Source organism: Stenella coeruleoalba (genome assembly GCF_951394435.1).
Source record: "Stenella coeruleoalba genome assembly, chromosome: X".
NCBI lineage: Eukaryota > Metazoa > Chordata > Mammalia > Artiodactyla > Delphinidae > Stenella > Stenella coeruleoalba.
In genome coordinates, this window is record NC_137152.1 from 1,739,879 (window position 1) to 1,810,687 (window position 70,809).

Sequence of the window (70,809 nt, forward strand, 5' to 3'; positions counted from 1 at the left end):
GGTCCGTGCCCTTTTCCTGCTTAGCGACATCAGCCACACTTTCATCGCATACGAGATCTGCATTCTGCAGACAGCGTGATGAGGTGGGGTCCTGCCCTAGCGTTTTCCAGCCGGCCTGGCCCAGCTCTGTCACCTGGACGCGATTTCTGAGATAGCTCTGAGCCCATCTGTGACGGGATGCTGAAAACACCTGCGGCATCTGTCCCTCGAGGCCGATGGCTATCCATCCACGGTGCTGTGTCTGTGGACGGATGCCCCGAGGCTCTGGGCTCTTGCCTCATCTGTCTCCCCACATGGCACGGGGAATCCCCTTCTTATTCCAAGTCAAGGGAGCCCCGATGGCTTCTAAGCCTGCCAAGCCCCCTGTTCCCCATGGGGCATGAAATCCAGCAAAAAGCCCAGACAGAGATCCCAGTCTGCTGGGCACTGGGTGACATGCACGCCTTACTGCGTCGATCGCTGACGAGGTTTAGCATCGGCTATGTCCTCTCTTAAGATTTTTTCTGTCGCTTCTTGAGCTGAAATTGTACCGGTTCCCAAAGTGTGAAGTGTGGAACCCTGAGGGGGCGGGTTCCCCGAGACCAGGACATTCGCGTGGGAAGAACTCCTTTGTCTTTGTTAAAACTATGTGGACGTTTGCACAGATGGTGGAGAAGCAACACGGGGCGGGGGGTGAGGCCTGCTGGGGCTATAGTTGGTGTAGTGGAGAGATGACCCCCCTCCCGGGATGCCTTCCACCCCCCCCCCCAGGTGACATTTTCAGAGCAGGAAGCCCCGTTACTCAGGAATGTCCATTCCTTCTGTCGATCCGTGTTCCCTGGACCCTTGATCCCGCAGGACATGACAACGTGCTGGATGGGCAAGGTCCAGCAGGTGGGAGAATTCCTGAGATACCGCCTGGTTTCTCGGGCCCCTGGTGCTTACGCGCTCCTATGGCCCCAGCCAGTGGCTGCACCCACCCTGAGGACAGCATCTGGCCCACTCCTCTCTCCTTCTCTACAACCCGCCGTGGCTCACAGGGTTCAGATGGCGACTCATCCACTCATGCGGGCATGCACTCACACGTGCATTCATTCATTCCATTCGTCCACTCCTGCATTCACACATTCGTTAATTCACTCGCTCATGCATGCATTCATTCATAAATGTATTCCCTCGTTTATCTACTCCATTCATTCACTCATAATTCTCTCCCTCCCTGACGCACGTATTCAGCAGCCGAGGTGCCCATCACTCCATCACTCACTCATTGATTTTCAGTTACTCTCTCCTGCGTACACGCACCGTGGACGCTTGCATGCCCCTTTCCTTCGCTCACTGAGCGTTCGTTCAGTAAGATCACGTTTCCAGCGTGGCCTCTGCCCGGGCAGCGCGCCGGCCTTGGGCCCGGCCCGGGAGGCCACTGCAAACGTTTACTTTGGGGCTGGCCGGTTAAAGGTGAGATGTCCGAGCGGAGACGCCTCAGACTCCTGGATTGGGCGGGGAGGGGTCGGGGGGCCGGGGCGGGGCGAGGATGCCCGGCGGCCGCTGCCCCCTCCCGGCTCTCCTTCCGGGGCGCCAGGGGCCGGGCACGAGGCGGCGCCGGCCTGGCGCGGGGCTGCGGCGGTCGCGTGGACCAGCGCCCGGGGCGGCAGAGCGGGGGCGGGGGCGGGCTTCCGGAGCGCAGCCCAGCAGGCCGGGCCGAGGCGCTGGGGCGCCGGGGACGCGCGGTGGGCGCAGGGCAGGGGCGCCGGCCCGGGCAGAGGCTGCCGGAGCGCCGCAGGTGCCGGGGCGCAGGGGCCGGGCGGCGCGGAGGCGGCCTGGGCGCGGCGGGGACTTGGCGCTGCAGCTGCCCGAGCGCGGGGGAGGAGCGGGGCGGGGCGCAGGGGTGCGGAAGGCCGGGGGGCGGGGGAGGCGCCGGCGCCAGGCGGAAGCTTCGGGGGCGCAGTGGAGGTGCTGGGCCTGGGGAGGGGCGCGGAGGCGGCCTGGGCGCTCGGGGGGCCTGGGGGCGCGCGAGCTGCCCGAGCGCTGAGGAAGGGCGCGGGTGGGGGCGCAGTGGTGGTCGCGCGGCGAAGAGTATTCTGCGGGGCGAGGGGCGCCGGGCCAGCCTGGGACACAGGCTGCCCGGGGCGCGGCGAGGTCGCTGGGGACACCCGGGCGGGCAGGGGCCGGGGGACGACGGGGTGTGGGCAGAGGCAGCCCTGGAGCGCAGAGGGAATATGGGGAGACCGGGGTGGGGAGGGGCTGACCCGGGGGAGGGGCTGTAGGGCGGTGCTGCAGCCCCGGGGGTCTGTCTGGAATGCCGAGCTGTCTCCGCAGGCCCGGAGCTCCGCGCGGGTCGCCTGGAGACGACGCCTCCGCCAGGCCCGGCTCGAGGCCGCCCCCGCGCCCAGGCGCACTTGGCCGCCCGGTGCCCACGGCGCGCTGGGCCTCAGACCATGCCGGGTGAGTCGGGAAGACCCCTCGTGCTCAGCCTCCCTGCTCTCCTGGCGCGGCTCAGATTGGCCCGCGCTGGGGGCACCCCCCGCTTTGCGCGCGCAAGGTCGCCCCCAATCCCTCAGCTCCCACGGTGCGCCTTCCCAGTGTCCCCCGGGGCTGGAGAGCTTGGTGTCCCTGGGGCAGGTGGAGATGGGGGTCTCAGCAGCTGGGAGGTGGGCGAGGTTTAGTATGGTCAGGGGGCGCTGAGATTTGGTAATTTTCCTTCTGTATAAAAGTAGCCCTTGGAGATTAAATGGGCTGGTTTGTTGGCCAGCGTGGAAACGCGTGGGCGTCTCACGGACGCGGAGACCCGTGGGAGTTCGTGCCCCTATGGCTCTGGGAAGACAGAGCCTGTGGTTCCCCTCCCCCAGCCTCGCCCCTCGAGGTCAGACTGGAGGCAGAACTGGTTATTCCGGTAAAGATCCAGGGTTAATCCCGCAGCGGGGCAGCAGGCCGACCGTGGCCAGATGCTGGGACTTCGGCGAGCCCTGGCCCCCCAGGGCTGCAATTTGGTCCTGTCTGCCTTCTCTTGGGTCTGGAGTGGACATCCGATTTGGACAGTAGACTTCCAAAGCGTAGAAACGTGATGATGGAGCAGTTCCCTGGGGATCCAGTGGTTGGGACTCCGTGCTTCCAATGCAGGGGTCACGGGTTCCATACCTGGTGGGAGAACTAAGATCCCACATGCTGCGACATGGCCAAAAAAACAAAAAAAGCTCCCAAGAAATGTGGTGATGAAACATAACCTCCACCCATGGGAAAGATGCCCGTCCTGTTTTTATCATGAAGACGTCCCGTGCTTGCACCAGTCCGGGCCTGAACGTGCATGAGCGCATTTTTCAGAAAAAAAAAAAAAATCTGGTTACTTTTTATTCAGAGGAGCGATTTGGTAATTCAGGGAGCGGTTTCCATGCTTCTGTACCTCCTCTGTGCCTTAGAGAGGAGAATTGTTGGGGCAGAGAAGGCAGATATCCTGCCGTGTGCTGCGGTGTGCTGTCAGATTCTTCGCAGAGAAGCAGAAAAGTCTGTGTGTTCCAGGCGGCGGTTTGGAGCTCTGCAGAGTGAAAAACACATTTTCTGCCAACCCGCTGGGGTCAATATAATGGTAGCATTCAGGAGGGTCGTTCGGACACATCGGCCACGGAATGTGCTAGAAAGAGCCCAGCTGGGTGTCCAGCACTTTGCAGGGAACAAAAAACACCATTGAGTATAAGAGGAGGGGCAGAGGAGGAAGTCGGGATGTTATTTCGGGGCAGGGTCCGGGGGTGGGTTGTAAGGGGGGTGGGGTAGAGGAAGGCGAGGAAGAGAAGTAAACATTTCTCCCAGACCTGTTATAAAGCTGTCAGCCACCGCCGTCTTCAGGATGAACTCGGTTTTGCGGCATTTTTTTTCCCCCCAACCTGGGGCTGGAGGACAGCCACCCGTTCTATTTCTGTTTTCCCACCCTGCACGCATGCCAGAAGTCCCCTCCCCAGCGCCCTGCCTGGTGGAAACAAATGCAGGAGGCTTGGATAATTGTGGCGTGTTTTTTTGATGCCACGCCCAAACCTGACAGATGGGAGTTTCTTAGAGGTAAGGTGGTGTTGGAATCTGCAGACTTGTCCGTGAAGTTTTCAGCCTTTGTGACATTGACGTCCACTGGTCTGCCTTTGCACTTGAGACGGAGATCTTATCCAGCCATGATTTTGCACCATCATGCCCCGGCCCCTGGGGGCTGGCCTTTGGAGTCATGTGTCTTTGACCTAGAACGTGACATTGAGTCTTGGGGTCGCTGGAGAAAGGGGGTCTTCTCTCCACTGGGGCTGTCTTGTCATCCTGTTAGCAGAAGGCATAATCCCTCCCCCTAGCAAAGGGAGAGTCCAGTAGTTCCGTAAAACCTACTCTGCAGACCCAGCCCTGTCTGTCTCCTCCCCGAGAATCGGAAGCTCTGGACAGTTGCCCGTCACTGCTGCTTGGTCCCACTGTAGCCCACCTGCCCCATGCCTCAGCCATCTGGGTCCCCAGAGACCTTCCAGATGATGTGGCTCTGTCTACAGGTAGAGATAGGTGATAGATATAGAGAAATAGAAGGGTGATAGGTGAATGATAAACAGTTGGATAGACAGACGTTAGATAATGATAGATGGGTAAAAAAATGGCTGGATGGGTGGATAGCTAGACCCATATCTTTTGGGCTGCAGACTTGAGTTCTGAGGTCTGCTGTCGTTGATACTCAGCCTGCAGTGGAAATGCCAGGAATTCTCATTCCCTCTTAATACAGGATAATGTGTAGACAGGAGCTGTTGGAACAGGCATGCTTGGGCGTTTACCCCAAAGGAATGTCAAGGGTACGATGCCAGCTGCAGGAAAACCGGCTCCAGAAGCTTGGGTCCTGGTGTTCTGTTTGGCATGACGGTATCTTTGGGCCGTGCTCTGGGCAGGGCACGGTGGCTGGAGGGGAAGACCGTCTGGTCTTTGAGAACTGAGCTCTGTGTGTTCCAGCCGTGGGCTGTGAATTTTAATTTCTGTCGACAGCAGGGGAGCCAAGGCCTGGATTTCTGGATCCCTTTGTTTTTATCCTGGCAACCAGCTCCTGGGGGTCCCAGAGTCACACTGCTTCAAAGTCCCCGTTAAAGTCAATGTCACGAGTTCCCACTTAGATTCAAAACTGCCATAAATCGGATTGGCCGTCTGAGTTTCTGCCTCTGCTGCGGAGACATTAGGAAACTGAGGGCCTTTTGGTTAATGAGACAATATATTTTCCCTTCTCCCATCTCCTCGGCCTCATATATCCTCGAGTTGAAGTCTTTCCAACAAGTGGGTTGTGTGGAATTTAATGAATGGCTTTGGCCATTCCTTCTGAGAGCCCAGTTCTTCTGAGCTGGGTGGGAGTCCTCACGGTGACTCAGAAAATCCAAAGCTCTGTTTCCACCTGTTGCTTTGTGTTCGCCCAAGACCCACCTGTTCTGGGTGAGTTTCTGAGACTTGAGTGCAGAATCACATAAGGGGTCTGAGCTGTGCCCATTTGCCGTGTGGCAGCACCAGGAAGGTTTTTTAAATTGAAGTCTGGACGATTTACAACGTTGTGTCGATTTCAGGTGTACAGCAAAGTGATTCAGTTATACGTGTCTATCTATATTATTTCGACTCGTTTCCCTGATAGGTTATTACAAGATAATGAATATGGTTCCCTGTGCCATACAGGTAGGACCTCATGTTTATTTTATATCCAGTAGTTTGTATCTGTTAATCTGAACCAGGGAATTTTAATGATGCTCCTCTTGGCTTTGTCTCACTCGTGTTTAGGGTTTCCTCTTTTCCTGTGTGTGTTTTTTTTTTCTTTTTCTTGTTTTGAAGAAGAATTGTTTTGCTTTATTTTGAAACAAAAGGATGCATGTGAAATGTCTTTGATGCGTATCTTCGAACAGCGAACAGTTACTGAGTTAGAGTTGTGAAGCTTGAGAGAATCGGAGGTGACCCTCAGTCCCGCCGTCCCATGCGACCCGTCGAAAACATAACCCTGTTGTTTTTGTCTGCGTCTACAGTGTCTGACCAAGCGTTTGTCACGCTGGCTACCAATGACGTCTACTGCCAGGGGGCCCTGGTGCTGGGGCAATCATTGCGGGACCAGAGGGCCACCAGGAGGCTGGTGGTGCTGGTCACCCCTCAGGTGTCCAACCTGCTCAGGTAAGACTCAGACACACACCTGGTCCTTCCTCCTGAAGGCGCAGGTCCCAGCCATGGTTCGTGGGCCCGGACCACCGGCTGTCCTGGGGGGCCTCAGACACTTGCACATTGCCCTCCGGTCGTTGTTAAAGGAGGAGGCTCTGCCAGGGGTGTGGCCAACTTCAGAATCCTTGTAGACAACACGCTGTGTGGGTACCGTGTCTTGTCTCGACTACGGAAATTCAGATGCCAGTTATTTTGGGGGGGGAGAGGGCAACTTTGAGAAGCAACTGTCCTAAGCTAAGTTAAAGATTTTTTTTTTTTACGTTTTTATTGAAATATAGTTGAATTACAATGTTGTATTATTTTCAGGTGTGCAGGAAGGTGATTCAGTTATATGTACAAACATATATATTCTTTTTCACATTGTTTTCCCTTAGAGGTTATTACAGGATATTGAGTAGAGTTCCCTGTGCTCTACAGTAGGTCCTTGTTGGTTATCTATTTTATATATAGTAGTGTGTATCTCTTAATCCCCAATTCCCAATTTATCCCTCCCCCCTTTCTTCTTTGGTAACCATAAGTTTGTTTTCCATGTCTGTGAGTCTGTTTCTGTTTTGTAAATAAGTTCATTTGTATCATATTTTAGATTCCACGTATAAGTGCTATCGTATGTTATAAGTCTTTCTCTGACGTACTTCACTTAGTGTGACCATCTCTAGGTCCATCCATGTTGCTGCAAACGGCATCCTTTCATCCTTTGTTATGGCTGAGTAATATTCCATTGTATACATGTACCACATCTTCTTTATCCATTCATCTGTCGACGGACATTTAGGTAACTTCCATGTCTTGACTGCTGTGAGCAGTGCTGCTGTGAACATTGCGGGGGGTGCCTGTTTCTTTTTGAATTAGAGTTTTTTCCGGATATATGCCCAGGAGTGGGATTGCTGGATCATAAGGTAGCTCTGTTTTTAGTTTTGTAAGGAACCTCCACACTGGTTTCCACAGTGGCTGGATGCGACTTAAATTTTAAACTTACATACTACATAGAACACTTTGCTGATAAAATTGAAAGTAGGAAATACTTGATCCTTCTAGGGAAATTCAGACGGTCCACATGACACCAGAAGAAGTGAAGCCCTTCTGCTGACCAGTAACAGTGGGAGAAATGGAGGATGTTATCAAAGGCTTATCTGGGGGAAGGACCTGGGCCTGGGCAATTGTAAGGGATGTTCTGTAAAACTGGGCACAATCAATTAATTTCCATGCAAAAAGAACTATCTGAGAGCCTAGGGGGAAAAAAATCAATGTGTTCCTTTATTTTAAGACACTGTGCTAACCTTGATACGGAAACTTGATTTACAGATTTGATTGTGTTTCCATATAGATGAGAAAAGCCCCCCAGTACAGATTATCAACAAGGCAACTCTAGGCCTGCAGTAAAGAAATACATGATGCTGGATAAACAACAGGGTCCTACTGTATAGAACAGGGAACTATATTCAGTATCCTGTGATGAACCGTCATGGAAAAGAATATGAAAAAGAATGTATACGTATGTATAACTGTGTCACTGCTGTACAGCAGAAACTAACACAACATTGTAAATCAACTGTACTTCGATAAAATAAAGAAGACAAAAAGAGAAAGAAATGATGCTTGCTGTAAGAAAGCAAGGATAGTTCATTGTATAAAAATCTATCATTGGGCTTCCCTGGTGGCGCAGTGGTTGAGAGTCCGCCTGCCGATGCAGGGGACACGGGTTCGTGCGCCGGTCCGGGAGGATCCCACATGCCGCGGAGCGGCTGGGCCTGTGAGCCATGGCTGCTGAGCCTGCGCGTCCGGAACCTGTGCTCCGCAACGGGAGAGGCCACAGCAGTGAGAGGCCCGTGTACTGCAAAAAAAAAAAAAAGAAAAAAAATCTATCATTGTAATTCATCACATTGCTGTATCAGAGAAAGGCAATGATGTGATCCTTTTATATAAAAGTTGAACACATACCCACATGATTTCCAGGTAGATTTTGAAGATAAAGGTAAAATGTAAAGTGTAGGAAAATCTTAGAAGTCGAGATCTTGGCATGATTGACATCTGGGGCTGGATGACCCTCGGATGGGGGGCGTCCTGTGCCCTGTGGGGTGTGTAACAGCATCCCTGGTCTCCACCCACCAGGTGCCAGGAGCACCGCCCCCCGCGCCAACCCTCCTCGCCTTTGTGACAACGAAAAACGTCTCCAGATACTGACATAGATGATGGCTTCACGTGTCTGCCATTTTTAAGTACACAAAACAAAGGGTACCAGAACTGCTGCATGTCAGATGTAGTTGTGTAAACGTAAAAGGTAAAACAAGCCAATTAGGGAGCCCATTTACAAAATTTATAACGAGGAGAGGGTGTTGTCCATAGAATAAGGAAAGAACTCTTCCAAATGATAAGCAGAGATGGATGGATGGATACAACCAGGGTAGACGGCATGACCAAGGGATACGTACTCTGTCTTCACGGACATTGAAGTCATGTCACATCAAACAGCTCAGTGATACTTAGGACGCGTCAGGCTGGCAAATGTGTTTTTAAACGTCGGTGTTTTGGGAGGGGGGGCGTGCACAGACCTTAGTCATTGACATTAAGTGTTGTCATTAGTCTTTAACCAAATTGGCCGTCACCCATTCTCCCAATAGTGTTTCAGATGAATGGATGCTCGAGGTGTATTTCTTCTTGTCTAAGATGATTCCTGCAGGCCCCAAAGAGAAAGAAAAGAGAAGAAAATACATTTGTGTGCAGTGGACGTTTCCCTGTGCCTGGGCCGCTGGGTCTTCAGAGTCAGACCAAGGGCTGCAGTGGACCCAGCGTTGGGAACGGTGACCCTGGGGGTAGCCACGCATCCTTGGGGGGACCTCTTTGTGGTCCCATCATCATCTCCTGAATCATGGTGTGCGTGGAACAGTTACATAGAACTGATAAAGCCAAAAAAAACCCAGACATGTCTGTTCTCTGCTAGATTCCTATCTCCTCAGCTGTCCAAAGCTGTCAGCACGTTTTTTCAGTCTTTCAGTCTACTCATGATGAACTGTAAAAGATTCAGAGACAGTGTCACAGAAAGACTGGGAAAGGCTCACTGAGGCAGACCTAGTTGCACTGTTGTAGAACCAGTTATGTATTTTGCGGTCGTTGGTAGGGTTGAGGGACGGTGCTCTGTGATGCAGTCAGGGCAGTAGGACATAAACAGTGACCTGTGACTCCAAATGACCAGGGGGCGGTGTTCAAGAGACTGCCATCCCTCCAGGCGGTGTGGTGCATCCATGGCTGGGGGAGTCTTTCTGCAGGGAAGGGGGCCCAGTAGCATGTGCTTGTAGGTTCACACAAATTGCATTCTTGAAACTTAATTCTCCCTCCAGGAATTTAAGTTAAGGAGGCATGGAGAGCTGAACAAAAGCCTATAAGGACATAGGTGCTACTTGTAGTAACGCAGAATGACATTTCTTGGCCCTCTACCTCCCTCTTTATACAATCTTGAGGATGCCATAAATCACTGGGTAAAAAGCAGGAGGAAATTGGTGACGACGTGGTATTTTCTTAGAGAGTTACTTTGAATACTGTGCAACGTGAAAGCACGAATGTAGAGTAGAAGTGGAAAAGCTACTAAGGAATAGAAAAGATAGGCTCAGAAGCTCCAGCATCTGTCTAAGACTGGGAGTTTCAGAAAGGACAGGAGTGGAGAGAAGGGATTCAAGGAAACGTTTCAGCTCTGAGGAAGGATTTTAGATTGTGGGTGTTCCCTGAGCACTGAGCAGAATGAATGAAGGAAACCCAAGTGTTGATGATACAGAAGGTCCCATTTCGGAGCACGAAGAAAGAAGAAAAAGTACTAAAGGCATTTCAGGTCTCAGCCTGGTTGAGACAGCTGATGCCTCAAAGCTCTTAGACTACCTAATTTTGAAATGAAATGTCTGTATTCAGCTAAATGCAATTTGAAAGCAAAATCAAGATGTTTCAAACATGCAGAAGCTCAGCCGTTTTACCCCTCAACGACCTTTGAGAAAAAATTACTTGAGGATATACTCAAGCACGATGAAATGTGAATCCAAGAAAGAAGAAATAGAATGTAAGAAGCAGTGCAAAACAAATAAACCAGTAATATTGAGAGTTAATTGGGAATGTATTGGTGAATAATTACGAAAACCTGGAATTAACAGTCCCCATGGGAGGTGGTTGGGGGATAAAAGAGGAGGGAGACAGGTGAACATACGCTAATATTCCTGTCTTGTCTGGGGCGAAGTGATAGATGATAACTGTTGTTACATTTGATAGGAAATAGTAAGGTTAAATAGATGCGTTGAGGGTTTAAGGGTGGCAACCACCAGAGGACTAGAAAGGGTATAAACAAAAAACACAAGGGAGAGAAAAAAATCGAAACCAAGCAATGAAAAGTAGGAAAGAATTACAAAGAAGAAAGTACCTTCTTCAGTGCGTGATATTGTGGAGTGTGTGATGTCTTGGTACTGGTGACATTAACCTTGGTCTCCTTTGGGGTATCTCTACTGTAAAATCATTATTTTTGTCTTTGTAATTGATAAATATCTTGGGAGAGGTACTTTTAGACTATGAAAACATGCTGTTTCTCCTCAAAACCTTTACTCGTTGCTTTTAGGGTTCATCCGTGAATTTTGTCTGCAACACGTACCACTGTGATGTTCATCTAATGGTGATTTTTCTCTTTCCATCATTCCTTCTACATTTATTACTTGGAATTCTTCTGGGAGGAAGAGCTACCCCTTTTACCCCATTTACTTATGTATTCACTTGTGATATCAGTGTGGATCCGTGAATATTCATGTTATACTTTAGGTTTTGTTGTTGTTGTTTTTGCGGTACACGGGCCTCTCACTGCTGTGGCCTCTCCCGTTGCGGAGCACAGGCTCCGGACGCGCAGGCTCAGCGGCCATGGCTCACGGGCCCAGCCGCTCCGCAGCATGTGGGATCCTCCCGGACCGGGGCACGAACCCGTGTCCCCTTCATCGGCAGGCGGACTCTCAACCACTGCGCCACCAGGGAAGCCCTAGGTTTGTTTTTGTTTTCTTGCCCAAATTGCGTCAGCTTTGGCTACTGGGCCCTCCTCCTGATTGACTTACTGTATCCTTTTGACATGCCCCTATCCTTTTTCTAGCACCTTCTTAATTTTCTGTCATCGCAAAGATATTCCAGGCAATGATGAAGTAGAATTTAAGCAAAAAAATTTTTAATGGAACAGAGGCACATTTCATTTTGATGAAATGTACATTCTTTCAAAATTTGAGTCTCAAACTTGTATGCAACGAGCGATGCAGGTTTTGAATATGTAAAGTAAAAACTGATGGAGAGCTTCTGTTGGTTTCTACCTACTCAGCCTTCCCTTCTCACTGCCCGTGCACTTTGGAAAGAGAAAGTACCTTCCTAAGAGATGACCCGAATCAGTCTGTGTTAAGACTGTTTAATATGTCTTGCTTTTCACGTTTGCCTAAGTTTTAAGCATGAATGGAACGTGGGCAAAGCCACGAGACCCACATGGGGAAAATAAAGCCTGGTATGAAGACTGCAGCAGCAAGGGACAGCATGTCTCGTGTTAGAAGGTGGGCTGTTCTCCTGGGATTTGGCATGTCTTTTCCAGGGTGATCCTCTCGAGGGTGTTTGATGAGGTCATCGAGGTGAACCTGATAGACAGTGTAGACTACATCCACCTGGCCTTTCTGAAGAGACCTGAGCTCGGAGTCACCCTCACCAAGCTTCACTGTTGGACACTCATCCATTATAGCAAGTGCGTCTTCCTGGATGCAGATACCCTGGTGAGTACAAGGGAGGGCAAGGCCCAGACCCTCCACCTGTTGAGGAACCCCCGACAAAGACCATGCTGCTCCCTCCTTAAGCAAGCTGCTAGCTCCTGCCGGTGGATCCCCACCAGGTAACGTCCATCACTATCACCAACATCGTTTAGTCGATCAACATCAGATAGAACACACCTACTGCAGTGGACCCTGCTGCGTACACTGGGATGCTTGAAGGCATGTTCCTTCCTGAGGAGGGGTTTGTAATCACATTATTTTATCTACACAAGGTAAAATATTAGAGAAGTATTCTTTCTTGATTGTAAATTAGAGAGTCCTGAAGGGACTGGTACACCTGGCTTCTGAAGCTGTGGTATCCCCCATTGTCATTTGGGGTAGTTGCCTTTGGTGTAGGAGCCCAGGATGGGCACGTTCGTGAACAGCCATTGGAGAGTCGAAATGTAAAATGAGGTTGGAGTGTCGGAGATACATGCGAGCTTGTCTTGGTTGTGCAAAAGCAGCTCTGTAGGAAAACGGGGGTGGAGAGGAAAATAAGAAGTGCGTAATCAGAGTAATTTCTTTCCCAAACAGCACAGTTCAGAAAGCCGGTAGGTGTTGGAGAGAACTGCTCTTGGTGGTCAAGCTCTCGAAGACAGTGGATTATATGATATTGACTTGCAGACCTCTCTGTTTATGGATTTCCGGTCTTGTAGGTCACATTTGCTAGAGGAAAGAGAATATATACAATTAAGAGCATTCCATGGAGGATCTTAAGAACCTTGAGGTGATAATTGCATTTCAGTGACGGTGTTACTTCAAACCCTTGAAATAAACCAGGGAGCAATCTTACACACACACTCTTCTCTTTTGAATATAAGTCTAAAAGAAGAGAGTCAGGGGCTCCCCTGGTGGCTCAGTGGATGGGAGTCCGCCTGCCGATGCAGGGGATGCGGCTTCGTGCCCTGGTCTGGGAAGATCCCACGTGCCGCGGAGCGGCTGGGCCCGTGAGCCATGGCTGCTGGGCCTGTGTGTACGGAGCCTGTGCTCCACAACGGGAGAGGCCGCAACAGTGAGAGGCCCGCGTACTGCAAAAAAATTAAAAAAATAAGAGAGTCAGTCAAAAAATTGGGTATAAGTTTCCCATCACTGAACGTTGTCTGGCCCATTGTGAAGTTCCTGTTGCATTTCTCACTAGTGCCCCCGAGGTTAAGAGAAGCGTCGCTGTTACTGAGTCCAAGCTTGTACTGCTCACCACACGAGACAGGCCAGTAAATTGAGAGACGAGGTGTTGGAGCAAGGAATAATGACTTTATTCGGAAAGCCAGCAGACCGGGAAGATGGTGGACTCGTGTCCCAAAGACCCATCTTCCCTGAGTTAGAATTCAAGCTGCTTTTATACTAAAAGGGGAGGGGCTGAAGTCCTGCTACTGGTCAGAATTTCTTCCTTCTTGCAGCCATTCACAGGTGGGCCTGATGAGGTTTTCCTGTGAGCGCAACAGAGGTATTTTAGCTTAGCACTCATTGCACCGGAGGCAGGGTTCCCGGAGCTGGGCCATTATGTATTGTTTAAGCTTATGGGCAACATCCCTTTGGTGATTAACTTGCAGCAAAAGCAGTAGAATACAAAGGTTAAACTAAGAGAAACAGGTCTAATATGGAGTCAGATTGGTTCTTCCCTGTGAGATCGTACGGATCCCCCACGCTCTGTTGCTCCAGGTGCTGTCCAATATCGATGAGCTGTTCAGTAGGAGAGAGCTTTCTGCGGCCCCAGATCCCGGATGGCCGGATTGCTTCAATAGCGGGGTGTTTGTCTTCCAACCTTCCCTGGAGACGCATGGCCTCTTGCTGCGGCATGCCACGGACCACGGCAGCTTTGACGGTAGGTGAAGGGCAGCTGGACATTTGTGGGAGAGAATGGGGCCTGAACACATCCCTCTGCCCCACCGACAGCTATAGTCCCCACCACCCCGTATCTGTGAGCGGCAAGTTAAAGTTGGGGATTGAAGAACAAGTGCAGGAAGAGATGAAGACATAAGTAAGTAAGTACACAGTAGAGAGGACCATTGACAATATCTTCGATGGGTAGAAGGGAGAACTTCTCAGTCCTGTCACATAGGATGTGTGGACAACCTTTCTTTAAAGGGCCCAATAGGCGACTTCCCTGGCGGTCCAGTGGTGAGGACTCTGCACTTCCACTTCAGGGGGCACGGGTTCCATCCCTGGTTGGGGAACTACGATCCCGCAGACCTCGCGGCGCAGCCAAAATAAAATAAAAAAGGACCAGGTGATACGTGGGGCGTATCATCGCTGTGACAGATATTTATCCCCGTAGTTGTAGGGTGAAATCGGCCATTGACAGGACTTAAATGAGCGTGGATGTGTTCCAATAAAACTTTATTTACAAAAATGGGTGCAAGCCTTCGTTGGCCAACCCCGATATAGAATAAAGGAGAGAATGAACTGGAACCAGACACTTGCCTGAACAGGCGTTAGTACATGGGAAAAATACTAGAATTTTTGTAACGGGAAAGAAAATGGTAGACTATTGAAAAATTGGAATGTAGATTGGTGCAGCCACTGTGGAAAACAGGATGGAGGTGCCTCAAAAAACTAAAACGAGAACTTCCGTATGATCTAGCAATTCCACTTCTGGGCATATATCCAAAAAAACCCAGAAATGCTAATTTGTAAAGACACGTGCACCCCGGTGTTCATAGCAACACTATTTACAGTAGTCAAGCTATTGAAGCAACATCAGTGTCCACAGATGAGTAGATAAAAGAGATGTGGCATATACACAATGGAATATTACTCAGCCATGAAAAAGAATGAAATATTGCCATTTGCAGCCACATGGATGGACTTGGAGGGCATGATGCTAAATGAAACAAGTCAGACAGAGAAAGACAAATGCTGTATGCTGTATGGTATCACTTATATGTGGATCTAAAAAATACAACAAACTAGTGAATATAACAGAAAAGAAGCAGACTCGTAAATACAGAGAAAAAATGAGTGTTTATCAGTGGTGATGGGGGGCAGAATAGGGATAGGGGATTAAGAGGTACAAACTATTAGGTATAAAATAAGCTACAGGGACATATTGTACAACACTGGGGACAGAGCCAAGATTTTATAATGACTATAAATGGAGTATAATGTCTAAAAGATTGTGAATCACTATTATACACCTGTGACTTACATACTATTGTACAGCAGCTATACCTCAATAAAGACATAATAATAAACATTGATAGAAAAAAGAAAAGAAAAATTCCTTCTAGGTAAGGACGAGGTAACAAAGTTGGCAAAATTGATGGGAACAGCGATTGTCAATACCAGATAGAATTCCCTGGGGAGGGGTGGAGAATTTTGGAGACAGTGTGCGATTTTATTATTAATTGTTTGCACCATCGGTGGAGAATTCTGGAGAGACTATGCACTTTTTATTTTTATTTCATTTTATTTTCTTTGTTTGGCGGCTTTGGGTCTTAGTTGTGGCACGCAGGATCTTTGGTTGAGCTGTGGGCTCTTCTTTGTGGCATGCGGGCTTCTCTCTAGTTGTGGCGTTTGTGTTTTTTTTTTCCTGTCTCTAATTGTGGTGTGCGGGGTCCAGAGCACATGAGCTCTGTAGTCTGCAGCACATGGGCTCTCTCGTTGAGGTGTGCGAGCTCAGTAGTTGTAGCGCGTGGGCTTAGTTGCCCCATGGCATGTGGGATCTTGGTTCCCGGACAGGGATCATACCTGCATCCCCTGCATTGGAAGGCAGATTCTTTACCGCTGGACCACCCGGGAAGTCCCGAGACTCTGCACTTTTTAAATGAATGGTGTGGGTTATCCGTCACTTTTGAGACAACGACCATGTTTTAGTGGGTTGAGAGAGGAAATGTAATTTGTGCGCTGGGATACCAGTGTCTTTCCATGATGTCTTCAGACATGTCTTGCATTCTCTTGGTGCACTGTACCATTCTTTATTAACTTCTTTGTCTGTTTGTTAACTCTCTAGGGGCAGACCAAGGCTTGTTGAACAGTTTCTTCAGCAACTGGTCCACAGCAGACATCCAGAAACACTTGCCATTCATTTATAACTTGAGTAGCAACACGGCCTACACCTACAGCCCTGCTTTCAAACAGTGAGTTTCGTGCCAAGCCCAACTCTTCTATACCTGGTCAACCATCCTCTCTCAGAATCTAATATCACCTTTTGGCATTTTGAAGGAAAAAAAAAAAAAACCAGATCATCCTTCTGCTCGCTTATTTATTGCTTTACATGATAGGTCATCAAGGCAGCTAGGCTTAAGGAGAGTGGTTCCCAAAGTGTTGCCCAGGGAACCCCCAGGGGTTCCCCGCCCCTCTCTCAAGGGTCTTTGAAGTCAAAGCGACTTTTAAAAAATTAATTTTAACATGTCATTTTCATCTTTTCACTCTTGTTTTCTCATAATTGGACAGTGGGGTTTTACAGAAACGCCATGACATGATGTGATAAAAAAGCATTGTACTGAACGCAGGTGCAGATATGAGAAACCAACCGTCTCCTCGTAAAATAGGCAGTGTCACTCGTTTTACATTTTTAAAATTATAGTTATATAGAGAGTTATATTTTATGAAAAGATACGAAAGATGTGGCATTTTACGCATTTAAAAAATACATATAGTTATAGTTTATGAAGAGACATGAAAGATGTCACTTTGTACACATTTAAAAGATATATAGTAATGTATAGTTATAGTTACACTTTATGAAAAAATATAAAAGTTAACATATCATGGGCCCACGGTTTTTTAATGAGTTGGTACACGGGTTTTCTAATTTCTCAGTTTTAACCTCTGTTGCGGTGAATATGGACAGATGGAATCCACGTGAACAAACATTTTTGTTCCTCTGTGATTTGTAAGCATGTCAAGAGGTCCTAGAACCAAATGTGTGAGATCCACTGCTCTGGGGGACATTGTTATAAGTGAAAATGGGAAATCTGAGAAGATTTTGAGCGTGCTTTTTTAATAGGGGCTGCACTGCCCCCAAGGAGGCAGACACTGGTTTGTGGGGTGTAAAGCCATCGTATCCTTTTTAATGTAAAAAGCACGGCTGTACCTACAGAACGTCGATATACAAGGCAAATACGATATTAAAATTTCATAGGAAAGCAATTAAGAAAAAATTGTTTAAAAAGTTTCGAGGTTGGTGAGAGTGGTGATAATGAACAAAAAAAAAAGGTCGAGAGGGTAAAGTTCACCATCTTGTACAAGAAGCCAGTTTTCTGGTCTGCAGCTTGCGTTATCTACTATAAAATCAACTTTTTAAAGTTTTTATCGTTTTCAGGATAAGATGATTTGGGCTACGGTACTGCCCATCTTTCTAAAAGACTCCTGATTTCTTCTTCCCGTTTTGGGGAACATCCCAAGTGAGTTACAATTATGTTTCTTGGTCTGTGGAAAATGAAAGGCTGCACACGCGGATTGATGAAGCAGTTATTTTTACCGCAAGTCTAGGCGGTCGTTAATGACAGGATCGTCCATAACTCGTTGAGATGCGTCTTTACGTCCCGCTGTCTGTGATGAGTCCTGTGGTTGTCACAGGCTCTCTGTGTGTGGTCACTTCCAAGAGGAAGTCCAGATGCTTTGTGTTTCCTCCTCAGATTCGGCTCGAGCGCGAAGGTGGTCCACTTTTTGGGGTCCACGAAGCCTTGGAACTACAAGTACAATCCCCAGACGGGCTCCGTCTTGGAGGAGGGCTCTGGGTCTGTCAGCCAGCATCAGACGTCCTTCCTTAACCTCTGGTGGGGGATTTACCACCGCAGCATTCTGCCTCTTTATGAAAATATCCTGCACGAGGACGAACAGACATCTCCAGGACACGCAGTAAGCACACAATACCCTTGACATCCAAGAGTTCAGACCGGGGATAAACTCTCCGTGATCCACACCTGTGGGTTTTCTTCAAATACACGTTCCTCCCTCTTTTTTTGGAGTCTCTTCTCATTTTTTTTTATAAGTGGTTTTATTCTTTTTTAAAAATTAATAAGTTATTTATTTTTGGCTGTGTTGGGTCTTCGTTGCTACACTCGGGCTTTCTCTAGTTGCGGCGAGTGGGGGCTACTCTTTGCTGTGGTGCACGAGCTTCTCATTGCGGTGGCTTCTCTTGTTGCGGTGCACGGGCTCTAGGTGTGTGGGTTAAGCAGTTGTGGCTCGCGGGCTCTAGAGCACAGGCTCAGTAGTTGTGGCGCACGGGCTTAGTTGCTCCATGGCATGTGGGCTCTTCCCGGACCAGGGTCGAACCCGTGTCCCCTGCGTTAGCAGGTGGATTCTTAACCTCTGTGCCCGCAGGGAAGTCCCTCTTCTCATTTTTTATGTTTTAGGAAAGACAGATTTAGGATATCTTAAGCAATTATCAAGTTATATTTTTATTTATTTATTTTTAAAATGTCACTTTTTATTCCAAATTCTTTTTTTCTGGCTTACGGGATCTTAGTTCCCTGACCAGGGATTGAACCCACCCCCTCAGCAGTGAAAGTGCAGAGTCCTAACCGCTGGACCGCCAGGGAATTCCTCACCAAGTTGCATATTTAAAAAAAATCTGTCAAGGCCTACATTAATGAAAGAAATAAGGTTTTTAAAAAGTTCAATGTTTATAGACATGTTCATTAAAAAAGGACGGAATTAGAAGATAGCAAATAATGTTGATACACCCCAGGAAGGGCTCAGGCAAGGAAAGATACGTCATTTCGTCGCAAGAAAGAAAGACCATAGTTGGAAGTTAATGGCCAGCCCAACTTTAGGTCTTGTGCTAGTTTTCCTTCTGCATCTACAGCCTATATCTAATGCAGGAGGATGCTGAAAGAGGCAGGCAACATTTTTTTTTTTTTTTTTTTGGTGTAAAACCGTAAATGTTTCATGAGCAGAATTGCTGCTGTGATTTAACAGGGCTGATGGATAAAAATAATTATTTAAATCAGCCGCCTTCATCAGAGAAAGAGCCCCTCACAGATTAAGTGGCTAAAGATGATTGATTACAAATGTCATAGGAGGGGGCCTTTTCCACTTTCCCTCCTCGATGGAAGTAGCATTCGGAGGTGGTTTCTTTTTTTTTTAATTTAATTTATTTTTATTTTTGGCTGCGTTGGGTCTTCATTGCTGTGTGCAAGCTTTCTCTAGTGGTGGCGAGCAGGGGCTACTCTTTGTTGCGGTGCGCGGGCTTCTCATTGCGGTGGCTTCTCTGGCTGCGGAGCACGGGCTCTAGGCGCACGGGCTTCAGTAGTTGTGGCTCGTGGGCTGTAGAGCGCAGGCTCAGTAGTTGTGGCGCACGGGCTTAGTTGCTCTGCGGCACGTGGGATCTTCCCGGACCAGGGCTCGAACCCATGTTCACTGCATTGGCAGGCGGATTCTTAACCACTGCGCCACCAGGGAAGCCCCATTTGATTTTTTATAACTGTAACCCTACATGCTGCCCATAGTAGAGTTTCTGCAGTGAATTTTTTTTTTTTTTTTTGGCTGCAACTGGTCTTAGTTGTGGCCTGTGGGATCTTTAGTTGTGGCACTCGGACTTCTTAGTTGTGGCATGCATGCAGGATCTAGTTCCCCGACCAGGGATCGAAGCTGGGCCCCCTTCGTTGTGAGCACGGAATCTTACCCACTGGACCACCAGGGAAGTCCCCCTGCAGTGGACTTAACAGGGAGGCACCTGCCTTGCCAAAGACCTTTTATTTTTTATTTTATTTATTTATTTATTTATTTTTTTGCGGTACGCGGGCCTCTCACTGTTGTGGCCTCTCCCGTTGCGGGGCACAGGCTCCGGACGCGCAGGCTCAGCGGCCATGGCTCACGGGCCCAGCCGCTCCGCGGCATGTGGGATCCTCCCGGACCGGGACACGAACCTGTGTACCCTGCATCGGCAGGCGGACTCTCAACCACTGCGCCACCAGGGAAGCCCCAAAGACCTTTTAAAATAAGGTCCCAGGAAATTTTATTTCCTGGTCAGTTTTTGACTAGTGCATGTATCGGTACGACGGAGTGCAGTGTCCGCAGATGCTTGCGTTGGGATCTTGAAACGAGTTCACATTTTAGCGTTTTTACTATGGTTTCTGTTTGGTGCACCTGGGTGCTGCTTTTCAAGAGAACTAAAGCTTTCTCTGACCATGCGACACGAATGAGTAGGAGTTTATTCAGATTCTTGATAGGAAGTTGCTGTTCTTTTCTGCAAAGCAGTATGCGAGGTACTGGGTTGGCTAGGAAGGAAAATAAGACCAAGTCAGGTGGTTCTAAGAGTAAAACGTGGAGACCCTGTGCCTGGGGGTCCTTCCTACCTGGAGCAGTAATGTGAACGCGGATGTCGGCACTGGGGACCACTGGCCACACAGGGGAGGGGATGGGCAGCGGGAGATTGGCAAAGATGTCAGGAGGACCTTGCTAACTGTGAATACCTTTTCTTGCAGGCTCACCTCGGGGGCGCTGGGGTGCCTTGTTCAAGTTCAGCGCCCACTGCTGAGGGGTCGTGTGCAAATGCTGTGCCCCGCTCCGGGGAGCCCTGTACCAATTGGGCGGAGGGGCCCCGCCAGCCTTGGCCTGAGAGCACCATGGTGGTGGTGGAGGAGACCCCCGCTTCGCCTGACGCATGCCCTGTGGAAGATGTAAGTATGTGCTCTTCGCACCGGTGCGATGGGGACACAGACGCTGGTTCCCCCGCGAGGTGAAGCAGAGAGGATGCTCCCCGGGGTCCCGGGGAGGGGCTGGGGGGACGGGAGGAACCTGTCTTCAGTTTGCTCTGTGGTATTAGGGCCTCCTGAGTTTCTTTAGAGAAAATGGCAAAATTGCACGTCACAGTAAAGCCAATGACAGCTGCGTCTAATCCCTGGAAGCTGGAAATGCTGCCTCGTATGGAAACGGGGTCTTTGCAGGCGGCGTTGAGTTCAGGACCTTGACGTGGGGACGTGGTCCTGGCTTATCCGGGGAGGACACAGTGTCGTCACGAGGGTTCTCCTAAGAGGGAGGCGAAAGGAAGCTTGATGAGATGGGAGAGAAGCAGGAGTGAGACGGGGAGCGATGGGGAGATGTGAGCTTCTGGCTTTGAAGGTGTGCGGGAGCCACAGGTGCCTCTATGATCTGGAAGAGGCGAAGAAATGGGCCAGAACCTCCAGAAGGAGCTCGGCCTTGCCAAGGGCAGCTGCCCAGTGAGGCCCAGCGCGGACGCCTGACCTCCAGAACCGTGAACGTCATCAGTCTGCATTGGTGTTTTTTGTTTTGCTTTTCACACTTCCTGAAGGTTGATTCTTTGCCGGGTGCAGCCCTAATCACTGTACGATACACTGTTCCTGTTCAGCAGCACCAGAGCACAGTTCTTGTGTCCAGTTTTTAAAACTAATTTCTTTTAGTGTGTCGTTGCTTTACAATGTTGCGTGAGTTTCTGCTGTACAGCTAAGTGAATCAACTCTGCGTATCCATATATCCCCTCTTTTTTGGACTCCCTTCCCGTTTAGGTCACCACAGGGCACTGAGTAGGGTTCCCTGTGCTCTACAGTAGGTTCTCATTAGTGATCTATTTTATATATAGTAGTGTATGTATGTCCATTCCAATCTCCCAATTCATCCCACCCCGCCTTCCCCCCACCCCCCGGTAACCATAAGTTTGTTCTCTACATCTGTGTCTCTGTTTCTGCTTTGCAAATAAGTTCATCTGTATCATCTTTCTAGATTCCACATAGAAGCGATATTACACGATATTTGATTCTCTCTTTCTGACTTACTTCACTCTGTATGACAGTCTCTAGGTCCATCCATGTCTCTGCAAATGGCACTATTTCGTTCTTTTTTATGCCTGAGTAATATTCCATTGTATATATGTGCCACATCTTCTTTATCCATTCCTCTGTTGATGGGCATTTAGGTTGCTTCCATGTCCTGGCTACTGTAAACAGTGCTGCAGTGAACATAGGGGTGCATGTGGCTTTTCTAATTATGGTTTGCTCTGGGTTTATGCCCAGGAGTGGGCTTGCTGGGTCATATGGGTAAATACTGTTAGTATTTTGAGGAACGTCCATCCTGTTCTCCACACTGGCTGCACCAGTTGACATTCCTACCAACAGTGCAGGAGGGTTCCCTTTTCTCCGCATGCTTGCCAGTATTTATTGCTTGTACATTTTTTGATGATGGCATTGTTGTTAGCCAACTAGCTTGTGTCTCTAAAAATGAGAAGGTCATTGCCCTTCTAGAAGGAAGGGGTGCTTTTTTGTGGTGTGTGTGTGTGTATATTTCATTATTTTGCACTCCCAGGCCATCTTTGCAATTAATTATGCAGCATTGCTGCCACCTACCGGCCATCCATTGAATGATTCACTCTGGGTTCTTTATTTTGGGGATTTGGAACCAGTCCAAAAAACCAAAAAAATGATTTTCATAAATTCCTGTAACTGCGGAAGAGCTGGGTGTCTGGATCTGGGATCCTTATTCCAAGTAGCAGCCTTTGTATGTATAGTCATGGCAGTGTCGAGGAGTAGGTCTCCGTTTTCAAAAGTTGAATATCTTGGGCTTGCCTGGTGGCGCAGTGGTTGAGAGTCCGCCTGCCGATGCAGGGTACACAGGTTCGTGTCCCGGTCCGGGAGGATCCCACATGCCGCGGAGCGGCTGGGCCCGTGCGCCACGGCCGCTGAACCTGCGCGTCCGGAGCCTGTGCTCCACAACGGGAGAGGCCGCAGCAGTGAGAGGCCCGCGTACCGCAAAAAAAAAAAAAAAAAAAAGTTGAATATCTCATTTAAAAAGTTGAATATCTCATTTATTTCCCATATAAAGGCATGTGTTAGATAAATATTTTTGCAGTTTGTTATCTGCTCAGCCAAGTGTCCTGTCCTATAGCCTCTTGGGTTGGGAAATGCAGTTAGTGGAAAGATTAGGGATGCCTTTCCTTGTTTTTTTGAAGTTGTTGGCTGTTTTTGCTATGGTTAATTTCTAAATGGTATCCTTGGATGAAAAGAAGTACCTAGTTTAGACCAATTTGTTAATGTTTCCTATATGAGGAGTGGGTTTTGTTTACCTTTTAGGAAATCTGTCTCTACATCAGGGTCATAAAGCTCATCACCTCTGATGTCTTATGGATTTTTTATTCTTTTTACATTCAAGTATATAATTGATCTGGAATTGATGTTACGTGATGAATGAGTTTGGGGTCCACATACATCACTGTTATGTGTGGATCTGTAATGAACTCAGCATGTTTGCAGTCAAAACTGTTACATCTCCACTGCTTTGTCATGTCTCCTTGGCCATCAGTCAGATACTCACACGTTACTAGGTGGCTCTGTTTTTGGAGTTGCTAATCCTATGGGTTCCTCCCCCCCTTGGGAAATGGTATATATGTATACTTTTAAACTTGAAGTATAGTTGATTTACAGTGTTGTGTTGGTTTCAGGTGTACAACAAAGTGATTCAGTCATATATATATATATATATATATATATATATATATATACTTTTTCAGATTCATTTCCATTATAGGTTATTATAAGATAATGAATATAGCTTCCTGTGCTAAACAGTGGGTCCTTGTTTATCTATTTTATATATAGTAATGTGTGTCTGCTAATCCCAAACTCTTAATTTATCCCCCCCCTTCCCCTTTGGTAACTGTACGTTTGTTTTCTATGTCTGTGAGTCTGTTTCTGTTTTGTAAATAGGTTCATTTGTACCGTTTTTTTAGATTCTGCATATAAGTGATATCGTATGGTATTTGTCTTTCTCTGTCTGACTTACTTCACTCAGTATGACAATCTCTACTTGCATCCATGTTGCTGCAAATGGTGTTATTTCATTCTTTTTTATGGCTGAGTAATATTCCATTGTATACATGTACCATGTCTTATATATGTACACGTCTTCTTTATCCATTCATCTGTCGGTGGACAGTTAGGCTGCTTCCACGTCTTGTGAATAGTGCTGCTGTGAACATGGGGGTGCATGTGTCTTTTCAAATTAGAGTTTTCATCTTTTCTGGATACATGCCCAGGAGTGGAATTGCTGGATCATATGGTAACTCTGTTTTTAGTTTCTTAAGGAATCTCCATCCTCTTCTCCGTAGTGGCTACACCCACTTATATTCCCACCGAGGGGATGGAATTCTTACTTGGCAATTCCCTTACAGTGACACTCGGAAGACGTTTCAAAATCATCTGACTTCCATTATTTCTCCAAGAATTCATCTCCCAGTCTTATGTTTATACATTTGAAGGTCATATGTCTTTTTGGTCTGCTTTTAACATCTTTCTCTTAGGCTCCGGTTTTTATCATAATGACTTTTTATTATCATTTGAATTTACCCTATTTGGGTTTGTAGCACTTATTGAAACTGTATTCCTCTGCCCTTTCTTTCTCTGTCTGTGTCTCTCTCCTCTTCCCACTTCCCTATCCTTCTGTGATTCCAATGACATCTACAGTAGGAATTTCATCGCATCCCATGTGTCTGTGACACACTTCTCCCATCTGTCTTCCCGTGCTTCCGTCTACTGGCCTGTTTTCCAGTTAACCAGTCTTCTCTTTGGCTGTGTCTAATCAGCTGTTAAACCCACATCCTGCACACTTTGTTTCAGCTATCGTGTTTTTAGTCCACATAAACGCCAAATGTTTACGAGGGGGTTTTCAGTACTCCCTTGAAACTCTCCAACTTGTCCCATCATTTAAAGTATTTTCCACGTTCAATTACAGTCTGTGTGCCGTCCACCATACATCTGCGTCTCACATGGATCTGGTTTTGTGCTTTGATTTCGTCTTCTCTTGATTTTCACGCCTTTGGTCTTGTCTCGCTGCGTGCTGGTTGATTTCTGATTGACTGCAAGACGTTGTGTATGGAAAAATGGCAGGGATCCTCTGAGGCTCTGAATCACAGGATCACCCAGAGAGCATTTCTTTTTTTTTTTTTTTTTTTTTTGCTGTACACGGGCCTCTCACTGTTGTGGCCTCTCCCGTTGCGGAGCACAGGCTCCGGACGGGCAGGCTCAGCGGCCATGGCTCACAGGCCCAGTCACTCTGCGGCATGGGGGATCTTCCCGGACCGGGGCACGAACCCGTGTCCCCTGCATCGGCAGGCAGACTCAGAGAGCATTTCTTATGTGTTGTTTTTCTTTTTTCAGCAGGAAGTTTTCATAGAGATGGTTTGCCCGCATGCTATTAGAGGTTGAGTTGGAGTGAAATTGGGTTTTGGTGTTTGTGAAGGTTGGTCTTTTGCTGGTTCTCTTTTCAGTGGCGTCCTAAATGAAAGCTTGTGTTTAGAGTGTCCCTCTTGGATACCTCATTATTTATGGGCTCCTCAGGGCTATAGCCTTTCAGTTGCCTCGAGGGGAAATAAAAGAAGTGTGTGTGTGTGTGTGTGTGTGTGTGTGTGTGTGTGTGTGTGTATGTATATATATATATATATTTTTTTTTTTTTTTTGGTCTAGAATTTTAAGTTGCTTTTGGCAGGAGGTTTACTGGGAAACAAGTAGCTTCACCCATTGATGAAAGTGGAAAAATCCCTCTTCGGTTCTTGAATAGATTTGTATATTTACACTTTTTAGTTTTCACCACCTCTTGCAGTCACAACGTTCACAAGATGATAGCCCATGATGCCAAGGAGTGTGTCTTCATCATGTGTCCTAAACTTACCTGCTCGGGGTGTGTATGTGAGCATTCTGTGTCTGTCTGTTGGCGGTCCATTCCCCGCACAGTCTGGCTTTACGATGCTCTCTTTCTGCTTTCATCTTTCTGGGCTTAGAGTCATTGGCTTCTCAAGCTACTTTCCATCCTTCAGCGGCTCTGTCTTCTTTGACCTGAGAATCCTCTGAATTGTTTCCAATCTGAGAGTCTCTCTTTTCAAGGTGACCCAAGCTGGCAGCAGCTAGTTAGGGGTGTGGATCAGTGAAATAGTGATCATCTCAGGAGAAAAATAAATGCAGAAGTCACGTTTTACGTAGGTGTGTTCGTAAGCCTGCCAGCCATTGGCTGAAAGGCCGGCATTGCACCATCATAGTATCAAATCCTTGTCTTGGAATTCTCTCCGGGCTTTCTGCACATGTGAAGAAAGACGTCCCTGTTTGTGGCTAGGAAGAGTAAGGGGAATATTTACTATTACTGTTTCAGTTTATATTTTAGTTGTTAACGTTCATTGTTTTTTTTTCCTCTTTTTTTATTGAAGTATAGTTGATTTACAATGTTGTGTTAGTTTCAAGTGTACAGCAATTAAACATATATATGTACATATATTTTTTTTCATATTCTTTTCCATTATAGCTTATTACAAGATATTGAATATAGTTCCCTGTGCTCTACAGTAAATCCTTGTTGTTCACCTATTTTATATATAGTAGTTTGCATCTGTGTCTAGGGGTCTTGTTCAGAAGTTTGTATCTACGTCTAGGGGTCTTGTTCAGAAATGTTAGCGTGAGTTGACATAACTTCTTTTCCTGTTTAAATTTGTAAGAGCCTAACACATCTGCAGAAGACAAGTGGAAAAGTTGTATTATTAGTTCATCCTTTCTTATCAAGTAAATGACCCTGAGTTAAATCTCTTCCAAGGAAGGATAAAGTTTCACGATGGCCCACGTGGAATTTATTTATGTGTTCTTTCTTGAGAGAAATTAAGCTGACAAAAGTGACATTTTCCTAATCCGGTTCAACTAATCTTTCTGAAATTACTCACATCTGTTGGCAATTAACCGTTTGCCAGGCCAACTGCTTCGTTTGTCCGTGACATCCAGTGTCCGTGCTGTGTATGATTAAAGAACTTGAGTTTCAGAGACAGTAAGTAATTTATCCAGTTTCTTTTTCTCAATGGGTGTTAGGATTCAAACTAGAAAATTCCACCACCCAACCCTGATTGGATGAGGAAATTATTTATTTTTATGGTATTTATTATTTGTAGATAGTGCAATTATCTCATTCGTCATTTTTTTTCCCCTAAAGGTTGTTTTGGTGTTTTGTACACCAGGGAGACTTAGGATGCATTAATGATGTGGATTGAATAGGGCTCGTAGAGGGCTTGATAGTCAGAGAGGTGTGAATTCAAATCCCCCCTCTGTCACTTGCTACGTCTGGCATGTTTAACAAGTATCTCTGTCTGAAAGTTCAACTTTTCCTCAGTAAGAGAAGGGATCAGACTCTCTACGTCATGGGGTTGTTGTGAGATTAAAAGGAATAATGCGTAACAAGTTTATGAGTTTAATTTAGGGACCAGTGTTGAACACCTAATACAAAGGAGCTGTTATTATCCTGGCCTTTCATGTTTTGGATAAAGTTATCATTTTATTTTCTACTGTAATTATTAGAACTTAATTTTATTTTTGGCTTTCACGTACATAATCAAGATCAGGAAGAATGAGCCCATATTTTTTGTTTTTATTTATTTTTTTAATATTTTATTGAATTATAGTTGATTTCCAGTGTTGTGTTAATTTCTGCTGTACGGCGAAGTGATTGTTATACATGTATCTATTCTTTTTCATATTCTTTTCCATGATGGTTTATCACAAGATATTGCATATAGTTCCCTGTGCTCTACAGTAGGACCTTGTCATTTATCCATCCTATATATAATAGTTTGCATCTGCTAATCCCAAACTCCTGATCACTCCCTCCCCCGCAACCTTGGCAACCACCGGTCTGTTCTCTGTATCTGTGAGCCTGTTTCTGTTTTATAGATAAGTTCATTAGTGTCATATTGTAGATTCCACATGTAAGTGATATCATGCGATATTTGTCTTTCTCTGTCTGACTCACTTCACTGAGTATGATCATCTCTAGGTCCATCCATGTTGCTGCAAATGGCATGATTTTGTTCTTTTTTATGAGACCGTATTTTAATTGGCACTTTCAAGTTGACGAGATAGAAAAAGCAAAATTTAAAAAGAGCAACTTTATGAACACAGTGTTCTCTTCTACATTAAAAATGTTTTTACTGAATTTCACCAAAAATGTACTTTTGTGCACTTTTTACTGCCAACTTACTTCAGTTTCCTGATGTCTTCCTTTACCTCTGCCTCAGGACATTTGCACGTGCGTGCTGTCCTGCTTTTCTCACCATTGTCTCTTTCTCCCCACGTCTCCTGCTCATCTTTCAAACTTTGTTCCAGATGTTACTGCTTCAGGAGTCCTTACCCCTCCTGACGAGGTCGATCTGACCTTGATAAACCTGCCCTTGGTTGTCTGTCATTTTCCTTTGCAGAACTTTACAGGATTGTCATCTTATAGTTGTTATTGGTGGGACATTCATCTCTCTCCTTAGACAGTAAGCTGCATGAGGGTGGCCCACTCTTTGGTCTTCCTACGTCACTCTCTGTGAATAGCCTTTGGACGTATACGTAGGTGCCTCCGTTAATACAGGGATGACCTGCGCTTTCTCCGAAACGGGAAAGCCGGTACCAGAGATTTGGGAGCTGGGAGTGTGAGTTGCCAGCCTCCGCGTCAGGTCAACTCACTCAGAATCTCTGGGGCAGTGGCTGGGGAATCTGCCTTCCCCGCATGGAGGAAGCTCTGTCTGACCGCCACAGTCGGGGTCAGCCCAGCCCACGACACGATTCCTGCCGTGTGTTTGCCGTGAGGATGGGCAGCTGTGTCCGCGTTCTCTTCTCTGTAGTTACATCGCTGGAGCCTTTGGACTTGAATGGGCTGCAGCCTGGGGGCGCGGCCTCGGCCCCCAACACTGAATTCATCGGGGTGGGCTAGCTACTGTAAGAAATAGCCCCCCAAATACATACAAGTGTATTTCTGGTGCGTGTCACACTCAGCCCAGGCGGTAAAGCTGTGCTGTGGTCCATGCGGTCTTGCGGGGATCCAGGATTCCTCCCCTTGGCCTCTGCTCCATCACCATCCAAGGAAGCCCTTGTCCATGGCGGCTCCTTAAGAAAGGGTTAGGCTCCCACGAGGAAGCCACCCACCGCCTGTAATGCATTAAGTCGTGTCTTGTGCATCTGGGATGATCTTTGCTACGTACCACCCTTGGGAGAGCCGAGAAACTAGTCGCTCAAATGGTTTTCCGTAGGGTTTCGTTTTCCTGTGGAATTCCGGCTGAAATTGGAAGAGGTTGTCTGCCAAGGGACATTGCTCTTCACCTGACCTGTGGGGACAGAGGGTAGGAAACGTGTCCCCCACCTCAGCACCCAGTCTGGGGCGGACTCAGGTCACATCTCCTCAATGCTGTGGGTGAGAATTCATCACGTGGTCCTGCTTAGATGCAAGGAGCCCAAGACGAAGCAGGAGACACAGGCATTGGCGAGCTCCTCTGAGCCATATTTGCCGTATTTGGAGGCAGAAAAGCATCAATTGGGTGTTTGTATTTGCACGAAGGGTTGTCCTAACTTGGCGTTTATTCTTCTCTTTTTTTTTAGATGATAGGTTGGCCGGAAATGGAGACTTCCTCTGGAGTGCTGTGTGACCCGTTGTCACCACCCTCCACCCAATTCGCAGACTTCACAGGGACCCAAACCAGCTCGGTATAACTCACTTCTGTTTCTTTCTAATTCTTTTTTTTTTTTTTTCTGTACCGCACAGCATACGGGATCCTAGTTCCCTGACTAGGGATCGAATCTGCGCCCCCTGCCTTGGAAGTTCAGGGTCTTAACCACTGGACCTCCTGGGAATTCCCTGCTTCTACTTCTTAAGCATGGCCGTGTCTCTGCATGCCTGTCCATCGACCACCAGAGGAGATGCCCCATGGGCTTCTTCACCATCCCGTGACCTTCCTAAATGGTTTTTCCATTGTGTTGTGATGAGTCTCTTTATTTTCGAGGCAGATAGGAGACCTGGTTGTCTATTCAGATGTTTTTTCCCTCCTCCATCACTGAGTTTTGTGTTGGTCCTTTGGTCATTCTCTTATATCTTGCTTTAGGAAGACTCAGAAAAGAAAAAGATACAACATCAAAATGGCCTATATGCCTTCCTTAATTTTTGTTAAGTTTTCGGGACAACTTTGCACCCGTGTTTCACGTCACTATTCAAGGATTATGGCTTTCCCTTTTTTTCCCCCCCGCTAAATTTACCTGCATGAATCTGGGCTTTTGTTCCCAAGCATCTCAGAAGATTAAATCCAGACAGACTCTTAATCTCGCTGACAGACCATCTTAGTCAAGTGCTTCCGTAGACATTTGGTCTAAACTAATTGCCCCTCTCTGAAAAGTATTTTTGTTATTGTTTTAAAATTTTTACTGGAGTTGCTTTACAATGTTGTGTTCGTTTCAGCTGTACAGCAAAGCAAATCTGTTCTACATACACATAGATCCACTCTTTTTTAGATTCTTTTCCCATATAGGTCATTACAGAGTATTGAGTAGAGTTCCCTGTGCTATACGGTAGGTCCTTATTAGTTATCTAGTTTATATATAGCAGTGTGTATGTGTCAATCCCAGTCTCCTGATTTGAAACGTTAACCTTTACATCGCATGACAAGTGTCAGCATCTCATCTTGTGCAGGAGAAAGCTGGGGGGAAGTTTAGAGTGGCAGAGCACACTCTGACTTATTTATTTAGCACAACCCATTCGTTTGGTCTTATTTTCCCAGGAAAAAGAGTTCTCTGTCATTTTGGTTAAGACGGCGGTCCTGTGAGGCCCCCGGCAGACTAACGATGGAACGGTTATGTTTCTAGCAGCCCGTGGAGAGCGCGGAAGGTGGCCCACCTGAGGAAGCCTTGGAGCCACGCCGGGAGCCCCCTGTGGATGTCACCAGGGACCCCAGTCTCCAGGATGCTTTGGAGGTGGTGTCCTCATTGTCTGCCTTGTCCAGCTCTCCTGATGGACGCTGTGCGCTAACTCAGGGGCCAGCTGCGTACACGCACTGGCGTTACCCCCATTTCGAGCCTCGCTTGTGGAGAGAAGAGTCCGCCTGCTTCTCCCGCTGCCTGAGACCCGTTTGTCTTGCGTTTGCCCGCGGTGGTCGGTCCACCCTCTTTCCTGTCCTCTGCTCTGATAATCACGCCCGTTCTCTCTTCAAAAGCTGTTCTGCAGAAGTTAATTGACGTTATGGGGCTGTGCTGTGTTTTCCCGCAAAGTGAGCTTGGAAGTTCATGCACACTGTCTAAAAAGATGAGCGTAAAAGCTGGGAAATTTGGCGGTGGTGGGGGAACCTTTCAATCCAAATCGAGCATGCGTTGATTTCTTCTTGAAGAAGGAAGTGAAAGATGCTTCCTTCGTGACTCTCCGTCTTACAGATGCTCTGGTCTCAAACTTCAGGCTGTGCGATGATGCTTTTAATGATGATGAAATGCTTTCATTTCTCTCTAACCATGATCTTAATAATACCTTTTGGTCTTTTAGAGCAAATACAGCTGTAGAGCTGAGTGTTGGGTGTAGGATGAAATTTCGTGTTGATTTTTTGGATTGTGTTTTTGTCTGTTGAGGCTGCGGTAACAGAAACACCATAGTCTGGGTGGCTTATGAACAATAAGAAATGGATTTCTTGGTGTCTGGTGAGAGCCCACTTCCTGGCTCACAGAGGGTGTCTTGTTGCTGGTTCCTCACATGGAGGAAGGGGTGAGGGAGCTCTCTGGGGTCTCTCTTCTTTTGAATTTATTTCTTAATTGAGATATAGTTGAATGTGTCCCATTCTTTCCAGAAAGTTTTCATTCCCGGGAACTCACGGAGCCCCAGTCCAAGCGCTCTTAACGGGGAAACGTGCTGAGCTATGCTGGAAAATATCTTGTTTTCACTCTTGCAGTTTCTTTGAGCAACACGTTGGCAATGTTTCAACAAACTGTGCGGGGATGAGTGTAGAAAGCAGAACCTTATATGTAAAAACTCTTTGAAAGCATCGTGGCAGATAAACAGTGGAGAACGTGTTGCATGCCTAGTGGATAGAAACAGTAGCGTAACTGTCTGGTGTCCAGTACTGTCCACCCCCCAGCCCCCCTTTTGCTGATCTATTTGCGTGCCAACCAAAAGTCAGGGGTGTGTGTGTGTGTGTGTGTGTGTGTGTGTGTGTGTGTATGTGTACACATTTGCGTATTTATAATTTTCCTCATACGTATCCTTTAAGAAGATGGAAACCCTGCCATGGCAAGAAAAAAAAAGATTTAAATTAGTATTGAAATGGTCTTGCCAGGCTGTCCCAAATGTCATACACTGTATTTACACAATACGAACCTTTTCTTCATTTCACGTAGTTTGGTTACACTCAGGGATGCAGAACGTGTTTTGTTTTGTTTTGTTAACTTTTAATTTTATTTTGGAGTAGAGTTGATTAACGATGTTGTGATAGTTTCAGGTATACAGCACACTGATTCCATTATACATAGATCGGTATCTATTCTTTTTTCAAATTCTTTTCCCATTTAGGTTGTGATATAATATTGAGCAGAGTTCCCTGTGCTCTACAGGAGGTCCTTGTTGGTTATCCATTTTAATTATAGCAGATACAGAACCTTTTTTTGGTGGGTGGAAAGATTAAGATGATCATATAAGCGTGTGTGAAAGGGTTTAGGGGCTAGGCGTTAAAACGAGTCTTAGGAACAAGTGGACACAAGTACAATGATAAAGTATAAAATTTCAAAAAAGTCAGACCAACTAAGCATCTTCTTGTGAGAAGGTCGTATTAAATTCAGCGTGTGGTTTGTTCAGAAGCAAAGTGTCAGCACCGTCTCCCTGAGACGTGGTGAGGTTTGTCCGTGGAACCGATCGCTCAGCCAGGTGGATGCCCGGGCCGGCTTTCACTCTCTGACGACGGTTTTTCTAACAGCGTCTCCTGTGGGCTTGTCTTCCCTAGGTGGACCTGGCCATCTCCGTCTCCGAGATTTCCATCGAAGAAAAGGCACTGAGTCCCGATGAGGAGCGGAGGAAGTGGGAGGAGGGACGCATCGACTACCTGGGGAAGGATGCGTTTGTCCGGATTCAGGAGAAGCTGGACCGCTTCCTGCAGTGATGGCACCATGGCGTTGGGTGGCCCTGTTCCATGAACGTCTCGAGTCCTTTCCGAGGGAAAGACTCTTCCACGATGTGCCTCTCTTTATGGTTGACCAGCTTGAGTGCCTCATGGCAGTCACGTGGTCCATCCAAAACCCAGCTCAAAGGCCTGTGTGACCCCAGCTACCCATGCCTCCTGGGGGTTCCCCAGGAGGTTGCATCTCCTTACACCTTGTTGGCAAAAGGGAACAGGAATAACCTTCTGGTCAACCCTGGGTCTCTGGTCTTGCTTGAAGGAGCTCAGGATTCTGCCCTGGGCAGGTCCTGCCGTGTCCGTCCTACGTAGGGTTAGATGTCACTGCAGAGTTTCTGTCCCAGTGCCCGTAACACGAGGAGAGGTATTGAGTGCCCTGGGAACCTTTATTCAGTGCCTTGGGACTTTGCAGAATGAAAAGTCCTTCCTGTGAAGACGCAGCAAACGTTCGGATGCCTTGAGTGTGACTCCAGCGTGGACTTTCCCAAGCACGGCTGAGAAACACCACAGCTGTGGTTCCTCTTCAGCAAAAATACCCAAGAGGACTTGCAAGTGCATTGACAGGTGCCCCATGGAGATGTGTCAGAGATATCTGGAAGGAAGCTTCCAGCTGGCTTGGGAGAGGTGACCGCTTCCAAACTGGTTGACCTACTGGTGTAGAAGAACCCAGGGTTTACGCTGAGGGGTGTCTGGTGGCCGTGCGCTCACGGTAGCTGGATTTGGTCGAGGCTGTTTCGAGGCAAACCTGTATGCGGCCCAGGACACCAGGCTGCCCTGTGCTGGGTCACACTACCTCACTTCACAGTATGGAGTCACTGTGCTCTCCAAGCCGTGCCAACTCGGTTCTTTCGGGACAGTTCTCCGTTTGATGACACTAGACGCTTTATCCCATGAGAAAGCCTCCCCTCCAGAAGCATCCGGAAATGAATGCGGTATGTTGGAGCTTCTCCCAGGGTCATTGCTGGTTGCCACCGTAGGATAATTAAAGCCGGATGTCAGTCGCTGTACTGAAGAGAAGGAAATGTAGTTTTTAAATGTTGGAATGGTTTATCACACGTGTGCAATTGAAAGTCATGAGTTCATTAGACACAGGTGTGGAAGAAGCTTGAGAGGGCTGTGTTCAAATCCATCTGAGATCTGGGTGGACTTCTGGGGCTCGTTGTGGCATTCACGTGTGTGAGGTGTGAGCTATGGAGGGCTTGTTTCTTTTTATCTAGGGCTGAATGATCGGTCGTCTTGGTTGGTTTCACACAGATGATGCTTCAGGGGCTACTTGGAAAGAGCCCTAGGGACATAGTCCTTGGGTGGGTTGCATGGGGTGATCACCAACCGTTAGAGTTATCCCATAACTGTGTTGGGGAAGGAACGTCTGTGCTCTGAGCCATAGTGTTGGACTAGAAGAAACAGGAGCCTGAGTCTGGCATCCGTGAGAGGAGGGTTCCAGGAGATGAACATCTGAGTCCGGTCCAGCTTCTCTGGAGAAGAGGATTCTCCAGTGCCTATGGTTGATCGCTCATTGGCTAAAAGTGTACGCTTAAAATGGACTTCTGCTGCGCATCCTAGGGTCAGTCCTCACGTTAGTCAAAGGCTAGCACACTGCAATTAAAATTTTAAGACAGCAGTGGGGTCTCCTTCGGATGTGTGTTGGGGTGTGTTCTGAGCCATTGGGATAACACAGGAATGGGACGCCTTCGTCCTGCCATGAACTTAAATAACCAAATGGGTTTTTTCAGAATGGATGGTAGCAGTAAAATGAGTAGAACTGTTTACTTCTTACCCTCGGAAATCTCATAAGTTCTCTCCAGGCATGCTGCCTTCTCTCCTAGCATTGACGCGTCCATTTCACCCATCCATCCATCCATCCACCTATCCGTCATCCCTCTATCCATCCATCGTCTATCCATCCTTTCATCCATCCATCCATCCATCCTCCATCTATCCACCCATCACGTGGTTTTTTGAGTTCTCTCCAAATGGCAGGCACTCTGACACGTGCTCAATCAATACATGAGAACGTACAGGAACCTGTAAGAACATTTTAACGACGTCTAAGTGATATCCACCCAAGAGGTGTACTACGAGGTTATTTCCTGAAGAATGCCAGTGCCAGGATTCGGGCTGTGTAATGTCAGGACTGCAGAGTGAACAGAAGTTGAATCTTTGAGAGATGTGATTTGACCTACACTATCACTAATATTTTGGTACATAGGAGTTTTTTTTTTAAAAAAAACACATTTAATTGTTCTAGAAATATTATCCAGTTATTTTGGGGCAGGATGAAATGGCAGGTGAAGAAGAAGCATTTCCAGATGCATTGACCTGGTGTGTAGATTTACAGGAACACAGCAAGTATTTTTGTTATTCAAGGTCACTTGGTCAAATCCTGGCGCTGAATGCACAGGAGTCATCCTAATGCTGCCGAGTGTCGGTGTGGAAACGCAAACAGCTTGAACTAAAATAGGGTTTCTTTTAGCCACCACCCCTGAATTAGGAAAAGTAGACCAGTTCTCCTTCCCGATTTCATAGCTCTCTGCCCTTTAGAGTACCATGCCGTTTTTACCGTAGTGCCTTAAGGTAATGTCTTAAATACCACTACTGTCTTAATATTTTTGGTTGTTCGGGTTTTTTTTTTTTTTGAAATTTATTTATTTTATACAGCAGGTTCTTATTCGTTATCTGTTTTATACATATCAGTGTATACATGTCAATCCCAATCGCCCAATTCATCCCACCACCACCACACCACCCCGCCGCTTTCCCCCCTTGGTGTCCGTACGTTTGTTCTCTACGTCTGTGTCTCTCTTTCTGCCCTGCAAACCGGTTCATCTGTACCATTTTTCTAGGTTCCACATATATGTGTTAGCATACGATATTTGTTTTTCTCTGACTTACTTTACTCTGTATGACAGTTTGTAGACAGCACCGATTGTTAACCAAGGTAATGAGCAGAGAGAATCAGCAAGTTTACTATAATAATCAAATTGTATGACTTAAAAAAGGGGGAAAAATGGGAAGGAAATCGCAAAAAGAGGTGGCATATGTATACATATAACTGCTTCACTTTGCTGTACAGCAGAAACTGACACAACATTGTAAAGCAACTCTATGCCAATTAAATTTCTTTAAAAGTTAAAAAAAACAACAACCTAGCACTGGACTGTCGCCAGAACAAACCGCTAATGGGGGAGAGAAAGATGGGACTTGATGTCACGTAGACACTCACACGGCTTGGGGATGGGGACAGACATTCAGAACACGGAACAGGATGGGCTAGTGCACAGCACGGGGATGAAAGCTGACGATACTGTATTACGAACTCGGAAGTCGCTAGGAGAGTAGATCTTAAAAGTTCTCATCACCAAAAAGAAAGGGCAACTATGTGACCTGGTGGAGGTGTGAGCTCATGCTTGGTGGTGACCGTTTGGCGAGATTTATAAACATGAAATCAGGGCTTCCCTGGTGGCGCAGTGGTTGAGGGTCCGTCTGCCGATGCAGGGGACGCGGGTTCGTGCCCCGGTCCAGGAAGATCCCACATGCCGCGGAGCGGCTGGGCCCGTGAGCCATGGCCGCTGAGCCTGCGCGTCCGGAGCCTGTGCTCCGCAACGGGAGAGGCCACAACAGCGAGAGGCCCGCGTACCGCAAAAAAAACAACCCATGAAATCAGGACTTCCCTGCTGGTCCAGTGGTGAAGACCCCGAGCTTCCAATGCAGGGGGCGCAGGTTGGATCCCTGGTCAGGGAACTAGGGTCCCACATGCCATGCAGTGTGGCCTAAAAATAAATAAATGGATCACAGAATTTCAAAAGTAAATAAATACATGAAATCATTATGTTGCAACCTTCAACTTACACCATGTTTGCATGTCAATGATAATAGAGCTGGGGAAGAAAGAAAAAACAAATCACACGCATTGGTCTCTGGTGGGTCCCCCACCATGTTTGGGCTTGACACCCCCAGTCTGCGTGATACATGCGCGGATTTCCTGGTGGGGTTGGTTAACTCTGCCGGCTTGTTGCTGCTTGTTATGCGAAATAACTTTTCTAGAAGGCCACTCCTTGGTATCAACAAAGCGCACAAAAATATTTCTCTGGCCAAGTGCTTTGTAGGAAATGTTGAAAGACATGCCCTTTTAGAGCAGTTTCTCAAGGACTTTTTTTTACCCCCTGCCTTTTCCTGTAAGTTCTTGGAATGAGTCCTTTACTAAGTCATCCAAGAACTATTTTTCGATTATTTACTGTTCAAGGAACCAGGAACCTCTACAAGAGATTTGTAAAAATATAACCTTGGCAGTTTGGGAAAAGACAGTAGGAAAACAAGTTGGGAAGAAACCTTATACTGCTTCCTTTTCAAAGCAATCTGCTCCGGTAGGTGTCCTTCTAAGAGAGAAGAGGAGAGACACAGACACAGAGGAGAAGCCCCAGGAAGACAGAGGCAGAGACGGGAGGGATGCGGCCACAAGCCCAGGGACGCCTGGAGCCCCCAGAAGCTGGAAGAGGCGGGAAGGACCCTCCCCTGGAGCCTCTGGAGGGAGCGCGGCCCTGAGACACCTTGACCTCAGACGTCTGCTCTCCAGGATGGGGGAGGATGGACTTACAGTGTTTAAAGCCTCTGGTTTGTGGTCATTTATTACAACCACCCCAGGAAACTAATACACACACTCTCTGTCAGCCTGTCTAGATCTCAGCTCTTCATCAAGACTGTGTCCTCCTCCAGAAAAGCTTTTCTAGACCTTCCAGGTTTCAGTAGTGGGCCAAGACCAGTATAGAAAGCACCCAGTATTGGGGACCAGATGTGTACCAAGCATTTGATGTCCCTGATTATTTCATCTTCCAATACCCTGGGCATGGGCACCTACTATTTCCCGTAAGGGTCTGACCAAGTGCAAAGGTAATGCCTTAGAGAAAGGATGGTCTTTTCAACAAATGATGCTGAGACCACTGGACATGCATAGGCACAATGATACAGCTTGATAGAGGACTCTTAGAACGCTTGGGTGGGTCTTCTTGAGCTGCCATAACAAAGCACCCCAGACCGGGTCCCTCAAACAACAGACATTTATTTCCCCCTGTCCTGGAGGCTGGAAGTCCGAGATCCAGGCGTGGGTAGGGTTGGTTCCTCCTGAGGTGTCTCTGTTGGGCGTGTAGATGGCCGTCTTCTCCCTGTGTCCTCACAAGCAGAATTGAGGACATCTGAGCAAGAAGGATGGATGGCACCCATGCCCGTATTCTGGTTACCATGGTTACTCTATTACTAGAGCTGTATGGTTGAGGGGAAACAGGTAAAGGGCACATAGAAGCTCTGGTGTTATTTTTATTTCCTACAACTGCACGTGAATCTATAATTATCTCAATGTAAGAAAGTTTATAAAAAGAAAATAGACAGCTGTATACATCTCATGCTATAGTGGCATCAACTGAACTTGAGTTTCAGCGATGAACCCAAAGACATCATGATGAAGAAACAGAACAAGAAATTTGCACCCAAGACTGCTTGCTTCCAAACTCATATTTTTAACCACCCTGGAAAAAAAAAAAAGAAAACCCAGTGGATGAGGGTTCTGATTTCTCCATATTCTCACCAACACTTGTCATTTTTTTTTTTTATTCTAACCATCCAAATGGGCATGAAGTGGTACCTCACTCTGGTTCTGATTTGTAGTTCTCTAATAAGTAACGATGTTGAGCATCTTTTCATGTGCGTATTGGCCATTGCTGTCATCTTTAGTAAAATATCTGTTGACATCTTTTGCCCATTTATTAGATCATTTGTCTTATTTTTTAAAAATTTTTATTGGACTAGAGTTGATTTATAATGTTGTGTTAGTTTCAGGTGTACAGCAAAGTGAATCAGTTGTACCTATACATATATCCACTCTTTTTTTCTTTTTTTCATTTGTCTTATTATTGAGTTGCATTCGTTTGCGAATATTTTCTCCCAGTCTGCAGTATATCTTTTCATTTTCTTAATGAGTGCTTTGAAATTTGATAAACTCTAATCCACCCCGACAGATCAGGCTTTTGCTACCTTATCTAGAAAATTCCTTCCTAACCTAAGAGGACAAAGATTCTCTCCTAAGTTTTCTTTGGCAAGTTTTGTCGATTTGTCTCTTCTGTGTGGGTCTCTGGTGCATTTTGAGCTCATTTCTGTGCACGGTGTGATAAGGAGCTAAATTTGTCCTTTTGCATATTTTGAAAATCCAATTATGTCAACACCGTCTGCTGAATCCTCCACTGCGTGTTTTAACAGGCTGCCAAAGCTCTGTGAAATTTCCCTAGTTTGGACATTTGAGTGGGTTCCCCAGACCCTGCAGAGCATACTCACACTGCTGCAAAGCTTTCCTTTAGAGGTATTGATGGGGAAAAAAAAGCACAACCTAAAAGGTGAGAATTATGCTTTATTCAGTGGACTTTGTGAGGACGGAAGCCCTGGACACAGGTTCTCAGATCGCTCTGAAGGACTGTTCCCAAGAGGTCCGGGAGGAGCCTGGATAGATAGGAGATTAAAAAAAATAATAATAATCCCAGATAGCTGAACATGAAAAGATGACTGCTAATTAAAGAAAAACAGACATCTCAAGTGTGTGAATATAGCGCTTTTCTGTGTGTGGGGAGATGCAAGAGTCTGGGCTCACGGAAACCATCCTTCTGATGTGCACCTTAAGTCTCTAAGGCCAGGGTCCTGTTGTTCTCCACCCTGAATCCCCACCGTCGGGGGCGCTACAGAGGCTGAGGGCTGCAACATCCTTTGTTTCCTGAGAAGGCAGGTGACATTCTTTGCCCCCAGAGGCGGAGGAGTCGGGGCAGGAAGACAAAAGTGCAAGCCGGCCAGTAACGGGGGGTCAGAAACAGCCCGTGCACAAGCGCCCCACTGCCCTGCCCGTGGACAGGGCTCTGAGAGCGAGTGAGCTTTCCAGGGGGCTCAGGCAGACCCTTGCTCGGGCTTCCCTGGTGGCGCAGTGGTTGAGGGTCCGCCTGCCGATGCAGGGGACGCGGGTTCGTGCCCCGGCCCGGGAGGATCCCACATGCCGCGGAGCGGCTGGGCCCGTGAGCCATGGCCGCTGAGCCTGCGCGTCCGGAGCCTGTGCTCCGCAACGGGAGAGGCCACAGCAGTGAAAGGCCCGCGTACTGCAAAAAAAAAAAAAAAAAAAAAAAAGGTAAGGCCCAGAGACGGGCGGGGTGATCACACAGCTACCCCGAAGCACGGCGGGGGTGGCCAGAGAGCTGGGGGTCTCGGGGCTCCGTCTCCTGTCCGGACCCCTGTCCCCCTGACCATTTGCGGGCTATAGGGTCACGTCCAGCATCACCTCACTTCTAGGCAAGGAGGGAGAGCCTCTGTCGCTATCCCAAACCCAAATTGAGTCACCAGGCTCTCAAACCCTACCCTCGCCTGCAGACGAAAGCGCGAAGTGTTTAACCACAGCCAAAGAGGATACCTGTGGACTCACGTCGCCACGGAATCCTCCAGCTGTGCTCCCTCCGTGAGGGGTGCCTCACTGTCTGGTGATTTAGGACAAAGGTCAGCAATTGATGGACAAATCTGACCCTGGGTCTATTTTTGTAAGTCCCTCTGGAGCGAAGAATGGTTTTCACGTTTTTTTCAAGAGCTGGACAAGATAAACAGAACAAAAAGGAGGATATGTAAGGCGGACCTTATGTGGTCCACGCAGCCGACCAGAGTCCCGTGTGGCCCCTCACGGAAAAGCACTGCTGATCTCGACCCCTGGATTTGGAACAAAAAGGTCTTCCAGCGTGTTTGGTATGTATTTCTGACACATACCTGGTTGCCAGAAAGAATTAGATGGGACTGACTTACAAGAGGAGAATGGCTTACGCCGGAAGCGTGAAGGATTTCATAGCAAATCACTGAGAGGTGAAGTTAAGGATGCTGTACTGGGCGTGGCGTCCTCCTGCCTTGAAACCAAAGGTAGTTTCTCTAAACCAGGTGAGTTGTACCCCTGTCACCTTATGAGCTTGTGTTGGCAGAATGCCTAGACAGGGTGTGCCCTGCTTGCAGACGGGCTGGTGGGGCTGGTGGTGGATGGAGGACCAAGCGAGTCAGTAGGTTGTGGAAGAAGGCCAACACACCTAGTGGACGATGCTCTTGGGGTCTAGCCCCACAGCTGGACGAGGCATGCAGCAACGCCCGTGGCCAGTGGCCTCAGGGTTTTGCTCAACGAATCAATGACTTAAATGAAGACAATCCGAGGACTTCCCTGGCGGTCCAGTGGGTAGGACTCTGTGCTTTCACTGCAGGGGACACAGGTTCGATCCCTGGTCGGGGAACTAAGACCCCACAAGCTGCACTGTGCGGCCAAAAAAATACCAAAACAAATTAAGAGAACCTCCTTGCTGGCTATAGGGCGCCCCCCGGACCCTGCTCCCAATGTGCCTGCATTTGGGGTAGAAAGAGACAAACTACAGACATAAAATCACAGAGGCTGTTTCTACAGGTGGTGCTGGGCAGTCAGACCCAACATCTTGGCGGTTTTCAAGGTCAATCCAAACCCACTGGCCACAGAGGGGTCGACTTGGATCTAAATTGTTGCTTGCTTTGGTCAAAAGCTAGGAGATGATGTTCCAACGGAAGGGTTTCCTTGATGTAAAACAAGATATTGGGACCCTAGGACCAGCCATTGTACTCCTGGTTTCTACCCAAGAGACATGAAACAAGCTGTGTCCACACAAAGATTTGTACAGGAAGGTTCGTAGCAGCATTATTGCTCAGAGTAAAAAAGTGGAAAGAACCCAAATGATCCATCAGCGCAGGAATAGACTCCTCAGTGTGTCGTTCCCATAGCAACCAAGATCCCCAATGCCAAGATCATGTGCCATTGTCAGTAGAATATTCGGTTTAAACGCATTCGCTGCTTTGAATTCTCAAGTCCTCAGAAGCAAACACACAGTGAGTAGAACCGCCAAAGAATCCCTGGACAGAAAAGAAAAAACAAAAAACGCACAAATAAACGTCTCTCCCTTGGAATGAAATGTCGGCCTTTCAAACCAGGTTGCTGGGAAGGTGTGTGTATTTTTCCACTATATTAGGATTTAACAAAGGACGGTCTCCAGCTTTCGAATTCTTTGGTCCCAAAGACTGCCTAATCCCACGTGCCGCAGGGAAGTTGAACGCGCTAGCTTTTGGTTTTGAAGGTCCTGGTCGGCCCAGATTCGGTTTATTTCACTGAATGCATGCAGGCCTCCACCTTCCCATCGCTGTGTAAGTAAATTCTCACTGCAGGACGGGCGCGCCTTTCCCGCGTCTCCGCTGCGCTCCGGGGACGGGTCGCGGCCGGACAGCTGGAGAGGGGAGGGGGCGCCCAGGGGCGGACGGCGCGTATCCTGGAGGGTTTGGGGAACACCGCCACCCTTCCGGGGGAGGAGGGGGGGGCTGTCCCAGTGCAGGAGGGGGTGCAGCTTCGTTTTGGGGTGGAGGGGACACGCCGGCGCTCGGGATGGATGTGGGGGGGGCGTGGCAAGAGAATATAGGAAGGAGGATGTGGTCGCGCTGGGGGCCGCCTGGAGGAGGGAGCCTAATGGGTGGCGCCCTAGTGAGTGTGGGAGGGGACAAGGCCGCGCCGGGGGGGCGGGGACCTGGGGGTTGGACCGGAAGTGTATGGAGAGCGCGGGGAGGGGGAAGGGGAGGGGAGAGGACCTGGGAGTTGGACCGGAAGTGTATGGAGAGCAGGGGAGGGGAGGGGCGGGGACCTGGGTTTGGACCGGAAGTGTATGGAGAGCGGGGGAGGGGCGGGGCGGGGACCTGGGGGTTGGACCGGAAGTGTATGGAGAGCGGGGGGAGGGGGAGGGGAGGGGCTGGGCCGCTCTCTGCCGGGGCGTGGCTCGCCAGGTCCCCTTCCTCTTCGCGGCCCGCCCTCTTTTGTTCCTTTCCCTTCCGGTCTCCTCGCCACCCCCAGCCCCCCGTTTCGTGGGGCGAGCACTGCCCGCCTGTCCCCAAGCGCTTTCGTCCCGCGGGTGTGCAGGCCAGAGAGCCGGCCTCCAGCTGCCTTTTGGTGGCTCCCGTGCCCCCAGCCCCAGGATCCAGTAGGCACCGGGGCGCAGGGTCCCGCGCACCTGGCGGTGGGCGCGGCGCGTCCCGTGTGCTCCGTGGGTCCCCTGGCCGAGCACAGCCTGGAGCGCAGGACTTGGCCGCGAGCGATCCGTGTCCCGGGCCCGCCCACGAGATCCGGGGTGTGGCGTCCTCTCCCTCCCTAATCCGCTTAAAGTCCTGGGGTCTCCGGGGAATTGCTCTGGTAAACAGGTTTTCCTGGGTGGCTTTCTCGGGGCGGGCACTCCCAGGAGACTGGGGCCAGGAAGGAGCTGATTAATCCTGGCCGGGGCTGGGCTCGGTGAGCACACCCCACCCCCCCGGTCTTCCGCCTGCAGGCTGGCCACCAGGATGTGAATCCAGACTCACGAGGGTCCAGGATGCCAGCCTTCTACTCTATGGGAGAGGCGTTTAAATGTGGTAGCCTCGTTGGCCCCTCAGCCGACTTTCTGTGTGTGCGTCTGCGGGCCCGTGGCAGTTTGCCTGGTGGTCAGTGTTTACCAGATGGGCATTGGAAATCCGTGTTAACCAAAAGCCTGGGGCGTAACGGGGTGTTGGAATTTACAGAAATGGGGCTGGGGATTCTGTTTGGAGCAGAGACCTTTGCCTTTTCATGGGTAGATTTAGTTGGCTTGTTTTTGACGGGGTGATGGCTTTAGCTGGATTCATTCTTGGCCGTTGTTTATTGCAGGCGCTTTTATCAGTGGAGGACTTCTGGGGAAATACCACACAGATTGAGGCCTGGAGGGAGGGGCAGGAAGCCAGGAGCCCAGGAGTAGCTTTGCATAGAATTTGGCAAGGGTGGAGACCAGATGTGATCCGTTGAAGAAATTCTGCATTGGAGGCAGTCAAGATTCCCCAAAACTGTGCAGAACAGGAGCCCTGGGGACACTTGGGCCAAGTACCCAAACAAAATACAGGCTGTCCTGAGGGTTTTGGAATGGCAAAGAGGGATGGGGGTCAGGGAGCTGCTGCCCCGAGAAGTACTATTTGGGGGAGGTTGCATAAGCAGGTAAGAAGGAACCAGGCATGGCTTTGTTGACATAAGAGAAGCCATTTTTGGCCTGAGCCATTTTGGGATCTAAGCCTGGCCACTATGCTTGCCCTTGAACAGGTCTTAGTAGTGAATAATTTTTTTTTAAAATTAATTTTTATTAATTAATAAAATTATAGCTGATAAATTTAGTATAGCTGATTTACAGTGTTGTGTTAGTTTCTGCTGTACAGCACAGTGAATCAGTTATACGTATACATATATCCACTCTTTTTTGGATTTCCTTCCCATTTAGGTCACCACAGAGCACTGAGTGGAGTTCCCTGTGATATACAACAGGTTCTCATTAGTTATCTGTTTTATACATAGTATCAATAGTGTATATATGTCCATCCCAATCTCCCAATTCATCCCACACCCCCCTTTCCCCCTTGGTATCCATACGTTTGTTCTCTATGTCTGTGTCTCTATTTCTGCTTTGTAAATAAGTTAATCTGTATCTTTTTTCTAGATTCCACGTTTGTTTTTCTCTTTGGGACTTACTTCACTTTGTATTACAGTCTCTAGGTCCATCCATGTCTCTGCAAATAGCAGAATTTCATTCTTTTTTTATGGCTGAGTAATATTACATTGCATATATGAACCACATCTTCTTTATCCATTCTTCTGTTGATAGACATTTAGGTTGCTTCCATGTCTTGGCTATTGTAAATGGTGCTGCTATGAACATTGTGGGGGGGGGGGGGTACATGTCTCTTTTGAATTATGGTTTTCTCTGGCTATATGCCCAGGAGTGGGATTGCTGGATCATATGGTAGCTCTATTTTTAGTTTCTTGAGGACCGTCCCTACTATTCTCCATAGTGGCTGTATTAATTTACATTCCCACCAACAGTGTAGGAGTCCCTTTTCTCCACACCCTCTCCAGCATTTATTGTTTGTAGATTTTTTGATGATGCCCATTCTGACCGTGAGGTTATAACCTCATTGTAGTTTTGATTTGCACTTCTCTAATGATCATTAATGATCTTAAGGGAACCAAAGAGCCAGCTGTTCTCAGGCAAGAGAAGGAACAGTAGCAAAGACCACAAACCAGTGGTGACGCCTCCCAGTTCTGCTTCAGTGGGGATTAGCCTGAAGCCTCAACCACCAGATCCACTGGGACCTAAAGGAGGAGGATGATACTGACCTTTTCTGACCCTGTGACTTCAGTCAACTAAAGCTTAGACTCTGTGGACCTTGGCCCCAGTGCAATGCTGAATTCTCCCCTGCTCCAGCCCCTTCATGAATATGCATGTACCACCCAAGCGTTTTCCCCGCCCCGCCATGAATATGCAGGTACCCTGAGATTAACGCTTCCCCAGTTTTGCTGTTCGGGAAACGCTGCTTTGGGAAAGGGCCCCTGTGTTCTCCCTACTTGCGCAGATGATAAATCCTTCTCCTGGTTGTGGCTTGGTGTGTCTTTGGGTGCACACCCACCAAGAGGCGACCCCAGTTTTCGGGTCACAGTCCTGGGGTCTGGCCTTGATCTTATGGGTCTGAATTCACTTTAAGGAATGCAAAGACTCTAGTGGCTTCAAAGTATCAGGGACAAGGGTGTGGATGGGTCTGGGAGGGAGGTGACAGAGCACAGCTCCTATTCAGTGGCATGTGGGATCCTCCCAGACCGGGGCGCACCGTGTCCCCCGCATTGGTGGGCGGAATCTCAACCACTGCGCCACCAGGGAAGCCCTGATTCTTTTTTTTAAATAACTTTATTTTTTTAATTGGAGTATAGTTAATTTACAATGTGTTAGTTTCAGGTGTACAGCAAAGTGAGTCAGTTATACATATACATATATCCACCCTTTTATCAGATTCTTTTCCCATAGAGGTTATTACAGTGTATTGAGTAGAGTTCCCTGTGCTGTACAGCAGGTCTTTATTAGTTATCTATTTTATATATAGTCATGTGTATATGTTGATCCCAATCTCCCCATTTATCCCTCCACCCCCTTTGCCCGCTCGTAACAATAAGATTGTTTTTTATGTCTGTGACTCTATTTCTGTTTTGCACCTAAGTTCGTTTGTACCAGTTTAGTATTGTATTCCTGAGCGGTGAGAAGCTGAACCTGAATTCGGTAACACTTTGTCTTTAGAGTTGGTGAAAGGATTCAGCCCCACACAAGCAGACAGCTTGTCTTCAGGCCATTTTATTTTGACCCCAACGGAGATCTCTAGGGAGCGGGGACCTAGTTTTCCCGGGCGGTCGGCTCTTGTGGGTCAGCTTCCCGATCGCACCAGCAGAGGGGGAACCGACCACAGCAGGGCTGGAGCCACGGCTTCCAGAGGTTGTCCGGCATGTCCAGCTGCAGTGGAACCGGGCTGAGCGTCCGGCGATGGTCCTCCACGGCCTTTGTGATTCTCTCCATCACCTCATGGAATGAGGACTCCGTGTCTGGCGTGAGGGCGTGGGCCTCGGAAGGGTCTCTCGAGAGGTCAAACAGCAACGGTGGGTCATGATGGGCTACTTTGTCCCCAGAGCATGGGCAGACCCCTCTCCCGTAGCAGGCACTGGCTCCGGCTGGGTGGAACACTGGGGTCACGTAGTGGACTTTCCACACTGCCCCTCCTGGAGGAAGGGCAAGAATTGGGGAGGGTTGGCATGGAGACACAGGACACATTGCTGGAGAGCTGGGTGATTCACAAGTGCCAGGGGCTGGAAGCAGCCCAGGTGTCCATCAAGTGATGGATGGATACACAGCATGGGGGCCATCCACACAGTGGAATATCACACAGCCATGAAAAGGAGTGAAGCTCTGACACAGGCTGCCACGTGGATGGACCTTAAACACACGTTGCTCAGAGAAAGAAGCCAGACACAGAAGGACACACAGTGTGTGATCCGTTTGTAGGAAGCGTCCAGAACAGGCAAATCCACAGACACAGAAAGTGGGTTCATGGTTACCAGGGGCTGGGGGAGGGGGATTGGGGAGTGAGTATTTAATGGGTTTGGAGTTTCATTGTGGAGGTGATGAAAATGTTACAGAGCTAGATGACGGTGAGGTTTGCACCCACTGTGAAGTGCTAAATGTCACTCCATTTTTACATTCGAAAAGGGTGAATTTTATGGTGACGTGAATATCATGGACTGAATGTTTGTGTGTCCTCCACCCCTTCAACCCCAGATTCATTGTGGAAGCCTTGAGCTCCACCGTGATGGGATTAAGAGATAGAGCCTTGGGAGGTGATCAGGGTGAGACGATGTTGTGAAGGTGGGGCCCCCCGGGATGGGATTTGTGTCCTTATAAGAAGAGAAAGAGGCCAGAGCTCTCTCTCCCCAACATGAGGACACAGGGAGAAGGTGGCCGAATCTGACCCAGAAGAGAGTCCTCCCTAGAACCAGACCGTGCTGGCACCTTGATCTCGTACTTCCAGCCTCTAGAACTGTGAGAAATAAGTGTGCATTACTTTAAGCTCCCTGCTCTGTGGTCTTTTGTTATGGCAGCCGGAGCTAAGATGGTGAGGGAGAGCGCCACAGAGCTGTTTACAAAAAGGAATGAATTACTTGTCTGGACGGTGGTTTCCTAAGTGAATTCTCAGTGATGTTTTTCCGGAGCTTCTCTCTAGCTGTGAAGGTTCCACCAAGAAAAGGAGGGAAGGAAGGAAGGAAGGAAGGAGGGAAGGAGGGAAGGAAGGAAGGAAGGAAGGAGGGAAGGAAGGAAGGAGGGCAGGAGGGGAGGAAGGAGGGAAGGAAGGAGGGAAGGAGGGAAGGAAGGAAGGAGGGAAGGAAGGAAGGAGGGAAGGAGGGAAGGAAGGAAGGAGGAAGGAAAGAAGGGAGGGAGAGAGTAGCATGCATCTGTAAGACATCCTCCAGCGTCTGAGAAGACTTACTACTTAGAGGTCAGCTGGCACCAGATCTAGCTCAGCCTCAGGAAGCGATTTTGACCAAATGGAAGGAGAGACTGAGGCTGTCCTCACACCAGCACTGCCCCCCGCCGTGGGTCAGACCCAGGACTGCACAGCCTGAGCCCTGCGGCTTCCTGCTGCGCGGAGAAGGAGGCCCCCACTCTCCCTCTGGCATCCCCCCGCATCCTCGCAGGGCAGCAAGTCTGGGGAAGCCACACGTGTAACCAGAGGGCAGTGAGCGGGACTCTGGTGGCCGTGCCTCTTCCAGGACCAGGCGGGAGGGTTCCCTTGGATCCTGGTGTAGGAGGACCAGGGACCAGGGAGGGAGACGGGGCAGGGCTGGGGCTGCTCCTGGGACCTGGACAGGAGAGTGAGAATGAGGCCAGGGGTCCCCATGCAGCCAGCAAGTGTGGGCAACCAAGACCTGTGGTCAGACGGGCATCCCGTTCCCTTCGTCCCCACAGCCACCAGATTTCCCTGCGCGAGCCCTGGTTCCCAGGCTAGCACCGCTGTGGTTTGGTGTTTTTATGGGAACACTGGCTTCTGTTCCCTTCAAAGCATTTATGGTGACCTGCTGTCTTTTTTGGGTTTTTTTTTTTAATATTTATTTACTTATTTGGCTGCGCTGGGTCTTAGCTGTGGCACGTGGGATCTAGTTCCCTGACCAGGGATGGAACTCCGGGCCCCCTGCATTGGGAGCGCGGAGTCTTAACCAAAGGACCCCCAGGGAAGCCCTGCGACCTGTTGTCTTAACAAGTGTCAGTTTTCTCACCTGTGAACTGGGGACAGGAATTGTCACCTGCTGGGGTTTTCAGAGTAAAATGAGTTCATCGGCATCGGACGGACACTCATTCAATGTCCGTGATTGTTTTCATCGTTCAGCAGATGAGTACAGAGAGAAGACAGACAGAGTCGTAGGGAGGGGACTCAGGCCAGAGAGCGGTAAATAGACACCAGAAATGAGAAGATTGCCAAGAGTGCCGGATGCCTGGAAGAAAATACAAGCAGTCCAGGTGATGGAAGGCGGACGCGGAGGTGTGTGTGTGTGCAAGGTGCGGGGTGGGGTCATAGTGGATGCGGGACGTGAAGGTCAAGAACGGAGGACGGTCCGCCTCCTGAGCATGTTCTCGATGGCAGGGACGGGTCGTGCAAAGGCCCTGAGGCAGTAACTGCAGGTTCTAGAATCACAGGGCATGGTTCTGCTGCAGCTTGGTGACCGGGGGCTCCTAGGGTCAGAGATCCTGCCCCAGAGAAGGGGAGGGGCTGGCTCATGTCACAGGGAGGAATCGGTATGGTGGGTGGTCCTGGAAAGGTTTTCATGGAGGGCTAAGTGGACAACGGGAGTGGGATGAAGAGTGGACCTGGGGAGGCCGGTGAGGGGGCCGTCGAAGAGACATGGCAAGTAGGAACAGGGGACTTCCCTGGCGGTCCAGTGGTTAGGGCTCCACGGTCCCAATTCAGGGGGCGTGGGTTCGATCCCTGGTTGGGGAACTAAGATCCCACATGGCACGTGGCACGGCCGAAAAACAAAAAGTTAAAAAAAAAAAGAAAGTAAGAACACACTCCCTATCTACCTTGAAAAAAAAATTGAGATATTTGCCCAATAACTGAGAGAAGAGAGGTTCGGTAATGGGGCAGCCACGGGGTAAAGGAAAAGAGGATGAACGTTGATCCCAGGTATCGGTGCCACTCACAGCAGTGCTTGAAGTTTGGGCTATGGAACTGAAGGAAAGTTAAAAAAAACCCTTAAAAAGGGAAATCTATAATATGTGACTTTAAAAAATCAAAAGCGTAGCAATAGAAATCATCCCTAAGCATAAATGCTGGTAGACTGAACTGTGCAATTGAATGAAAGTTTTCTAAAAAATCGTAAAAGGGGAAATCTATAGTATGTAAGTTTAAAAAAGCAAAAATGTAGCAATAAAAATTATCCGTAAGCATAAATAGTTGTAGATTGTGCTAGGTAATTGAATGAAAGTTTTTGGGTTTTTTTGCCACGCCCCATGGTATGCAGGATCTGAGTTCCCCAACCAGGGATTGAACCCGTCCCCCTCTGCAGTGGAAGCATGGAGTCTTAACCACTGGACTTCCAGGGAAGTCCCTGAATGAAAGTTTTTTTTTTTTAATCTTAAAAGAGGAAATCTATGTTATGAAATTCTTAAAAACCCAAAAATGTAGCAATAAAAATCATCCCAGATGATGATACTACTGGAAAGGATGGACAGGAAAAGGAGGGAGATTTTTAAAAAATCTATTGGTAACTTCCTCAAATAAGGGGGATTCCAAAAGGTATTCTTTTATTCTTGTTTCAGACAACTGGACATGTCCAGAGAATGGTTTTGAGGCATAAAGAAAAAAGAGTGAGTTGAATTGCAAGAGGGCTATAGGCCTTCCCAAACCCTGGAAGAAAACCAAGTCCTTAAGGCAAATCCACAAAAAAGGGAGAAAATGTCAGGGCAAAATGCAGAATAATAGAGAGGGAAACAGAAATGAAGAAAAGAGAAGAAACTCAAATAGCTGAAAGTCTGTTACCACAGACCAAGGCAGAGGCAGAACTCAAGCAGTTAGAAAATTTAAAAATATAGTTGTTTAGTAAATCCAAGAGCTGGATTTAAAAAGATTCATAGAAACAGAAAACCTCAAGCAACTCCAGTCAGACGATGATGGAGAATCCAGCTATAAATATGGAAGCAATTAAAATACAATGAAATGACTTGGTAAGGGAGCAAAGTGCTTGGTAAAACGAATAGCTTTTCAATAAGAAGTGCGGAGACATAACATGCCTCAGTTTGGGAACACTTGATATTGTAAAGATACCACTTTCCCCCCCAAAATCATTTATACGTTGAAGACAATGGATATTGATATTCCTGTGGGATTAAAAAAAAATAGTTGCAAATGATTTTACAATTCTTTTGAAAGGACTGTTGGGCCACAACAGCCCAGAAAAGTTTGAGGTGCAAAAATTATTCACTAAACATGTTACTGCTTGTTTTACAAAGTTATCGTTAATCTAACAGGTATGAGATGGTGTCATGAAGTTAAGACACGTGGAAAGCAAATATAGATTAAGAGGACAGACTGGAAAGGTTAGAATCAGGTTGGAACACCTGTGTGTGTACAAGTGTGTGTGTGTGATGATAAAAGTTGCACCTCACCTCATGGGGCTGGGGGACGGGAAAGCCATAGACCAGAGAATTCCCTTCCGATCACCACGGGATGATCGACAGTGAAAGGACGTTGCCGGCATCAGAAGAAAAATACCGCCAAGAAGGAAATAAAGGAGCTCGCGTGGACATGCAAAAGCCACAAAGAAGCAGAAAATGCGAACGGAGGCCAAGACATGACTCCTTCAGGCAGGCTACTCACTGTTCCGTTGGTGCCACCGGGCTGCGTGCAGGAAGCTCTCGCAGTAATGCATCAGGAACTCGTGCTCCGAGTGCTGGGCTGTCCCCAGGAGCAAGGGCAGCAGGTCCCGGCCGTCAATCACCCTACAGGCAGGAGCACAGGGACTCAGGGCGGGGCTGCTGGAAGGTGGGCGTGGCCTTAACAAGCCCAGGGCCGCCCCGGGGCAGTCAGCACCCCAGCCGCCTGCACACAGCGCCTTCGGCTAAAAGATGTTGGAGGGTCCAGCTTGCTCGGCTGAAGTAATGGTCCCCCCAGCCTTATTCTGAAGGCACAAATAGCTAAACAAAATGGAAACACCTGCTTGGTTCTGTATGGATTTGAGCTTTAAGTCGTTATAGAACATGCGGCATTCTTCAACAAGACCTGGAATCATTTCATAAGTATATATAATAAAAGAAATCTATATGCCTATGTAGTGTATATATGCAATATACATCATTATATAAAAAATATATACCTTATATGCACAATATATATCATTATATACAAATAGACATATATACACTATATATGCAATATATAATATATACACAATATATGTATTATATATTCAATATATACACTATATATTATATATACTGTATATACAATATACATATACACATACCACATACATATACTATAGATATGTGATATATATACCCACCATATATACATAAAATATATGCATACCGCATGGATACACCACACCTATAGCACATATATATATACACCATGAATATACACAATATATATCATTTCATTTCCAAACGTGTATTCATATACACATACACATATGTTTACATATGTGTGTGTATAAATATATATAAATGTATATATAAATAAAACCAAGCAACAATATATGGCTGAATTTTATCTTCTAGCAAAATACATTTGTGATATACATGATGGACAAATTTTTATTTTTAAAACAAATGAGATATTATAAATTAATGTTAAAAATTAGCAGCCAGTTAGGAGGAAAAAAAATCAACCAGAGACATGATATTCAATGTAAGAGAAGAGAAAAGAGGAGAATGTAATATTCAACATCTCTGCTGATAAAGCAGTGGAAATGATAACACACATATATGTATGTGTGCATACACACATACTGTATGTGTCGTTTATATAATAAATAAATTACATGTATAAATTAAATTGATTTTAGTTCTATTATTTTAAAAACAGATGCTCTCACATACAGCCAGTAGCAATTCCTAGGGAACAATTTGACAAAATGTATCAAGAGTTTAGTAACTGGCCACACACTTTGACCCAGGAATTCAACTTCCAGGGGTTTTTACTAAGAAGGTAATTATGACAGGCAGTAAAATGACAAAGCCAGATTTTTTTTCAAAATGAACACGGCTGAAGTCCACCTGTAAGAGGTTAGTTGAAAGAATACTGTAAAGCCATTAAAATTTTTGTCCATGCATAAAGTGTCTAAATATATATAGATATATACATATATATCTCTCTATATATACTGAATATTTTATACAAATATATAAAATATAAATATATAATATATCTAAATATATATAGTACATAGGTATCATATAACTTAATTATGTATTCATCTCTACGTTGTCAAGTTTACGAAATAATTTTATTTTCTTTCTATTCCTCCCAAATTTTCTATCATTTTTAAAGGAAGAAAAACTGGAATCGGGCTTCCCTGGTGGTGCAGTGGTTAAGAATCCACCTGCCAGTGCAGGGGCCACGGGTTCGAGCCCTGGTCCAGGAAGATCCCACGTGCCGTGGAGCAACTAAGCCCACGAGCCACAACTACTGAGCCCGCGAGCCACAACTGCTGAGCCCACGTGCCTAGAGCCCATGCTCCGCGACAAGAGAAGCCACCGCAATGAGAAGCCCGCGCACCGCAATGAAGAGTAGCCCCCGCCGGCCACAACTAGAGACAGCCCGCGTGCAGCAACGAAGACCCAACACAGCCAAAAATAAATAAATAAAATAATAAATAAATAAAAAAATAAGAAAAACTGGGATCATGAAAAGTCCCCACCACACTACATCAAAAGGAATCTCTTGTGATGAATCGTTAGTAAATTCATTGATGCGTTTCAGTGACAATCGTCCTCATTATCAAATGGCTCCACTTAAGACTGAGAAGAGAAGGACATTTTATGCATAAAAGGAAGCAGACGTTGGATCCCAGCAGAGAATGATGAGCGTTCTTCCCGATACTGATCTCACGGATGTTTTATGCCAAACAAAAGTGACAGTGATGTTTGACATACATGTTGGCTCTACACAAAACACAGCTACCTTCTTCGGGCTGCTCTGTACCTGTCATGGGGCACCTGGCCACCCCCCAGCTGGACCACGGTGGGGAAGACATCCATCAGGCTGGTGGGCTCGTGGATCAGGCGGCCAGCGGGCAGCACCCCGGGCCACCGGAGTATCCCTGGGACCCGGATCCCACCTTCCCAGCCGCCCATGCCTTTGCCACCTGTGTTTAAACATGAACAGGAAAGAATGTGATTGAAAACCCAAAGTGTTGCTTACCTGGGTGATTTAACCTTTCCATCCGTTTTAAATCTCTCTTTCTCTCCCTCCCTCTTTAATTACATGACGACATTTAGTTCCTCCCTGGCAGAGCATAGATTTTGTTTTATTTATTATTCTGGGTGTTGGTTTTCCACCACACGGGGGTCAGGACATGGATACCTTTGGGGACATTATTCTGTTGACCACAACGATCAGTTGGGTTCCTTTGGTTTTTGTGACTTTGCTTTGTAAACTCCCATTCCAGAGAAAGCGTTGGGAATTACTGGGAAGAGATGAAGCCAGTACACATGGATCTGGGAATGTCTCACCCTTACCTTTATATATCCCATTCCAGCCACCATATTGATGGTTTCCAAACTGAGCCTCTAAGGATCCCCCATGATCCGACGTAAAATAAACGAGGGTACTGTTGGTCAAACCTTCCGTGTCCAAGGTATCAAGGATCTGCCCTGCAAAGAATAGATGCGTGTGTGCCAGTCAAAATAGAAGAAACTCTTACACCGGATTTTTGGAACGCTTCCTTTAAATGAGTCTTCAGTGTTAAAGCTTAATGGGAGTCAGCAGTAATATAATTGTGCTATTTTAAGCATCTTCGATCTAAGATTGACATATGTCTTTGTATGTGCCCCATCCTGTTTCCAGAAAGTTTCAGGAAAGCTACAAGTGTACCTGCTGCATAGGACAACGTCGTGAACCCTTACAAATGAGGCAAAAGAAGATTACAGAGAAAAATAGGGAACAGGATGGTCTAGGAAAGACGGTGACAAAGGCATTTGTACGTGGATGAAGAATAGTTTTCAGTGGCAGTTCTAAGTTTCTTAGAGTCACATAAAAAATATCTGTACCCCCATGTTCATAGCAGCAGTATTTACAATAGCCGATACATGGAAGCAACCCGAGTGTCCATCGATGGATGAATGAATAAAGACAATGTGTTGTGTACATTCAACGGACTATTATGCAGCCTTGAGAAAGGAGGAAATCCTGCCACTTGCAGCGACATGCATGGACCCTGAGGGCATTATGCTCGGTGCAGTATGTCAGACAGAGAAAGACAAATACTGTGTGATCTCACTTATATGTGGGATCCAAAAAGCCACACCTACAGAAAGAGAAAACAGATTGGTGGCTACTGCAGGTGAGGGTGAGGGGTGGGAAAAAATGGGGGAAGGTGGTTGGTTAAAAGTTACAGATTTAAAAAAACGAGTGTATTTCTTTGGTGTTTGGGTGTTGCTTTTTTATACAGTCTGACCAGGTCTGCATTTTTTTTTTTTTGCGGTACGCGGGCCTCTCGCTGTTGTGGCCTCTCCCGTTGCGGAGCACAGGCTCCGGACGCGCAGGCTCAGCGGCCATGGCTCACGGGCCCAGCCGCTCCGCGGCATGTGGGATCTTCCCGGACCGGGACACGAACCTGTGTCCCCTGCATCGGCAGGCGGACTCTCAACCACTGCGCCACCAGGGAAGCCCTGGTCTTCTCATTCTTTACATCCTTCCCTCCTGCAGTTTCTGGACGAGGAACCATCACTTTCTCATCTGGAAAAGGTACCTACCCACCATCCAATCCATCTCTTCTGTGTTGTCCCCGTACAGCCCATGGGGACTCCTCCCTCGGAAGTTCTCGGTAGTGATGAGAGGGGTGTGGACATGTAGAAAGGACACGAAGAGGAGGAAAGGTCCTTGCTTGTTTCTGAAAGTAGATACGATGTGATGGGAGTTATTTTTTGGTCAACCTGAGACTGAGCTCCCACAGATGCTAAATACAAATTTCCATTGTCACGTCCTTACTCAGACACACGACTGTGCTGCTCTACCCACCAGCAGCAACTGCGTAGATCTGTTCCACGGCGCGATGTTCCTGTGTCTGAGAATCTTCAGTGTGATGACTTTCTTCCTTCTAAAGTCTTTGGAAAAGTCCACACGAATTTTTTTATTTTTTGGCCGTGCCACGGCATGTGGGATCTCAGCTTCCCGACCAGGTATCGAACCCGTGCCCCCTGCAGTGGAAGCGCAGAGTCCTAACCACTGGACCGCCAGGGAAGTCCCTCCACACTGATTTTATACGTCTTTTTCTTCCTGATTATCGTTTTCTAACTCTATGGACTTCGGATGACTGAAAGTAAAATAGAATACCAGGATGCCATCTGGTCTGACTTTCATTTTATTGTTATTTCGGTATATTTTTCGATTTCCAACTTAGCTGAAAGAATAAGTGATTTGCACATTCAGTTTTCTTGACAACTGCTCTTATGCAATGAAGTTTAGGGTGTGGAATAGTCATGAAAAAACCCACTTTCAAAATGATGTATATGGGGTTATTAATCTCAAGTTGATTCTCCCCAATCTAGACAATTCCTCACCTTCCCCTGTCTTCACCTGATCTTTATGGTCTAATCTACACCCTTAAAGGACAGAAGCAAAGGTGAAGCTCTTAGACTTAATAAGGACACATCAGGTTAATTTGTTTTAATTTGAAAGCCAAGTATTCGCTTCACACCTGACCCAGATTTGGCAATTCCATCAAAAGCTAAGAATATTCCGGAACATGATCACCACCCAGGTAAGTTGGGGTTCCATGGAGTCACCCACTCTACTGGAACCCCTTTGGGGAGCACAAAGTGGCCTCCGTTTGGTGTAGCTTTTCATTGTGTCCCTCCTGGTCTGGCCTGGTAAGTCTCTTTGTCACTGTCACTCACATTTACATCCAGGCTGAAGTTAGCCACAGGACCGCTTGGTCCTGATGGTAGAGCTTTAAAAATACTTAGAATTTATTGCAAAACCTACAGGTGATTCAGTTTCATAGGTTCATTAAATACCACCCCTGTGGTAACCAGGGGTGCTCAAAGAATTGGACTGGCTCTTTTTTTTTTTTTTTTTAGCCATGCCACGTGGCTTGCAGACCAGGGATAGAACCCGTGCCCCCTGCGGTGCGAGCTCAGAGTCCTAACCACTGGACCCCCAGGGAATTCCCTGGTCTGGCTCTAAAATAAGAAGGAACAGCAGCAAATTTCAACTGACTGGTCAGTTGTTTCAACGGATCCAGTTGAGTTCCAGGGAACATCATTTATGCCCCATTTTACCAAAAAAATGTCTTTCTGAGCTGGGACCGTTTCACCACGCCAGTACCCATTCCAGAAGAAGCAGATTCCGAATTCATTTTCATCCTGAAGCCACCTTTGATACTCACCTTTTGACAAAGGATGAGACCTCCTTGAGCATAAGAGCCGTCGTCCTTTGAAGGGACATGGGCTGCTCGGTGATGGCGTGATTTCGCATCAGAAAGCAGTCGGCGTGAACAATCAGGGCACCCATGAAATAGGAGGTCGTGAGGCACAGCAGGGCCACAATGGCTGAGCAGATGACCAGAGTCCAGGAGCCCGCTACCAGGCGAGTGAGTTTCCCAGCGGTGAGTGTAAAGGCGGCCAACGCCATGACATGCGAGCAGACGTTGAGTTTATGCTCCAAGCCTGCACGCTTTTCAGACACTTCCCCGGGCTCACAGTCTCCCATCATGGAAAACGGCATTCCGTAGAAATGGTCAAAGCCATGGCTGAGCGGGTGGTGGCAGTAATCATCGGAGGATTCACAGTTGAGACCCAGATGCCATTTTCCTGAAAAGCAAGAAGTACGCACACGTGACAACGGTCCGACCATCCCTGGGGGCGTGGGTATGGTGTGCTTGCCAAGTTCTAGGCTCTCTGCTGGGTGGTGGGATGAGGTGGGGATGTAGAGGAGGTGGGGGTAGCGTTTGCTGTTGTTTGTACCACAGCCTGGCCAGGTCACTTCAAGGGAATGAGGACCTTGTGTAGCAGCATTTCCTGTGCTGCTGGAACAAAGTCCCATAACTTGGTGGCTTGAAACAACAGGAATTTATGCTCTCACAGTTCTGGAGGGCAAGTCCCAAATCAAGGCAAGTGGGCAGGGCCGTGCTCCCTCCAGAGGCTCCAGGGGAGGGTCCTTCCCGCCTCTTCCAGCTTCTGGGGGCTCCAGGCGTCCCCAGGCTCGTGGCCGCATCCCTCCCATCTCTGCCTCAATGGTCTCACTATCTCCTCTTTGTAGTCAGATATGTGTCTGTCTCCCTCTTGAAAGGACGCTTGTCCTTGTACATAAGGAAACCTGGATCATCCAGGATCATCTCCTCATGTCAAGATCCTTCACTGAATCACATCTGCAAAGACCCTTTTTCCCTAGGTAACGTTATATTTGCAGGTTCCAGCAGTTAGGACCTGCTATCTTTGGTGACCCTTATTCAGTCGACTCCCCCTGACTTTGCGACTGTCTACAGGAGAGCAATAATCAAGGCACACAGTGGTCACACGGCTCTAGAAAACGTCATCTGATGTGACCAGCGTGAGCAAAAGATTTCCTGCCTTTAGAATTCTCCGTCCCTTTTGCTAATTCATTATAATCACAGTCAGGGTGGTGGTGGGTGACAGGTTTTGCAGACCCCACCTGTCGTGTTCAGTCAGTGGAAGGTGATTAGCTCCCCTGCTGTCACTGCTGGAGCGTTGATACGCTCTGTGTACCTTCTCAGCAGCCCAATGTTGTCCGTCACCCAGAAAACCTCATGTGATTTCCCGAGCGATATATCCACGAATCTATTGGATTCTATATTCAAAGAGCTAAAGAGTTAGCTTTGCTCTTTCTGATCGACAAAGGAGACCGTTAGCAAAACTTATTACTATAACATGATAATGATCATGACTCCTTGAGCCCCTTTCAAGAAACTGCCGTCCCTAATTTTCATTCATTCCACACATGACGTAAGCGGTTTGTTGACGTATAGAAAGATAAGCCTGCTCTTTATGGAAGCAGACAGGAAGGTTCTAAGCTGCGTGGTCACATTTCTAGACAGGAAATGGGGAAACCCAGCATGATGAAAATTTTTGGTAATTTGGTAAAATTAGAAAAGAAATGAGAAATCCCACTGTGTCCCAACTATTTCATTTCCAAACTTCTTACTTGACTATAACCTCCCTATAAAAGTAATGTGCTCCAGGGAGATCAGCTCAGTGCTTTGTGATCACCTAGAGGGGTGGGATAGGGAGGGTGGGAGGGAGACACAAGAGAGAGGAGATATGGGGATATATGTATAGCTGATTCACTTTGTTATAGAGCAGAAACTAACACACCATTGTAAGGCAATTATACTCCAATAAAGATGTGAAAAAAAAAGTAATGTGCTTAATACTTAGAAAATGTCCATACCTATGAGTCCAGTGGCATAGCCTTTATCTTTCAATATTTTTGCAAAAGTTGTTTCATTTGGTGGAAGTCCTCCAGATACGCCCGTCCACTGAAGAACACGGTAACCATTACTGGACACCATACCTTTGATCAATCGTTTTCAAAGAAATGTTACAATCAGACATCGATTTGTATCATCATTATTATCACTTTAACTTAGAACATTCGGTGGAAATCTCCATTATTCAAAATTCAGTTGAAAATTTACTTCCGACGTGGGTTGGTCTCATGGGTTTTATTTTTGTCAGCAAAGGAAATGATTCATTAATCGAAAATGTTAGCGAGAAGACTTACGGTCCTGCTGTGTCAAGGTTGTAAGCCGAAAGAGAATTAAATGAAAAGGAAAACAGAATTAAAAATGATTTTATGATGTCACCAAACTCTTGATAGAATCCAGTACTTCTCAAACTGGTCTGCACATTGGAATCATGGGAGGGGTTTCCAGAATATCTTGACACCTGGTTATCATATCACCCCAGAGACTGTGATATTAGTTGGTCTGGGGTGGAATCTGGAATGGTTAAAAGGTCCCCCCAAATGATTCTCATGTGCGGAAAAGGTAGGGAACCACGGACATAATTCATCCTGACCCTGATAGATCCAGGACCTCTACCCAATCATTTAAAAATGTAGGTTCAATATTTTTATAAAGCTCTGCAGTGTGCAGTTGAGAACCAACGATTTAGAAGATGCTCTTTGCCTCCTAGACCTTTTTGATGACTGCAGCTCAGTCTGATCAGAGAGGATCCACTTGCTTCAAAGAGCGAATGAAGTTCTCAGTGATCACGCTTTGGAAATGTGGAGAATTCTGAGATTTTTCCAAAACCTCAAGAATGCGTCTGGTTCAATGAAGGCTAGTGAAAACCAAATAGTTCTAGGTCAGGACAAAGAAAGTTGGGGTGTTTCAGCTTATGTTGTCGAGGATTTATTCTTCCCTGAGCAGGTTGCAGAGAACTATATATAGGAGGGTCTCTGTGGGTCACTTTGATGGGTCAACTTGACCAGGCTACGGTCCCCAGCCATGCAAACACTAGTCCATGGGTCTAGGTGTTGCTGTGAAAGTCTTGTGTAGATTTGGTTAACATCTGCAATCAATCGACTTCAACTAAAGGAGGTGACCCCGTGCAGGTGGGTGGCCTCATCCAGTCCGTTGGAGGTCTCCAGGACAAAAGCTGAGGTTTCCAGACACAGAAGGGATTCTGCTTCAAGACTGCAACACCAGATCCCACCTGCGTCTCCAGCCTGCTGTCCTGCCCTGAGGATTCTGGACTTGCCAACCACACAGTCACACTAGCCAGTTCCTTAAAATAAATCTCTTTACAGAGTAGGAGACAGAGATGGTAGATCCTAAATAAACAGCTGATAGATTGATAGATGGTAGATGGATAGACAGATGATAGATGGATAGATAGATGATAGATGGATATATAGATAGATAGATGATAGATGGATGGATAGATGATAGATGAATAGATAAATGAGAGATAGATAGATGATAGATAAATGATAGACAATTGATAGATGGAAAGATAGATGATAGATAGAAGATAGATAGATAGATACATGATAGATAGATGATAGATAGATCTTGTTGGCTCTGTTTCTCTGGAGAACTCCGGCTGATATAGGGTCTGAAGTCTGTCCCTACTCCCAGGAGTCAGCTTCAGGGTCAAAGGGCAGAAGGACATTATACAGACTTTCAAACTTTTAGTCTACTTTCTACCCAAATCCCCAGGGAGATAGAAGATTGGGAGAAGAAAACCCTCCAAACCCCTCTGAAAAACAAACAAAAAAACCCCCCAAACCAAAAAACCAAAAAGCCCCAAACCCCCCAAAAACAAACAACAAAAGAAAACAAAAAAGCCAAAAAAACAAAGAAACAAAACACACCAAAAACCTCTCAAAAAACAAAACTAAAACCAAAACCAAAACCAACCAAACAAAAACCCCAGAACTTTATAACAAAAGATCTGCATGACTTTTAATGCAAGAGAGGATGATTTTAGAGCCCCTGAGGTGGAAGGGGAGGAATATTCTGTCGACGTATTTCCCTCTTTAAAATCATTCCGAGGTCTCAGATCTTTTTCTTGGGGCCACAGAGAGCAAAAGAAATTCCTTTTCCACGCGGCGGGCAGAGATTTGAAAACAATCTTCGGAGACCCCTATCTCTTCTGCTTCAGATTAAACATATTTGGTTACTTAAACTTTTGCACAACCAGAGTCATGATAATGCCTGTTAGGTCCCTTAATATCCCTCGGGGTAGATTATTACCTATGTTATACTAAGGGTTGAAAAGCTATGCCCCCCGGGGCAAATGTTGCCTACCACCTGATTGCATAACCCCTGCAGGTGGAGAATGGTTTTGTACGTTTTATTTAATGGTTGGGGAAAAAATCAGAAGTCGTATGTTTCATAACATAGGAAACTATATGAGATTTAAATTTCAGTGTTCATACATAAAGTTTTATCAGAACACAGCCATGCTCATTTATGTATGTAAGGTCGGTAGCTCTCAAGCTACAGCAGAGCTGTGTAGCTGTGTCACAGGCTACATGGCCCACAGAGATGAAAGTATTTAATATCTCGCCCTTTCGAGAAAGAGTTTGCCAACGCCTGCCTTATATAGTTATCCACATCACAGGAGACAATCAAATGCACCGGGCTCTACCAGTGTCACCTCATTATCTATAGCTCTTACGGACTCCAATCTGATGGGGGACTTAGAGCGTTCTCTTCCCACTGTACTGGAGAATCCGCACGTGATTAGTCAAAAAGAGCATGTTCCTGCCCACTGCGTGGTTAGACGGAAGGAAGGACAAACCTGATCGGAGAGGGTATCTGCCTGTTAGGAAAGCGGCTCTGCTTGGCGTGCACACGGAAGCCGCGGCGATGTGCTGGGTGAGCATTACGCCGTCCGCGGCAAGGCGGTCAACGTTCGGAGTCCTGCAGACGGAGACGTTAACTGCTTTACTCCTTAGCGCACAAACACAGAGGCTTTTCCCGTGAGCATAGTGACATCCTACTTAATAGAAAACTTTCCAGTCCCCAATTAACACATGCATGCGTTCTTAGGAACGAACAAAAGACAACGGCTTTGCAGAGCTGGGGATGGACCTAGAGGCTGTGATACAGAGTGAAGCAAGCCAGACGAGAAAAACGGATACCGTATCATATCTTTTCCATGTGGCGTCTAGAAAAATGGTACAGATGAACTTCTTTGCAAAGCAGGAATAGAGACACAGACGTTGAGAACGAACATATGGATACTGGGCGGGTGGGATGAATTAGGAGAATGGGATGGACATAGACACACTACTATATATAAAATAGGTAACTAATGAGAACCTACTGTGTAGCACAGGGAACTCTACTCAGTGCTCTGCGGTGACCTACATGGGAAGGGAATCTAAAAAAGAGTGGCCGTATGTATACGTCTAACTGATTCACTTTGTTATGCTGCAGAAACTAACACAGCATTGTGAAGCAACTATAGTCCAATGACAATTAGTAATTTTAAAAAAGGCAGTGGAAAAACTTCAAATGTCTTCTGAAACCTCAAAGAAGTATCCACTGCGTTATTATTGACCAAGTTTCCACAATATACGACTGGTGCCGAGGCAGATACGATAAGAGATCCAGCATTGAGAGTCCAGAGTGACTTCTCACTGAGGACACACAGTCTTCTTTTTTTCTTTACTTTTTATTTCATATTAGTGTGGGGTTGATGAGCCGTGTTGCGTTAGTTTCAGGGGTGCGGCACAGTGACTCAGCTATCCACAGACGTGTATCTATGCTGTTTCAGATTCTTTTCCCATTTAGGTCGTTACAGAGGATTGAGCAGAGCCCCCTGTGCTCTACAGAGGTCCTTGCTGGTCACGCATTTTAAGCGCAGCTGTGCGGGCACGCTACTCCTAACTGGAAGATTTGACTCCACGCTACCAGCGCACTGTCGGTGGGACGTGAGGGTGGGACTCAGATGCAGCGTCAGGGTAGTGCCTGTGCTACCAGAGACTGTGCTGATGGAGATCATACTTAACAGTGAAGCGATTATTCACACACAGGATGCGTGTGAGCTGGCGTTCGTGCAGGTGTGGGAAGAAGGCAGGATTAAGGGCGTTCAGAGAAATGATGTGTGTGCAATTCTGTTATAGTTTGAACTGCACAGACCGAGGGTCAGATGCGATAGCAGTGGCCTCTGCACCGGGGTGTCAGATGAGCAATTCTCTGGTCCTTGCCTTATGGTGTCGTTGCCATAGCAGCCGACATCTCCGATGCCGAGATCGTCTGCCATCAGGAGAAGGATATTCGGACGGGAACCAGATAGACTGCGGCAAGCTGAGGGCTTCAAATCCAGAAGCACACTGACTGTCAGAGCCAGCCAGCTCCTGAAAAACAAGCTACCCAACAAGGCTTCATGCTGCTTTCCACCTGATTGACACTACTTCTGTAAGTGGGAAGTTGGGTTCCCTCTTTTAGGGGACTTTGATATTATCAGCCCATTTCAGAAGAGTTTGAATACACCTCTTAGGCATTTGAATTTTTTCTCTCTCTGTCTTGCTTTCTTTTTTTAAAGTTAAAAACAACTCATCCTTTCATGGATGCCACCCTGGGCACGCAAATAAACAGCAGGACAAGGGTGTTCCAATCCCCAGCAGCGTCATGAAATAAAGATGGAAATCTGAATCTGATGGAATTTGTGTCGTGGGCTTCCCGGAAAACCAGACACCGGCCCCATGGCAAGACTTGACGCACAGCTGCATCGGAAAGAGTGAGGTGGAATTCTTTCTGGAGCTGCCGGGGAGCACCTCCCAGGAAAGGGTGCGTGCAACGTGTATATTAATCGTGAATCCTCAAGAGGGGAGTGATGAATTACTAATTTAGAAAGATCAGTTTACTATCAATGCATTCTGAGAAAGCGACATGAAGGAACACAGAGGCAGACCTAGAAGATGAACGAGTGCCCATCATCCTATCTTACCAAGAGTGTTCCAGATGTAACATGTCCTCTCTGTCCTTGTATTTCCTGGAAGAGATAAAGAGGTTGATATTAACACAGGCAGCAGAAAATGAACGAATGCAGGAAGTCAAACAGTAAGTCTGTAACGAGAAAGGGAAACGTGGATTCTCTCTGATGCTATCAATAACATCTTAACTACTAAAAACGCATCAAGGAATGAATGTTCTTCCCTACTCGAAAAGCTTTACGAATGCTGAACACTGTCTTTAGAACGGAGAACATGGCCTTTGTTAGCTCTAGCTTAGGTCAGAGTGTGATCGGTTTTGAGGCACTCTGTCAGAACAGAAACGTATCTCCCTGTAGGTGAAAGTTCCCGAGGTGTTCTAGATCCAGGAGTGGCTGCCAGGAACCATGTTTGGTCCAGATGGATCTTAAATCCCATACATGGAGCAAGGCAGCAAAGCCGCGTTTCCGCTGAAGGTTCTGGAATTCTGGGGCCTCACCAAGGTCGTGGTTCACGGCTCTCACTTGCACAAGCTCTGGACAAAGTGGGTGTTCCGCTCCAGTGGAACGTGTTTCAGCTTGAGGAAGCTGTGAACGCCCTTGAGATAGGCCCTTGGGTGAAACGGAGCCAATGTGCAAATAACGTACCTGGGAGCAGAATGTAGGAGGTAGGCTGTGGGCAGAGCTGGAGTGGCTCCGTCCTGCTTGGAATTCTGCTCCAGCCTGACGAGCTGGAAAAACCAGCTGGTTTGGGGGTGTCTGCCTTTGCGTTTGAGTCCTGATGTGACTTAAAAAAAAAAAAAAAAGAATGTGGGGAATTCCCTAGTGGTCCAGTGGTTTGGACTCCACACTTTCACTGCCGGGGCCGGGGTTCAATCCCTGGTCGGGGAACTAAGGTCCTGCAAGCCTCAAGGCGCGGCCAAAATAAAGAAGAATGTAGAACATGTGTTTATCAAGAGCCGACGGTAAATATTTTGGGCTTTTCTGCCCAGATGGTCTTGTCGCTACTACTTCTCTCTGCCGTCATAGCATGGAAATGGCCACGGACAACCCAGATGACTGGCCCTTGTTGTCCTCCAATTAAACTTGATTTCCAAAAACAGGCAGAGTTTGCCAAACAGACCAGAGATTCCTAATTCCCGATATAGAAGGCAGGAGTATAAAGGAAAATGCAAAATTCAGTGATAAAATATTGATATGAAATAATCTCCAATTCATATTTAAAAAATTTTTTGATTGTGGTAAACGCACATAACAAAATTTCCCATCTTAACCTTTTTTTTTTTTTTTTTTCCGGTACGCGGGCTTCTCACTGCTGTGGCCTCTCCCGTTGCGGAGCACAGGCTCCGGACGCGCAGGCTCAGCGGCCATGGCTCACGGGCCCAGCCGCTCCGTGGCATGTGGGATCCTCCCGGACCGGGGCACGAACCCACGTCCCCTGCATCGGCAGGCGGCCTCTCAACCACTGCGCCACCAGGGAAGCCCTATCCAATATATTTTAAATGGAAAAAAAAAAAAAAAAAGAGTCAAGAGAGTATGCTGCTGTCCCTACAAAGCGATCATAGGAAAGGGGAAGAACACGTGTATTTACGTGTCTACAAAGCCGTCTGGTGACAACAGCTACTTTCTGCAGATAACTGGCAATCCTGTCCCTTGATGCGTGAGAATCAGACCTTGGGCTAACTTTCTAGCTCTGTTTCCCTGGAAACCCAGTAAAGGTAGAATGTCAATGGGCGACTGGGCAACATTATGTGTAATAAAAATGCTGGTCCCTGGCAGCCTGTTTGTGGCCATGAGGAACCATGAAGACATGAGAGAATCCAACTTGGGGCTTCTGGGGGTCAGTGGCCCTTGACCTGGCATGGCTTTTGCAGTGACCCAGAAGCTCTGCTCATGAGCTGTTTGAAGAGAAGTTGGCTCGCGTGGTGGGCGAGCTTCCGAGCTGGGGACATCCAGCCTTTCAGAGTGACACCCTCTCCATCTAAGCTGTCCCCTGGGAAGGTGCAGACTAGCTGCTGGCTGGCTGTGTGTGCAGAGGCATGGATCGCTGTATGCAGGGCCTTCTCCAAGGAGAAATGGCCCAGTGTGCTTCCACCCTTCTCCTTCTGAGCTAGCCTGACATTTCCTGGTGCTTCATGTTCTCTGGACATTAGCCCTTGCCTGCAAGACAGAGGTGGCTCCTTCCAAGCTCACTTGCAGTTCAGGTGCTTTCTCACACCTCCCCAAGCTGCGTCCTCCTCAGCACAAGGACAGGGCAGCGCACCTGTGGTCAGCCGGATGACCATCGCATGCAACTGGGACAGGGCTTGGGCAGCGAGAAACCCCGCAGACAGGTTTCTCTGGATGGCTCTCTGTGGTCACTGCCTCTGTAGCGGGGAAGCTTTCAGTTGGGATCAAGGCTGAGGGCTCCCATCACGCCTGGTGAGACGTACCGTGACCCAGGCTGTTTATTTACCTCATTCCTTTCGAAGAAGGATCTTAGTGAGGTGTGAGCTACCTGGCTTGCTGCCTCTTTTTCGCGTCTGGTAGCTGGTGTACAGGTGGGGGACCTGTTGCAAGGTGATTGTGTCTGTTTGCACAGACACAGAGTTAGCTTTAGGGTTCTTTCTTGGTGTTATACATCCCATGGGTGGACAAGGTACAATGCCATGTACACCCCGCCCAGCCCATTAGAGTATCATACAGAGTAGTTTCACTGCCCTAAAAATCTTCTGTGCTTTGCCTGTTCATCCCTCTTCCCATCTTAACCCCTGGCAACCACTGATCCTTTTACTGCCTCCATAATTTTACCTTTTCCAGAATGTCATGGAGATGGACTCATACAATATGTATGTTGTGGATGAAACTACTCCACTCTCTGCTGCAAGGACAGAACACCAGGGACTTTGCCTACTAGACCTGTTTTAACATGTAGACAGTTTGGATGGCGTATCTCAAATTGAGCAGAGGGGGGAAGCTGGAAATGCTTTCGTTTCACACCATCGGCATTCGCCGTACCCTTTCGTTTGTTCCATTTTGCAATTTTTGGCTACAAATCTTTACCTCTCAGGAGGTCTATATGAACATTTTAATTTATATGTATTTATATATGAAATAAATACATTTATGTATATGTATGTATAGATACATGTATATATAAAATATATACTACACAATAATCATATATAAAAATATGAACATATATAATATAGTATAAAGTAGATATGACTGTTTTCTTTACATCTATTTTAATCTTTTTTTTTTCCCCCAGAAAAAGCATGTTATGGGCTTCTTCTGACTTTTCTAGGGAACGTGACTGGTTCTACTTGTTCTGCTGGTGGGTTAGAGTTGAGTGTATATACGCCGCTTGAGCACATGGTGGAAATGTCATACGAGGTTTAGTTTTATCAAATCTTTGGTTCACCTCTTCAGTGATAGGCTCTCTATACTTAGCTGCACAGAAGGAGCGTATTCTTCTGTTCCAAGGAACACAGCATCTTATCCCTTAGAACACTGCATGCTTTTCTCCATGTTGGCTACCAGAGAAAACTTTTCATAAGAAAGAGACAAAGAAAGAGCAGAGGGTAGGGTGGTGGTTGCAGGGGGTGGGGGGTGGGAGAAATGGGAGGATGTTGAAGGATGCAAACTTGCAACATGTAGGTAAATACTTTCTGGAGAGCTGACCCACCCACAGTGATTACACTCAACGCTGCTGCTGTAATGTTAAGTGTCAAAGTTGCTAAGAGACTAGATCTCAATTGTTTTCAACACAAAAAAGCAATGGCAACTACGGAGGTGATAGCAGTGTTAGCTAACGCTATTGTCGCCATCATATTGCAACATAGAAATGTTATCAAACTGACCCTTTGTATACAGCAAACTCTCACAATGTTATCTGCTAATTATATCTCAATAAGCACAAGGAGATCAACGGCATGCTTTGTGACGACCTAGAGGGGTGGGGTAGGGAAGGTGGGAGGGAGACGCAAGAGGGAGGGGATATGGGGGTATATGCATACGTATAGCTGATTCACTTTGTTATACAGCAGCAACTAACACAACAATGTAAAGCAATTATACGCCGATAAAGATTTGAGAAAAAAAAAAAAGAATACTTACCAAAAAAAAAAAAAGTCAAATACTTTGACCATTTAAAAGCAAAAAAGATACAGAAAAAGAGAAAGCAAGCCCCGCAATGAAGTATTACCCATAATGTAGCCTTTGAGGCTCTTCCAGGGGAGAAAGAATTACAACCCCTGGTTCCCCGCTGTCCTCCAGACCCCAGGCAGCACGTCTCATTTCTCCACTACACTTGAGCCCTGTTCCCAAACCCGGTTCAGTTTTTAATCTTAGCATCTCTTCAACGTCCAATCCACATGCTCCCAAATCTCTTAGCATCTCGCGTAGTTACGTTCGCTCTCTTTCTGAACTAAATTCTGCGTTCCTTGTAGACATCACCCAAGGCAAAAATCTGACATGCCTATCTTTGCTTTCCATGTTTAAGAAAGTCGCCGCTAACATACGGCCAGATGCTGCCGTGTGCCCTGCAGCCACGCGTACTTAGGGGGGCTGCCACGGGTCGCTGGCCGGGCTGGAGCGGCCTTGCTAGCGTCTCAAGAAAAGCTGGTTACCTGAAGGGCTGTCTCTGGGCCAGGCCAGCTGTAGGTAAGCGAACGGCTGCTTCTCCGGGGGGGACCAGCCCTCTGGGTGCTCTTGCCGGGAGACACGATCTCAGCTCTGAGTCAAGGACCTCTCTCCGGTGCACGCATGTGCCGGCTGATTCACTCTTCAGAGCAACAAGGATCGTACGGAAACCAAGTTAGGTTGTCCAGAGAAGGGGCCGGGAAGTCCCTGGCGTCTGCTGTCTGCGCTTTTCGGGTTTCTACAGAAGCCCTTCTGTTCTCATTTACAAACTGTAACACTTGCAGAGGGATCTCTGACAACTCTTGCTGGAAACAGGGAGTCTTTCATTCACAAGTAGGTTGAACCCCGCCTGGCCTTTGGTCAATTCAGACGGGGCATTTGCTGGCTGTGTCTCAAAGCAGGGAAGCAGTTGCCTTGAACATCCCTCTGGAACAGTCCTGAAACGTCCTGCTTCTGCCGCCTCTGGCATCCGCCTTCAAAATAAACAGAAGACAGAAAATAGCTCTGACTAAGCTGCAACTACCTCTAGATACAAATGATGTTTAATTACCTGATAACGTGACTCTCGGTGGAAAGTCGTTTTTGGCTGCACGCCAATTTCTTTTTCTTTTCTATTCGCTAATGTTAACATTTGTTCTGTACGTCTGTGTCTCTATTTCTGCTTTGCAGATAAGTTCATCTGTATCATTTTCCGAGATTCCACATCTATGTGTTAATATACGGTATTTGTTTTTCTCTGTCTGACTTCCTTCTCTCTGTAGGACAGTCTCTAGGTCCACCCGCGTCTCTGCAAATGGTGCAGTTTCGTTCCTTTTTATGGCCGAGTAAGGTTCCATTTATAGATGTACCCGATGTATCTACAAGCAAATCAGTTACCCCCCAAAAGACCCCTCCGGGGAATAAGGGGCTATTTGGAGGCGGGAGAAGACCTGACTCTAGCTCGCCTTGTCAATGTGACTATATCGCACCCCAAAGCTGGTGAAAACTGGGAAGAACAGGGATTGAAATTACTTATACCTGGTTGGTGGATTTTGGATGCAGCTTTCTGGGACAAAAAAAGACAACTTGGAAAACCTGCAGTCATGAGAACAGTGAACTTACTGTGAGTCACTCAGGCACGTCCGATGCTAGGTCACCAGCACTTTCCTGAACTTTCCAGAAGGTGCGGGCAGAAAGTTTCTGCCCAGGTAGGTTGTGACTGCCACCTGGCTGCACAGTAAGATGCATCTCGAATTCAGAAATACTATCATGAGGGCGTTGCCAATAAAATTTCCTGTGCTGCGGGCTGTCGCTTCACTCTCTTGGCCGTATGCGTTGACACACACCGGTTTTTAATTCTGAGGCAGTGAAATGTATCTATTTTTCCCTCTTTGATCGCTTGTACTTTTGGTGTCATAGCGAAGGAATCATTGCCAAGTCCGAAGTCATGAAGCTTTAACCCTGTATTTTCTGGTAAGAGCTTTGTCCTTTTAAGCCCCCTTTTTTAGGTCTTTGCTCCATTTGGAGTTCATTTAGGGGTCTATCCACGCAGTGGCATATTACGGCCATCAAAAGGATTGAAGCACGGACACAGGCTTCAACGTGATGAACCTCAAAAACGTGATGCTCAGTGAGAGAAGCCAGACACAGAAGGACACACAGTGTACGATTTCATTTACATAAATTGTCCAGGATAGGTAAAGCCATAGAGATTTGGGGCTGGACACGTTGAGTGGTCACCAGGGACTGGAGAGAGGGGATGATGAAGGGGGACTCTTACTGGGTAAGGGGTCTCCTTTCGGGATGATAAACATGCTTTGGAACTGGATAGAGGAGGTGCCTATACAACATTGTGGGTGTGTTAAACCCTCTGAATGGTAGAGTTCACAATGGTAAGTTTTGTGTTATGTGTATTTTAGGACAATCAAAGAAACGAAAAAAGAACCTGGGGATAAAAATGTCTGCTGGAGAACAGATTAAAATAGAGTTTGTAACTTGCCCCAAATTCCATTTCTAGTAAGTTGTTTGATCCACGGCAGTGGTTGACCTGAACGTGTCCACTTAATTATCCTGCCACTTCCCCTGAGAGAAAAGATGTTGAATTTGACCCCTTCCTTTAATAAGGACACGCTGGGTCCTGGGACCCTTTGTTGGGACCTGGGACCCTTTGAGGCAGTGCTGCAGTGCTTGCCCCTGGACACGCCTTTCCTTAAGCGACGAAATACAAAGAAACTCAATGGGACTAAAAATAACTGCGTGCATGCGCAGTTGGGACAAATTCTGCACCCAAAAGATACAAAGAGACCAAAAAAACACAACTGCCACTATTGAAGAGCGGGGAGCAAACACAGGTGTCGGGAGCAAAACCAGGGTACTACGCATGCCC

At 47.2% G+C, this 70,809-nt stretch overlaps 2 protein-coding genes across 6 annotated transcripts; one reads left to right on the forward strand and one right to left on the reverse strand.

Moving 5' to 3' along the window:
• The first annotated feature begins 2,298 nt into the window (after window positions 1–2,298).
• On the forward strand, window positions 2,299–35,806 carry GYG2 (glycogenin 2). Of its 3 annotated transcripts, none has more exons than XM_079910388.1 (10): window positions 2,299–2,424; window positions 5,982–6,123; window positions 11,753–11,927; window positions 13,623–13,785; window positions 15,913–16,039; window positions 17,543–17,765; window positions 20,336–20,530; window positions 29,243–29,347; window positions 30,497–30,604; window positions 32,608–35,806. In XM_079910388.1, exons 1-10 carry the CDS (start codon window positions 2,418–2,420, stop codon window positions 32,761–32,763), a joined length of 1,401 nt encoding a protein of 466 aa, XP_079766514.1. In that variant the 5' UTR covers window positions 2,299–2,417; the 3' UTR covers window positions 32,764–35,806. The 3 variants fall into 3 exon arrangements, with proteins under 3 accessions (XP_079766514.1, XP_079766515.1, XP_079766516.1); XM_079910389.1 differs by having other exon boundaries at window positions 30,500–30,604; XM_079910390.1 differs by lacking the exons at window positions 29,243–29,347; window positions 30,497–30,604.
• A 9,800-nt stretch (window positions 35,807–45,606) lies between these two features.
• On the reverse strand, window positions 45,607–68,873 carry ARSL (arylsulfatase L). Of its 3 annotated transcripts, XM_079911658.1 has the most exons (11): window positions 68,432–68,873; window positions 63,840–63,884; window positions 63,097–63,258; window positions 61,683–61,804; window positions 58,822–58,944; window positions 56,801–57,224; window positions 55,167–55,303; window positions 53,931–54,065; window positions 53,395–53,557; window positions 51,067–51,188; window positions 45,607–46,420 (listed from the first exon to the last, which is right to left on the reverse strand). In XM_079911658.1, exons 2-11 carry the CDS (start codon window positions 63,860–63,862, stop codon window positions 46,041–46,043), a joined length of 1,791 nt encoding a protein of 596 aa, XP_079767784.1. In that variant the 5' UTR covers window positions 63,863–63,884; window positions 68,432–68,873; the 3' UTR covers window positions 45,607–46,040. The 3 variants fall into 3 exon arrangements, with proteins under 3 accessions (XP_079767784.1, XP_079767785.1, XP_079767786.1); XM_079911659.1 differs by lacking the exon at window positions 68,432–68,873 and having other exon boundaries at window positions 63,097–63,203; window positions 63,840–63,860; XM_079911660.1 differs by lacking the exons at window positions 53,395–53,557; window positions 53,931–54,065; window positions 55,167–55,303.
• Between the last annotated feature and the right edge of the window lie 1,936 nt (window positions 68,874–70,809).

Coding starts and splice junctions, on each gene's coding strand:
- GYG2 (XM_079910388.1), top strand. Junction 16,040..17,542: donor TACAGCCCTGCTTTCAAACA/GTGAGTTTCGTG, acceptor TTTCCTCCTCAG/ATTCGGCTCGAGCGCGAAGG. Junction 29,348..30,496: donor CAGGGACCCAAACCAGCTCG/GTATAACTCACT, acceptor TTATGTTTCTAG/CAGCCCGTGGAGAGCGCGGA.
- ARSL (XM_079911658.1), bottom strand. CDS start 63,862: ATGTTACATCTGGAACACTCTTG. Junction 55,304..56,800: donor GTCTCATCCTTTGTCAAAAG/GTGAGTATCAAA, acceptor ATCTACTTTCAG/AAACAAGCAAGGACCTTTCC. Junction 54,066..55,166: donor AGAGATGGATTGGATGGTGG/GTAGGTACCTTT, acceptor TATTCTTTGCAG/GGCAGATCCTTGATACCTTG.